The 70,916-nt window shown below is 38.3% G+C and overlaps 6 protein-coding genes and 1 long non-coding RNA gene across 7 annotated transcripts; 5 read left to right on the forward strand and 2 right to left on the reverse strand.

The window, feature by feature from the left end:
- The first annotated feature begins 1,869 nt into the window (after positions 1-1,869).
- LOC122640776 (AUGMIN subunit 4) lies at positions 1,870-34,008 on the forward strand. Its single transcript, XM_043834027.1, has 15 exons — positions 1,870-2,013; positions 2,159-2,206; positions 2,381-2,506; positions 9,775-10,128; positions 10,366-10,465; positions 10,567-10,597; positions 12,414-12,507; positions 12,616-12,687; positions 12,829-12,887; positions 14,549-14,617; positions 14,721-14,772; positions 18,959-19,036; positions 19,114-19,229; positions 31,129-31,134; positions 33,997-34,008. Exons 1-13 carry the CDS (start codon positions 1,885-1,887, stop codon positions 19,189-19,191), a joined length of 1,290 nt encoding a protein of 429 aa, XP_043689962.1. The 5' UTR covers positions 1,870-1,884; the 3' UTR covers positions 19,192-19,229; positions 31,129-31,134; positions 33,997-34,008.
- Positions 25,702-26,106, forward strand: LOC122640777 (protein translation factor SUI1 homolog). Its single transcript, XM_043834028.1, has one exon. The coding sequence runs from the start codon at positions 25,728-25,730 to the stop codon at positions 26,067-26,069; it is 342 nt and encodes a 113-aa protein (XP_043689963.1). The 5' UTR covers positions 25,702-25,727; the 3' UTR covers positions 26,070-26,106.
- On the forward strand, positions 27,451-28,201 carry LOC122640778 (MYB-like transcription factor ETC1). The gene is made up of 3 exons (XM_043834029.1): positions 27,451-27,612; positions 27,706-27,793; positions 27,870-28,201. Exons 1-3 carry the CDS (start codon positions 27,555-27,557, stop codon positions 27,958-27,960), a joined length of 237 nt encoding a protein of 78 aa, XP_043689964.1. The 5' UTR covers positions 27,451-27,554; the 3' UTR covers positions 27,961-28,201.
- Positions 34,009-43,548: 9,540 nt separating the features above from the next.
- On the forward strand, positions 43,549-45,538 carry LOC122640994 (peroxidase 42). Its single transcript, XM_043834306.1, has 3 exons — positions 43,549-43,829; positions 43,942-44,130; positions 44,656-45,538. The coding sequence occupies exons 1-3, from the start codon at positions 43,599-43,601 to the stop codon at positions 45,229-45,231; spliced, it is 996 nt and encodes a 331-aa protein (XP_043690241.1). The 5' UTR covers positions 43,549-43,598; the 3' UTR covers positions 45,232-45,538.
- A 2,455-nt stretch (positions 45,539-47,993) lies between these two features.
- LOC122640992 lies at positions 47,994-54,830 on the reverse strand. Its single transcript, XM_043834304.1, has 6 exons — positions 54,619-54,830; positions 52,323-53,195; positions 51,594-51,784; positions 49,522-49,728; positions 49,157-49,217; positions 47,994-48,733 (listed from the first exon to the last, which is right to left on the reverse strand). Exons 1-6 carry the CDS (start codon positions 54,688-54,690, stop codon positions 48,140-48,142), a joined length of 1,998 nt encoding a protein of 665 aa, XP_043690239.1. The 5' UTR covers positions 54,691-54,830; the 3' UTR covers positions 47,994-48,139.
- Positions 54,831-54,855: 25 nt separating this feature from the next.
- Positions 54,856-55,283, forward strand: LOC122640995. Its single transcript, XR_006329793.1, has 2 exons — positions 54,856-54,994; positions 55,201-55,283. It is a non-coding gene; the product is annotated as an uncharacterized LOC122640995 (long non-coding RNA).
- A 5,636-nt stretch (positions 55,284-60,919) lies between these two features.
- LOC122640993 (calcium-dependent protein kinase 2-like) lies at positions 60,920-68,164 on the reverse strand. Its single transcript, XM_043834305.1, has 8 exons — positions 67,116-68,164; positions 64,309-64,452; positions 64,032-64,184; positions 63,392-63,507; positions 62,193-62,360; positions 61,973-62,100; positions 61,382-61,481; positions 60,920-61,304 (listed from the first exon to the last, which is right to left on the reverse strand). The coding sequence occupies exons 1-8, from the start codon at positions 67,888-67,890 to the stop codon at positions 61,224-61,226; spliced, it is 1,665 nt and encodes a 554-aa protein (XP_043690240.1). The 5' UTR covers positions 67,891-68,164; the 3' UTR covers positions 60,920-61,223.
- Between the last annotated feature and the right edge of the window lie 2,752 nt (positions 68,165-70,916).

A 70,916-nucleotide genomic window follows, 5' to 3' on the forward strand; every position in this document is an offset into this window, starting at 1 on the left:
ATATATTATCACTTATTAGCTTCATATATAATATATTATATAACAAAATGTGTGACATTTTACCAAAAAAAAATATGTGTGATATTTAAAGTTTATAATATTTATAGTATATCAATATATATATATATATATATATATATATATATATATATATATATATATATATATATATATATATATATATATATATATATATATATTATTGTATAATTTAAAACATGGTCGGATTGGGCCGGGCCGGGCTCAGGCCGAGCCTCAACCCTAACCCGACCCAACCCTGACTCAGGGCCAGCAATTTCTAGTCTTAACCCACCCTCAGGATCAGATATATCAGCCCAGGCCCTGTTTGGGCTCAGGGCGGGCTAGGGTCCACAGGGCCAAACTTGCACCCCTAGTAATCACTGCTTGGTTGATTTGCAGAGTTTGGCTCTCTTAAGACCTGTTTGGACTTGTCCAAAATGAGGGTCAAATAATTTCATCAATGTTTGGCTTGGGTGATTTTGGCCTAACATATAGTACTTAAGTCCCTATTAGAATGGTATCCTTGAGTGCCTCTGAGGGGTTTCTAGTCCTTTTTTGACTTGTTTAGCAATGACGAAGTAAATTTCATTGATTCGTTTTGTCCTGGTGAACTCGAGGGAGCTATTAGATTCAATTATTTACCCAGCCTCAATGAGAGCTTGAACTTCAAGCCAAGCTCCACCCTCCACCCCCCCCCCCCCACGAACAAAGAAGCTTTGACGGGGGTGACCCTAGCTTTTGGCTCTCTTGATCAGGTCATAGTATTTTGGGGAAGTGACTCTTAGAATAAGGGAGCCAGCCACTCCAAGGCCATTAAAATTAGATTAACGAGCTAAAAACCTTGACAGTTCTACAGTAGTAGAAAGGTCTGGTCTCTCATCATAGTTCCCACAACTCTGAATACAACCCTCGTTAGAAAGCATGCCTTATTTCTTTTTTTTCCCCTCAAAAAAGTATTCAGTGTTTGGAAAATTCAGATTTTGGAGAGTGTTTTCCGTCCAGCAGCGGAGGCTATGCAGGTAGGAAACACCCAATGAGTGCCCCTATCAATCAATCAATCGAGGGCATAAAGGTCATTTTAAGGGAAAGAGAGAAAGAGAGGGTGCGCTACCCGAGGCTATGCCCCTCGGTCATGAATCATTTCCCTAATGAGCAACAAATGTTTAATGAACATACTTAGATCTAATTTAGAAGTAATTCATATGTGTGTTAAAACTGTGTTGATGAGTAATCAACCATGGTGTTAAGTATTAGAATTGTATCAGACGAGATTCTCACCATATTGATGGATACATATCGATATCATCTAAGACCAATATTGATACAAATTGACGATGTTGGTATCCACCTATTAAGAGTAAAATGGTAAAAAATCGATTTTTTATGGGAAATTGTTTTTTATCCGAAGTGTGACCTATGCCAACACTACCATGTGTCTATCTCTTTTTTTCATAAAGCAAAGGGGTAGATGTATCTTTTCATATGGGGGAAGATATCAATTCATATGAGTGCTGGCGTAGGCCACACTCCCGCTTGTATATCCAAATTTGAGGGTAAAATGGTCTAATTTACCTTTATACGGCCGGTTCACGTTGGTATCATCAGTGTCCGGCTGAGACCGAAACCATTATCCATACCGTAAACCCCTGGAGCTGACCATTTTTATGTATTCTTCAGCAAAGCTTCATTCGAATAAATAAAATACAGGAAAGTTGGTTCTTAGGTCATTGGGACTGGGAGAGAGAAAGAGGGAATAGAATGATCGCTAAAGCCTTACCCATTGTTTCAAAAATTGAAATCAGATTGGGAGAACTCAACCCCATCAATTGGATTACAAAGTAAGGGAGACAGGAAATCCAAAAAATGGTGAAGGGATTGCAAGGGCAGAACCTGGCGGCCGACGTATCGCAGCTGATCGAACAGTTGGATCGACATTGTCTGGCTCCCGATGGCTCTTTGCTATCCAAATCCGCCTATGACGATCTCCAACTCGTAAGTCCCCTCATTGACATTCTTCCTCCCAATTCTCCCCCCCACCCCCCGTTTAAACAGTTGTTAATCATTATCATCACCATTCATAATTTTTACTCAATTTTGCTTTAGATCTCAAAAAACATGTCTTTAATTTCCGTTACAGGCAAGAGAGGAAATGTCGAGAGAGAGATTGCGTTATTTGGAGGCCATGGTAGGTTCTTACCTAATTAATTACTCTTCTTTTGCTTGACGAGGATGGTAAATTTGGACTTAGGGTTTGTGTTATCTTGCATTGCTACTGGTTTGGTGAAATTGAATTTCATATCTTAATCACTCTTCAAATTTTTTGCAACTGTATTTTAATGGAGCTGTTGGGTTTCCATAGGCAATATACGGTGAAGCAATGGCTATGGTGGAAGAGCATCAACAGGCAATTTCAGTCGCTAACCTTGGAGGAATGCGTGACATTCAGAGTTTGTACCCGCAGCTTGGTTTGAAGAGCTCCCCCCAGGTTTCTACCCATCATACTAAAAAATTTCTGTCAACTATTTTCCAGATGAGAAAATGTTCACACTTGTCATTTAATTTTCAAATTGTATTTGTACAAAGCGTACCCGCCCTGGAGGCGGGTGCATTTCAGTGCTATTTATGATGGAAGTAAAATGCTTTGTCCTTTATTTAGAGTCGATCATTGGGGCAAAAATGAAAAAAAAAATAATGTATATTCAGTAACTAAGCTCTTGGACTGCCTGTCCCAAGCTCCAAACTGGTTTCTGAGTGAAATACAAAATGTCTGACTTTAAATCACATACATTGTGATTTAAATGGGCGCATAGAACATTTGATGCCACCTAGTATCTGGATGCAGGAAATGTTGTTTTTATTAGAACAGCTGTTAGTTGTCTTCCTGTGGGAGTTGCATGATGGATTCAATCCAACATCGTCATAGATTTCAGAATTCTACCCACAACAGGCTGAATTTTAGGGCTCAAAACCAGCGGGTTAAACACCAAAATAATCTTCAATCTGGGGTTGAGATTAACACCAAACTTAAGTCACATGTGGTAACTAGTGGTACTTCAATCCCCCAAAGTAAGATGAAGATCCAACGGTTGGATTTCAAATTATATACAAAGGAATAAAAATAGAAATTAAGTTCCAGAATTAGAAACAACAATATATGATGCAGCTCCAAGAAGGAAGAAGAAGAAGAAGAAACCCTGAACTTAGGGTTTGAATAGGGAGCCGTAGCCTAGGAGTTATATTTTCATACTTAGTTTATTTTTATGTTTTTTAGATTGAACCGGGTTGAAATTGGTTGCATCCAATTGGTTCAATGGGTCCAATGGGTTTAATTTAAGTGAAGAGCTCCTATTGGCTAATAGGTTCTTATATCCTATTGGCTAATGGGGAATCTTCTTTTAAATTAATTGTTTAAGTTAGAGTCTTTTAATTTAAGTTAAGTAGGGGTAGTTAGGACATTTTAAGTTTTAAATTAGTCCAATTAGATTTAAACCTCTCCCTTCCACGATTTTGTGAAGGAGAGGCCTTTAAGTTGTAATAGGATTTGGCCGTAGGCTTTTATTATAAATAAGAATATCGGGAGGCCCCCACAATAGATTTGAATTAAAAACACTGATTTCGTGGCTGGTTACTGCTGCTGCTCCTTGCTCTCAAGAGTTTATGCATCCTTGTGGTTCTATCAAGGTGGAAGGGTGGGTGGAATCCTGCGACTTTACGCCGGGACGGCTGGGAGGATTTTTCTTGAAGGTGGCTTCATCCTTCAACCATTCAAACTGCGTTAGAGGATTCGAGAGTGAGTTTGAATTTATTATTTTCTGTTTATCCTTTCTTCCCTTCCCCAATCAATTCCTTTTCTCTTCTGTCCTATTTTCATAAACCCTAGAAGACTCTAAACTCTGATTCAGATCTGCTCCTCCATTGGAATCTGATCAGATTTGGACCATAACTCCCCTCATCACCATCTCCACTGACCCTAGCTGCTGCCCATCTCGTCCATCCAAACCCTAAGATCCCTCTTCTCCATTGACCCTAAAAACCCTAATTTTCTGCTGGGACACATTCAGCCATCAGAAACCTTCCATATTGCAACCGAATCTTCCCCTAGCCCCTCTAACAGTCGACCTTAACCCCTGCCCCTAAATCCTACTTTAAACCATAATTTTAGTTGTTTTTCCTCATTACAAAACCCGAAACCCTAACCCTAAATCTGCAGAATTTTGAAACCTAACCAAATCCAGATATTTTTATATCATAATGACCCTCTAAACCTGCAGATTAAAACCCTATAAACCCCATTCCCAAATTCTCATCCTAAACCCTAATTTTGCCCTAAAACAGCCCCTAATCAGCCCTAAACAGCAGGCTTACCTAAGCTTGGTTCTACTTGGTTCCTAGTGGGATTAATTCCTATTCTAGGACTACATTATTTTGGTATCAAAGCCATGGACGAACATGGCAACCCGGTGCTGCCACAACCAGCCGACCCTATGGCAACCATGTTAGAGATGTTCCGCAAGTTTACAGCAGATCGAGAAGGCTACAAGTGATGCAATCATGACTAGATTGCAACACTTGAAGGACAGAGAATCCCTCCCGATAGGGACAGCAACTTGCCCATAGAAGAGGAGTACCAACCCCATCTACAAATCGGATACGAGGCTGCCCGACGGAGATGGGAGCCCTAGAGATGATTACAGGGGTTATAGAGATGGACACTTAGGTAATAGGGACAGATTCAGGACTGACCGAGATGACAGAATGATAGAGATTATTATGGAGATCGTCAGGACAGACCTAGATATGCCCGTGAACCTTTTCGGAACACAGAGATCACCACCGAGGCTACAGAGACAGAGATAGAGAAGACCGGACAGAGACAGAGGTCGGCAGCTCTACTTTTGAGGAGTATATGAGGTCCTACTTCACCGGAGACCAGGGTACTAATCGACGACATACAGAAACCAAAAGGTGAAGCTTGAGCTGAAAGAATTCGATGGTAACTCCACCCCAGGTGTTTTATGATTGGCTTGCCGCAATAGAAGACTATTTCGACTGGTATGATCTATCTCAAGAAGGGAAAATGAAGTTAGTCCGTGCTAAGCTTATTGGACTGCGACGCGGAGTGGTGGAGAACGCGAAAGAGAGATGGACTTTAATGGTATTGCACCCGCACTTGGGAAGACATGAAATATGACCGAGCAAGAAATACTTACCAAGGCACTTCAGTCTCGTTGCAGGATAAGTTCAACTCCCTCCGCCAGGACCCATGATCAAATCGAGTACATGAGGCAATTCGATGCTCTTTCTTCTCGCGACTGGCATTAGGGAGGAAGGCATCCAAATGCTTTCCAGGTTGATTGGGTCTATCAAGTGAGATCAACAGGACAATTGGAGTGGTTGACGTGGTAGATGTTCGCGATTGTTTTGAGAAGGCCTTGAAGGCGGAGGAGTTACTAGCTTCATGTAAACAGCCGGGTTCTACTTCCAAGCCGCCTACATCAACAATAGCACCTCCAAACAAGGTTCCTCTACAGCAACACCCCTCCCCTGCCTCTGTTCCCCCACGTGTGGATGACAAGGGCAAGGCTCCTACGGGCGAAATGACCCCTTCACTTGTTACTCTGTCAAGACAAAGGGCACATTGCTAGGGACTGCCCACATAAGAAGAAGCCCATCAACGTGGCTGAAAAGGAAGAAGTTCAAGGTGAAGACGACACCAAGGCGCAAATTGTATTCACCCACTCCCTCCGATGATGAATATGATGTGGCTAATTATCTTGATGATGATGAGTTACGAGGTGTTCATGTGGTATGTCAAAAGGCTGCTGTCCAGCCAGCATGGCAACCTTCTTCATCCTCCAAAGAGCTGCTGTCCGCATATAAGACTGCACCATCCGCTGAAGATGAACTCAAGCAACTCGATCCCGATTTGGAAGACCATTCGTGATCTCCAGCCATTCATCGGGGATGAATGCTTTCAAGATGGGGAGAGTTGATGCAGCTCCAAGAAGGAAGAAGAAGAAGAAGAAACCCCGAACTTAGGTTTGAATAGGGAGCCGTAGCCTAGGAGTTATATTTTCATACTTAGTTTATTTTTATGTTTTTAGATTGAACCGGTTGAAATTGGTTCCATCCAATTGGTTCAATGGGTCCAATGGGTTTAATTTAAGTGAAGAGCTCCTATTGGCTAATAGGTTCTTATATCCTATTGGCTAATGGGGAATCTTCTTTTAAATTAATTGTTTAAGTTAGAGTCTTTTAATTTAAGTTAAGTAGGGGTAGTTAGGACATTTTAAGTTTTAAATTAGTCCAATTAGATTTAAACCTCTCCCTTCCACGATTTTGTGAAGGAGAGGCCTTTAAGTTGTAATAGGATTTGGCCTTAGGCTTTTATTATAAATAAGAATATCGTGGAGGCCCCCACAATAGATTTGAATTAAAAACACTGATTTCGTGGCTGGTTACTGCTGCTGCTCCTTGCTCTCAAGAGTTTATGCATCCTTGTGGTTCTATCAAGGTGGAAGGGTGGGTGGAATCCTACGACTCTTTACGCCGGACGGCTGGGAGGATTTTTCTTCGAAGGTGGTTTCATCCTTCAACCATTCAAACTGCTGTTAGAGGATTCGAGAGTGAGTTTGAATTTATTATTTTCTGTTTATCCTTTCTTCCCTTCCCCAATCAATTCCTTTTCTCTTCTGTCCTATTTTCATAAACCCTAGAAGACTCTAAACTCTGATTCAGATCTGCTCCTCCATTGGAATCTGATCAGATTTGGACCATAACTTCCCCTCATCACCATCTCCACTCGACCCTAGCTGCTGCCCATTCTGTCCATCCAAACCCTAAGATCCCTCTTCTCCATTGACCCTAAAAACCCTAATTTTCTGCTGGGACACATTCAGCCATCAGAAACCTTCCATATTGCAACCGAATCTTCCCCTAGCCCCTCTAACAGTCGACCTTAACCCCTGCCCCTAAATCCTACTTTAAACCATAATTTTAGTTGTTTTTCCTCATTACAAAACCCGAAACCCTAACCCTAAATCTGCAGAATTTTGAAACCTAACCAAATCCAGATATTTTTATATCATAATGACCCTCTAAACCTGCAGATTAAAACCCTATAAACCCCATTCCCAAATTCTCATCCTAAACCCTAATTTTGCCCTAAAACAACCCCTAATCAGCCCTAAACAGCAGGCTTACCCAAGCTTGGTTCTACTTGGTTCCTAGTGGGATTAATTCCTATTCTAGGACTACATTAATATATCTTCAAATCCCCACGGCGAAATAACACAAGAACATTGACAAAATCAACACTCCATGAACAAACCATCATATGAAAAACCAGTTCATTCCCATGGCTAGATGTATTGGATCAGCAATACCCAAAATAGAAAACTTATAAAGGTCCCCACGCATGGACTAAATGTTCAGTAGTGTTGGGCCTAAGTGTGGCCCATGAAAGTGGACCAATAGCTGGGCCCAAAGGCCTAGGTTCACGGGCTGGTTGGGCTAGGCTCAATGGGCTGGCTGGGTGGCTGGTTCTTTCTTCTCTTCCACCTACTCCAATCATCATCAGCTCTCCTTTGCTTAAAAGAAACTCGACCTTGAGTTTTAGACATTCGAGGGATCAACATTGAATGATGAAGGTCCTGTTTAAGCCCATAGCAAAACTCTAGTAGCTCTCAGAAGTTGGGATTATAGTCTTTAAGGCGAGGAGTCCTATCTTCTAAATATTCAGGTGGAATGACGAACTCTATGTGTCCAATTTCTAGATCAGACGTATACTTGAATGTAGTGTCTATAAAGTTTCTTTCAGTTGTATCTTTGACTTCCACTATCTTAAACTCCACTATGGTGCCGAGTTCCTCGAGTTTTTAATCTGTGTCGTACACAGTCACCTTAGTTGTTGGGATCAAGCACAAAACAGTAGTTCTATGAGCTTCGTATCATAGTTAACTAGTTGCTCTTCAATCTCCTCCTCAAGAGGGAGTCCATCATAACACTCCATTGGCGTCAATGACTGTCACAAGAACATTCTTTGGACGGTAAGGGCAAAACTTGGCAAAGTGGTCATAGTTGTGGCAATTATAACACTTTACCTCACCCCGCAGCTCATGGGATCTTTTTCTTTATCTGTAGTAGTAGGACACGTGCCTTTCGAACTGTGGATGATCCGAAGCAACACTTTTAGGTGCCTTAGTGTACTCCTGGGTTGAAATCCAGACAGTTGGTTTCAATTGTCTCTCGGCTCGTAGAGCCTTTTGAAAGTAATCCTGTATGTCATAAATGTCAACCGCGCCAAGCTCCTGATGTATCTTTGGTTGTAACCCCAACTTGAATCGAGACAAAAGCTTGGTCATTCTCCTCAATTCCTGTCTGTGACAAAACAACAAGTCTTGCACGGACTCAGTGACAGAAAGGTGGCTTGCCACAAGTGGTTTAGTTGATCATGCAATAGTGCCTGGAAAGTTTGTGGAATGTACTTACTTTCTAGCTCTTCTTTCATCTCATTCCAAGTAGTGGAGGCTGTACCTCGTATGTGCATCCTTTGTTTTGATTGTTCCACCATTCCCTTGCTGGCCCGATAAGCTTTGCACGAGCTAACTTCATTTTCCTTGATTCGGTAAACTTACACCACTCAAAATAATCATCGAAAGCATTCAGCCAATCATAAAAAACTTGCGGGTCGAAATTTCCACTGTATTCTTTCAACTCTAGTCAAACCCTTTGGGAATCATCAAATGCCTATGATGTACACCATTGCTACCTTCAAAATATGATTTCATGTAATCCTCAAAGTGAGTTGGCCTTTGGGGTGTGGGAACCCTCTGTGCCCCCTCTAATCATAAATCTTTAGGTATTGTTGGCTATAGAATGAGTTGGCTGCCCCCTCTTGCTCCTAGATATTCAAAATTACCTTGCATAGGAATGACATCCATTCTGTCAGATAGGTGCATCTGTTTTGCAGGCATCTGTTGCATTATCTCAAGTATTCTATTGAAAATATCATGGATCTGATCCTGGGTCCTTGTACTGCCCTCTGCATTGACTCTGATTTCAAATTTATTCAATGCAACATCTTCATACTTCATAGATTTCAGAATCATACCCACAACAGGCAGAATCATAGGACTCAAAACCAGCAGTTTAAACACCAAAATAATCCCCAGTCTAGGGTTCAGATTAACCCCAAATTCAGATCACATGTAGGTAAGTAGGTAACTACTACTTCAATCCTTCAAAATAAGATGAAGATCCAATTGGATTTCAAATTATATACCAAAAAATGAAAATAGAAAGTAAGTTCCAGAGTTAGAAACAACAATATATCTTCAAATCCCCAAGGCAAAATAACACAAGAACATGGACAGAACCAACAATCCATGAACAGACCATCATATGTAAAAAGTAAAAACCAGTTCATTCCCATGGTTGGATGTTTCAGATCAGCAATACACAAAATAGAAACTAATAAAGGTCCCCCATGCATGGACTAAATGTTATGTAGTGTCGGGCCTAAATGTGGTCCATGAAAGTGGACCAGTAGCTGGGCCCAAAGGCCTAGGCTGGCTTCTTGGTTGGTCTAGGCTCAATGGGCTGGTGGTTCTTTCTTCTCTTCCAGCTCCTCCGATCTACATCATTACAGGCCCAGATATGGTTCTAGCTTTTACCTAGTCATGATTAAATGTTTTGGTGCTTTGGTAGTTTTCAATTGACTAGCATCTCTTTGACATTTCTAGATAATTTCAGGTTTACGAGGCTTTAGAGCACAGGCTTGTTGTTGCTGAGGCAGCTCAGAGATTGAGACTTCCTCTTCTTTCAAAAGATGGAGAAATTCAGGAAGAAGAAATTGAGAAATGGAGTATAATGTCAAGGAGCTCTCTTGATAGTACTAGTACCAGTGTCACAATCAGTTCAAGCTCTAATTCAACAAGTTATACAAATGGATTGGTGAATAGCACTGCTGGTGCATCAAACAATGCTATTTCTTTTGGTAGTACTGATATAGTAGATCCTGGAATTGGTGGCGTTGCAAATCGTTTTCTTGGAGTTACACCAGGTTACTTGTGGCAAACTCAGCTCCAGCAGACACCATATCATGTGGTATGTTACTCAGATTTTGTTTATTCGTTGTGTATCAAAATGCATCATGTGCATACAGAGAAATTTATTTGTGTGATTCTTGAATCTTTAATATTGGTCATTAGGTTAGAATTTAATATTTATGGTCAGATGTGCATATTTCTGCTTCTTTTTTTTTTAAGTTCATAACTGAATATTGCGTTGAAGTTCACCCGAACCATTTTCAATTGTTGATGAGACTTGGCTATATCCTTGTAGGACATGACTGAATATCAAATGTCACTTTCCCGTGAAATTGAGGCTCGTCTGAAAGCTAAATGTGATAAGTTAGCTGAGGCTTTTGTAATGGATGGCATTGGTGGGTTCTAAAGCTTATAAGAAGATTATATCTGTATATATCCCTGTAATATATGTACCATGAATATGTTCTGGACTAATACTGCTACTTTTATTTTGTAGACACTTCATCCAGTGCGCGGCTTCCGGAGAGGTTTGCTTATGTTTTCCTTTAGTCATGACCTTTTCAACCTTGAAATTAATGTTTTGACTTGAGAATCACTTTTGGTGGATGCCAAAAAAGTGAAACTAAATTACTTCTTTGCATGAGCAGTTACATAATACAGTTACTCATTTCATTTTTATGTCCTTAACTTTTATCTTTTACTTTTGTTGAAGAATCAGCCTCTACCTGTGCTGTGATATCATCTGCCACCTTGGTTATCCTCTTGTAAAGTTTTAGCGAATGTGCATGATTTGTTTGATTTTAACATTATATTTTCACTGTTGACACTGAAATTTCCTGTTTCACTGAAACATAATTCTTATTGTGCTTCAAAGATTCATTGAGAATTTAAACTTCAAATCATATGAGACTAGTTAACGTTTTAAACGTGAGGATATGTAAACATTTATAAGACCAGCCATGTTATTGGGCTGCAAGGAGGTTGCAGAAGCTTAGAATAATAATCACTGGTTTGCTAATTCTGACATACTGGTTCTGGGCTTAGAATATCCAGCAAGGATGGTTTATTCCTCTCTTGACGCACAAGCGTACATGGTGAAGGAAACCAGAACGTCGGATTAGAGTTTACAGAATAGACAAAAACCATGCATAAACTTATATTTATTGTATTTTATCTGTCATTTATAGTTATCATACCCGCCTCACTTTGGCCAATCTCAGACTGTTAACTAGTCATCATAGGACCCAGATATAATGCATTGGGTCATAGACGAATCTACTATTTAACAAAGACACCGGGACCAGTTTCCCTGATGCATTCAACCCAAGTGAGTTTTGCCAGATGGCGAATTTTGTACTGAACAGAGAAAACTGGTGTGTTTTGAATAAAAGGTTAGTTTACACGTTCTTTCGTTTTTTAGGTTTTTGTTGTTGAGAGATGAATCTAAATGAACAGGGAATAATGAAAGGGGTGGGAGACCTAAACTAGAGAGAGAAGGAGAATCAGTGAGGGATGGGAGAGAGGATATTTCGGGAAGAAATATTGCATAAGTTAATTAAGTCAAAGTTGTCACACTATTGCTATTGCTATTTCCCACCTTGGTAGAAGAGATCAAGGGGCACAAGCTGGAAGGAAAGAGTTTTTGTAGAAGATGAAGACATAATGTTAGAAAATTATTTACAAATTTCCCTGCAAATGAAGGTCATATGCACATTTGATTGGGGAAAAGCTCAAGTAAAACCAGACATAAAAGTACTGATTGACACTAGGTTATGTCAATGTGGATCATCCCATCGTCTGAATCTGAATTCTGAACCAGTGACCTGCGAACTGGTGCCCTTCACGTGTTGATGTGTCCAGCTTTACTAAGTATGAAGTGCATATGTGCCTAGTAACAGTGTAGAGACTAGAGAGCAAAGAAAGAGATTTGGTCGAATAAACTTGTCAGTGGCAAATCACTATTCTACTTCAACTATTAAAAAATTCCTCTATCTTAACCCAATCTCCACCCAACCCCCAACCCCCAAAAATAAATAAATAAATAAATAAATAAAAGACATTAAGGTGGTTTGTGATTAAGAAATGACCCTCAACAATATCCTCCTACACCCTAAGAAAAGTAATTAAATAAATGAGCATGCCTTGTTGGTTGCTAACTTTTCATGCAAAAAATTCAGTGGCACTTACATAAAGGTGTAAAATTATGCCGTTATATGATGAGCTGTGAAGATATATAGCCAGAGTTCTGTTTCTTTAACATTTTTTCCCCCTTAATTTCTGAAGAACTGCTTCCTGATTTCCTACAAGATGGTGATTCAAATTCCCATTCACTTCATTTCTCAGGGTAAAATTAATCACCGAGGAGATTGAAAGGGAAGAGGCTGCTCTGCGGGAGGATCTGTATTCAGCAGATAGGAAGTTTGCAGAATACTATAATGTATTTGAGCAACATCTTTCTCTCCCTTTATAAACTTGACTTGCAATCCTTGCTAAGATTTCAGTTCCACTGATTTCATGTTACTACTGTAAATTTCGTCCACTGAAGGTCCTAGAGCAGATATTTGGGGTGCTTACTAAGCTTGTTAAGGATTTGAAGCTGCAACACCAACATCAATATGTAAGCTTAAATGCTTGGTGCTTGCTTTGATTGACATGCATTAAGTAGTTTCCGATGTATATGAATAGTGAACAATACTTTATTCATTTTCCTTTTTAACCTAAAACCTTTAATATGTTCATATTTTCATGAATTGAACAGGATGAACTAAGAAAAACTTGGTTATGCAAAAGGTGTGAGACAATGAATTGGAAATTAAGGTTTGTTTCCATATTTTCTAATTTCTGATTGATGTTTTGATTACTTTTTGACATTAATACTCCTTATCCTTTATTAGTTCATTCAGAATTAGGCATAAATTAATTCATTTGTGAAATCCCGGGTTTGAAAACCCCGTTTGGGATATCGCTATGGGCCAACCCAATTATAAGGAGCTAATGGCAATCTGGCAAATAACCAGAATTTTCAAAGGGGCACTTGGTAGAATAAAAGGAAAAAGGACATATTGATGTAGTGACTACAGCAAGAACTGTGAGAGGACAAGGTAGTAAATTCCCAATAACAATTGGATTCCACCAAGATTCAGCTCTAAGCCCATATTTGTTTGCACTAATCATGGATGAGTTGACTAGAGACATTCAAGTTCACATCCCTTGGTATATGATGGGTGCAGATAATATTGTTTTGGTGGATGAAACAAGTGCTGGGGTAAATGCAAAATTGAATTTTTGGAGATCAATCTTGGAATCAATAGGTTTTAAGATAAGTAGAACGAAAACAGAGTCTATGATGTTTAACTTTAGTAACAATAGGAATGAGAGTGGGGTGGTGAAAATTGATGATGGGGGTTACCTCAAAGTGATCACTTTAGATACCTAAGTTCAATCATGAGTAACTGAGAAATGGATGATGATATATACAGAGAATTGTAATAGGCTGGATGAAATGGAGGAGTGCATCCAAAGTGTTTTCTGATCGGCGTATCCTTTAAATTCAAAGTGAAATGTTATAGAACAGTCATTCGATAGCAATGATGTATGGGTCTGAGTGTTGGGCAGTAAAGAATATACATTTAAACAGATTTAATGTGACTGAAATGAGGATATTGCAGTGGATGAGTGGTAAAACTAGAAAAGATAAAATAAAGAATGAACAAATTAGAGTAAACTTGGGAGTTGGCCCTATTCATGATAAGTTGCGAGAAACTCGTCTGAGGTGGCATGGACATGTGCAACAGAGGCCTTTAAATGCTCCAGTACGGAGAAGTGGTTTATTTCAAATCGAAGATGCTAATAAAGCTAGAGGTAGGTCTAAAATAACCATAGAGAAGTGGTGAGGAAAGACATGTATGGCTTAGGACTGGAATATTGTATGACTTTGAATAGATCTGATTGGAGAAAAAGGATCCATGTAGCCGACCCCCTTTAGTTGGGATAATGCTGAGTTAAGTTGAGTTTTATGTCGCTGATTACCAAAGGAACATGTGTATGTAAATTTCTTTTTCTTATTTGTTTATTTATTTGGCAGCATCTAGAAACCACATTGAAAATTTCAATAAACTTGATTTATTTGGATGTTCCATTGCATTTCATGCATCATTAGGTTATCATCATAATGAAATCATCCAGCACTGTCAATAAAACTCGATTTTAGTTCATAGGTTCTGGTTTTTAATATAAAAACTATGTATGTTTCCATCAAGAATATGAACTTACACCTGGTGACTAACCAAAATGAAATGATTTTCATTCCACGAGGTTTCAAATACAGTACTAATTTAATGTGATACTGTGATGCTAACTGTATGGGGCCAATAATTTTCTCTTCTATCTTTAAGCTATGTGATTGGTATTTTGAACATGGGGAGCCTTGCGTGCTAATTCTGCTTGATAGCGTCTGATGTATCCAATTTTTGTCTCAGGGTTTTGGAACATCTTCTCCTGCGCGACACTTACACCCAAGAATCAATACCAGCTCTCCATAAGATTAGGTACGTAATGATGACTGGTTATTTCTTCCCTTGCCCCCAAATAATAACTTAATGTATTTGTTTTCTGTTTATTAAGTTACTGAATACCATGACTTATTCTCAGGAAGTATCTGAAAGAGGCCACAGATGAAGCTTCCATTGCATACAATAAAGCGGTATGTTCCTGTAAAAACTTGAAAGGTTTTAATGTCATGATATGTTGCAGTATGTTATTGCAGGTTTTGTTGGGGGTGGCTCCAGTTTCTTGTGGATGAGCTTATATTATCAACTCTGGATAAAACCGTCTACTGAGTAAAGGTTTTCTGAAGAGCAATTCAAAATCCCATGATTAGTGTCACGCCCCCATCCCAACAAGGAATAAAATACAATAAAATGGGTGACTAGGACGACGCGTGTCATCCTACTAATCTGCCAGGATCACTGACACAGTGTCCCAACGCACAGTCATAATCAATATTAAAACAATATAATATCAGAGTGCGAAAAGGGGAATATTACATTCCAAAAGATCAATAGTTTTGCGGAAGCGTATAAAATCAAATAGTTACAAGATGATCAAAGCCTAGATGATAAATACTGTAATTAATCCGTTTTCCATTACCATTTAATAACTATCAACAAGGGTATAAAACAGTAAATGTTTATACATGGGCCTACGCCCTAAAATAAACAAAAGGGGAACAAATCCCTAGAATTCTCACGGCCCATAGGCACAATTGTCACAAGGACACCCGTTGCCATGTTCCTCTAACACAGGTTCCGGCTCCTCCGTACCTGCATCATAATCTAAAAAAATGTGTACACAAGGGGGTTAGCTCCACTGAGCCAGTGAGGGGATGGGGGTGCACAAACACACAATTCACATAGTCCAATGATGCATGCATATGTTAAATAAATTTTTCACCTAACATCACAACTAAGTCAGAGGTATATGCTACTGTGACAACTCGGGAGACTGTGGGTCACTTAACTTATCGCCACAATGAAACCTCAATTGTCACCTGGGACCTACGCCGATCGAAGCTTCCAAGATCACTCGGCCGGCACCCGATAACCAATACTACCACGATGGCCTCTCCCACCTCCACGAGAATCCGGTATCGATTACCCAACACCTAAACCCCTGTTGGTAAGGGTCGTAGCATAAGGGTGTAAAATCCTAGCCGCAGATATACTACATGCAAGTCCTATCGTCCCGAGAGGTAATCCGGGCGCATAAACTTTTCATCTGGTTTAGTGCCCGGTTACCAGCACGGCACGGCGCATACAGTTTAACATGACATTCAACATAATTACTTCATAAATGTATATAGTATCCGGGGTTCCGGCACCGGCACCCACCGGCACCGAGACCCATCAAAGTAAAGCATTTCCAATCAACATCATAACAATCATATATAAAAGTATGCAATATGCGCAAGCATGCTTAATAATTTATAATGATGACATAATATACAATGCAATAATAATATCAAGCCCAAACAACCAAACCCACTCACAATATGTGTTATGTCCCCATGTTATGAGTTGTCGCCGAAATCAAGTAACACGTCACAAGACGAAAACTTTAAACCTAAATAAAGAGTGAAAACATGGTTAATTAAGTAAAGGGACGGATCCCCAAAAGGTCTCCCATAAATCACTTAAATATAAGGTTTCAGAGGCAGGGTGATTTTATGGGTGGTTTCATGCCCAATTCCTGCAACCACATGTAAATCCTAGCTAACCAGGGGCTTAGGAAGGTCTCTGCCAAGGGTGGTTTGTCTCAGAACATGAAACCGCACCTAAAACCGACTTTAACAGGGGCTTATTCAGGGGGTGGTTGCAAGGGTGGTTTCTCGTAGGTCTTGAAACTGCATGTAAAACCACATACCTGCAGAATCGAAATTTGAAAGGTTTCTCGCCAGGGGTTCCTTTCCCAAGGGGTTTAAAGGTAAGGAGGCTTCAAGGAAGCTTCCTCCTAGGTCCATTAGGGTTCTAAGACCTCATTAGGTCTATGTGATCCCAAAGATTTAAGAGGGAAAGCAAATAGAACCTAATTTAGGACATAATAGGGTAGAAACCTTAAATTTCTCAAATGAAAAGAGATTGCTTAGGCTTAGAGCTTGTAATGGAGTGAAATAACTCCACTATAGTCTAGGTTTAGAGGTTCCATCGATTCCTTGGGTTCCAAGAGAACCCTAGGTCAAATCTCTCCCATTTCCCAAACCCCAAAACCCAAAATAGAAGAAAAGAGGTGAGATTTAATGGCTTACTTACCCCCAATATAGAAAAGCTCCACGTAGAGGGCTCCACAAGGTGAGATTCCAAGCCTTCAGCCAAGCTTTTCCATTCTTCTTCCTCCTGTTCGCCTTCCTTCTTTCCTTCTTTCCTTTTTTCTTTTTTCTTCTTTTTCCTTTCTCTCCTCTTTTTCTCCTCCACGATTTAGGTTAGATGGGAGAAGTAAAGAGAAAGAATGTTTCTCCCCCCCTTTTGTCTTATTTATAGAAAGTGACTTGGGTCCCTTAAGTCAAATGGGTCAAGAGTTAAATGGGTGGATCCAAGACAAATGGGTCATTAAGCCAAATGGGTACTTTAAGTTAAATGGGTCAAGAGGGCTTAATGGGTTGACCCATTAGTTCTATTTGGGTAAGAGAAAGGAATACCCAACCTTGGGTCAAATAGAGTTAGATGGACCATTAGGTTAAATTACCATTTAAGCCCAATGGGCCTGCCCACTAGTTATAATTAGGAAAGAACCTAGTTAAAGATGAGCTCACATGATATGGGTATAATTGCTCTTCACATGTTTCCCCAAGGCAAGTGGGACCCACAAATAAAATATTCCCAACTCAACTAAAATAGTCCGGGCGGTCCAAACCTTGACCCGCACTTCGAGGGCATCGAGGGAAAGGATAAATAAATAAAATTAAGGGTTAGCACTTACTATTTCCTTATCATGGTTTGTCCCCCATGACCCCGAATAGTTTCCATCAGGCAAACTCGTACTGTGGTCAATAATTTTGTAGCTGGGTTTGACCACCAGTGAGAACAGCCCACCAGCATACGTGGCGGTGATAACTACACTTCATGGGGAAGAAATAATAATTAATTATACTCCCGGGGTGCGGGTATAACAATTAGTGTTCCTGCCCCTTTGGAACAGCTCTATCCATATGGATGGATGATGTGTCCAATCAATGGCATCCGTCTGAAAGTACTTTTAGAATTGACAATATTTACAGTGCTATTACAGGTTAATGTTGCCAATCTATCCTGGATGAGGCACTGTTGACATTGCCAATAAGAAGTGTAATTTGGCCACATGTCAAGTTTGGCTAATCCATTCTGTTAATCAGATTGCGGATCCTGTAATCTGAAAGTACTTTCAGAATTTGCAACAGTAACGGTGCCTATCATAGAGATCCTCTGACTTCTGTCCTCTGAATGACCATGATTGACAATCTTAAAGTTTAAAATAAGAAGTGAGGATAATGGAAAGGTGCTACTTATTCTGTTGTGTAAGATGTTACTGTGATTTATGGTTTGTTGGGTAGAGGAGTGTTGATGTTGGATATAGGTTTTTGCCTTTCACAAACAGGTAAATCCTTAAGGGGGCGGGGGGAGGGGGGACAAAATACACGTCCGATGAAATGTTTGGTGCTATCTGTTCCAATAACGAATCATTGGTTTAACTGGATAAATGAACTAGATAGATCTTTCTCTTTGTCTCTGGTTGACGGATCTCAAAATTCGTTTCTTACCTACGTAGTGAAGTGGCTTTCAATTTAGTGAAAGATGTGAAGTAATCATTTATTTAATTTAATTTTTGGAAATCTTGTTACTGGATTATTCTACTTTAAGTTTTTGATACTGGGAAACCACTAAACACTATGTTTCCTTGGTACTACTAACAGCTAGTTGATGCAAACCAAAACATCAATTGCTTGTGATGGTTAACCATTGTGTATTGCACTACCTGCATTTGTCATTACTGTTGAGACCGGATAACAGAACCTCCCATGATATTTTATCAATTTCACAAATCTTTCTTTGATATACTTGGATTTTAAATCAGTAAATGGCTGACTGCTGAAGCGAATGAGGATATGAATGTTCCATACTTCTTTTCTCTCCATACACACTTTATTTACACGTATATTTTGCAAGATCCCCACAAAAACTGGTTGATAACTGATGGATCTTTTATGTAGACATTTAAGCTTGACATATGGTCGAACTACAGGATCGCCCATCTTATTATCAGTATAGATTGGCCACAGGATAATCTTTTCCATTTTGTATGTGTGTATTTGTAGGGTTTTTAGTTTCATGTGGTTCATGTTTCAATTTCTGCACCAGGTTACGCGTCTTCGTGAATATCAGGGAGTTGATGCTCACTTTGATACAATTGCTAGGCAGTACCATGATATCGTGAAGGTAACCGTCTTTCCATTTTACTATTTGTGTTCTTCCTCAGAATCCCATAGGGTGGTAATTTTCAATCTCCTTAGCAGAAATTGGAGGGTATGCAGTGGACGATTCATCAAGTCGAAATGGACCTGAAACGGTCACTGGAGGACCCAAGCACATAAATATCTTGCAGCTTCTGGTTATTTGTTTGAAAATGTGTGTTTTTCTTTCCTTTTTTTTTTGTTTGGATAATCTAATGACAAGCCTTTGAATTTTTTTTAAAATGGAACCGTACATCCATTAGTCTATGGGCTAAGCTAAGGATCCCCCCCCCCCCCAAAAAAAAAAAAAAGAAAAAAAAAGAACCTACTTCATAGACCGCACTAAAATATCCCAAGAGGGTCTCCCCATATGAAATTTGAGATGGGGGGAAGACCCTCTTGGAATATTTGGGTATGGACTGTTAAGTTGTAAAAATATGAGAAGTGCGCTTATTTGCACTTTTAAGTTTTAACCTTGTACTTTATCACATAGCTGCTGCAATTTGAAATGTTGAATAATTAAACATTTGTAAAAAGTTGGCTATAATGGTGTTCTTTACTGCTGTCAACTCAGGTCCTTATAATCACATTGTTCCAGAGGTGTTCACTCTTACAGAATATTCTTTGCTGTAAATGGTTTGCTGGTTGTCCGTGGAAATCTATTCTTCTCCATGAGTTGGGAGACCATTGAAAGAGGGCATGAAAGCAGCCAGTGGATGGAAACAAGGTATTTGAATATGGGGTAATTTTTCGCGTCTCTACGCCTACTGAAAAGTTCATCTAGTATGACATTTTTATCCTCATGAATGTTTGTACTGAATTTTAGTGGTAGGGTAATTCTTGTAAATTCCCTTGTAATCCCCCTGTCCCCTGCCACCTCTCTCTCTCTCTCCGCAACACCTCTTCGAGTGATGGAGTGCGCAGCAGCAGTGCTGGCTATACTCCCCCGCCCCCATCCCTGCCCTCTCCCGACAACAGCATGTGGAGGTATGTAATATACGTGAAGAAGGGTTTGAACGGGGAGAAAGTTGACATAAAAAACAAAGTGAACTTCATGCTCATCGGTGATGGAATGGACCTCACCGTCTGTCTCTCTCTCCCCCGAGAGAGGGGAGAGAGCGAAAGACAGTGAGGCCCCGAGAGAGGGGAGAGAATGAAAGACGGTGAGGTTCATTCCATCGCCGATGAGCATGAGGTTCAATTTGTTCTTGATGTCAACTTTCTCCCTGTACAAACCATTCTTCATGTATACCACATACCTTCACATACTGCTGTCGGGAGAGGGCATGGATGGGGGTGGGGTAGAGAGGGAGGTGGGGAGTGGGGGAGAAAAGGAGATAGCGGGAGGGGTGTTGCTGGTGCTGCTGTTGTGCACTCCATCGCTCGTGGGCTGTGTGGAGTGAGAGAGAGAGAGAGAGAGCGGGGAATTACAATTTATGAGGATAAAACTATTATAGTGAAGTGTACTTTTTCATTAGGCATAGTGACGCAACAGATTACCCTTGAATATTAGTTGTATCTGATTCACTGTTGAATTGCCATATTACTTGGCTGTCAAGTCCTTTATTTTGCTATCAAGAGGATTTGGTGACGTCCAATCAGTACATGTACTTTTTCTGGCTTTGATTTGATTTCAGGGGGTAATAGCGGGGGTGCAGATTTGTTCTCCCAGATATTGACAAATTTGGAAGAACAGATTTTTTTGGTTTGGTTTTGTTTTGTAAACATTTTTCAAAAAATATGTCTATGTGAAATACAGTACCAATTCACAGATGCGCAATTGATTCTTGTCGTTTCCATGGTACACTGTATTACCAGGACCTCATTTTGTTAACGTTTACCCCTCTGTTTTCTGATCTGCTGGGGCTTTCACAGCCCTGTGGAAGAAATACAGACTAGAGACAATCGATGAGAGCATATTAAATATATACTTATTTTCATGCAAAGGGATCATATTGAATATAAACTGTGGACGTTTGCAATAATTATTGGAAGAGACGAGACTAGAGACAATTAGTGGGATCATATTGAAGTTTGTTATCGTTTTCTATTTTGAATGAAACATAAAATCCAAACTCCTCATTCAGGTTTAGGAAACGATAGGAACAATATATATAAGTAAGGGTGTCAATTGGGACGGTTCTCGGTATTTGGGATGGGACGGTATCGGAATTGGTACCGGTATCAAAAGTGCCAATCCTAGTACCGTCCCATTTAATTAACGAGACCAAACCTAGATCCCAGTCTTGATTATTAGCGGGATGGGACGGTATCGGTTCTTAAACGGTTCTAGGCACTATAGAAAAAGGGGAAAGAAGTTTAATTGTTTCTAGCAAGGCGGGCTTATTAGTGTTGTGGAATTTTTTCACTATCATGAAATCTAAGTTATCTACTGTTTTTTATAAAGCAACTTAAATTATGAAATTCTAGTTTTATTTCTTCAAACTCCCCTAAGATCACATGTAATAAGCCTCTCATTTTTTTTAAAATCTAGAGAAGTCTTACAAAATAAAAGAATACAATTGTGTTTCCTCTTTGATTTTTCTAAACAAAACTCTATTTATTACACATGTCACATGGTAATATGGTACGAAGTGCAAAAAGGAAGAACCTGGTAGATGTAGTTGGTTGAAGGAGGAGGGAGGAGGGAGTAGCACTATAGCAGGTTCTGTGAGGAAAGACTTCAAGTTGCAGTTGTTGACCTGTTGTTCTTCTTTGTATTCAAAAGGCAATTAGTGAAACCCTAATGAGTCGTAAATCTTATACCTTTTTAAAAAAAAAAAAAAAAAAAAAAAAGGATCTTATATACTCTTTCTTTTTAAACGGTACTAGTAGTTTCGGTCCCATTCGGTACCTAATTGGTATTTTGGTATTAGTACTGTTGGGAATCCCATCCCAGAATCGTCCCGTCCCGTTAATCATTTGGTACCAAAATCAGATACCAGAACCGTCCCATTAGTAAATAGGACGGTCTGATACCGGGTTTAGCGGGATGATATTGAAACGGTTCCTGATTCTGGTCCCAAATTGACATCCTTATATATAAGTAGTCAAAAGCATGGGAAGGGTAGTGCATCTCTGGTGTTTCTGAAATTTTGGATGTTCCTGTCTCTTAATTTCAGATGATCATTGGTGTTGCCCAATGTCCAGCTCTGGGTGTTAACCATAGAACTAGCTGTCAGATTTATTTTTAGGACTGAGAGGTTGCTCAAGGCTCTTCATGTAGGATGTCCTCTTACAATTGAAATCATTTTAAAAGGTGGAACTATTTTTGGAAGCTTGCTTATTCACCTGACCTGTTGGGCTGTGCTTCTTCCTCTCATTTTTATTTCATCTTTCATTTTTCATCTCTTTCTTCTTTCATTACCTTCACTTCTCAATTTTTACCTACTTTGTTTGATTGGATCCATGTAGTCGATTCCATTAAGTTGGAATAAGATTGTGTTTGTTGTTGTTGTTGTTTCTTATTCACCTGAAATTTTAAAATTTTTCTTTGGAGAGTTTTGCATGATGGCATGCTTGCAAGGGACTTACTGGGGAAATGATTAGCAATTGGTGGTTGTTGTGTCACAGAATCTATGTGGCATCTATTTCTCTATTATCGTGATTTTGACATGTATTGGCTGTTTTAATATCCTCACAAATGATGCTAGTCAGGCCTGAGGTATTATTTATGAAGGTCTGTTTGTTTTTATAATTATGACATGATGCAAAGTTGAAGCAGAAGCAAAGGGCCTTCTGTAACATGATCTTCAAAAAATGGAATCAGGGATGGTATCTGATCGGAATTGGTTATTCTTGGTTGAAAATGGAACATAATCAGCGGGTATCGACTGTAATATGCAGGATTGATCACAGTCGATTCTGATCCAAATCGGCCGATTCACTTGTTCAATCGTTGATTCTTAAAACCATGTGCTACTTTTGGTATTAAACGCAGCTGGGTTGGGGTGGAAAGTAAAAGAGATCTGGACAAATTCGCATGAGCTGGAGGGAATAGTTCTGAGCTGAAGAAAGTACACTATGGGAAAGAAGGGGTTCACATTGGGCGCTTGGTTCCCTCGAGACAATCTTGATCCAAAGTAGTGCGGCTATTATGGGAAAGAAGGGGTCCAAAGTAGGGGTGTAATTGAATAGTCAAAATCCGTTTTCGAATCTGTGTTCGTATCCATTTAGCATTATCCGAATCCATTCGAAAGCTAAACGGATGCGGATACGGATAGGCTATAGCTATCCAAAAAATTATATTTACATGTAAACGGATAAAATATCCTATCCGTATCCGTGTTTGTATCCATTTAGCACTATCCGAATCCGTCCGATAACTAATCGGATGCGGATGTGGATATAGCACTATCCGAGTCGAATCCGATCAGTTTACAGCCCTAGTCCAAAGTCCATTCTAAAATTGGGATTTAAGATTAAAAGGACCAAAGAATTTTAAAAACTGAAAAAACAAAGGGAGAAAGTAATCTGGGAGTGTGGCTTTACGCCAGCACTCCCATGAGTCTATCTCTCTCCTCCCTAGATGAAAAGACACCTCTGTCCCCTTGTTCTGAGGAGGAGAGAGAGAGACGCATGAGAGTATTGGTGTAGGCCACAACCCCAGATAGAAAACTATTTCCCAAAAACAAAAAACCATTTAAATAAAAAAACAAAAAAACATAATAAAACTGTTTGAATCAAAACTGTGTATAAATGGTTTCAATTGTACTAGCTGAAACCATTTATTAAAGGATCAGGATCGTCTACAGGGAGCCCAACGCCCAGGGGGCATCCAGGGGCTGAGTTGTGTCGCACACATCTCGGAGCATGCCTAGGGATATGTGTGGCACAGTCCAACAGCTGGCAACACCCTGGGCGTGCTGGGTTCCCTGGAGACGAGCTACCAACAAATTTTGCATCGAGCCAAACTATTTAACATCCTTGCTTAAATCGAATAATTGAGACTCTGTACATATTAAATAAATATCAAATGGGAATTGATTCAATTTCGATTTTGAAACTATGAAAATTATTTGGTTTTGATTAAATTTTAATATTTGTATATTATTTTATGGACTGAATAAAAAGCGAACTAAAAAATCAAAACCAAACCGATTAACACCCTTACCATCTAGCTTAGTCATTATCATTAGGGACTTTCGGTTAACTTATGCTCTCTCTAAGATTTTATTTTATTTTTTATCAAGTTTCCCTCCACCCATGGTGAATGAGATCCCGTTCACGAAGGGGTGTGAGAGGACAGGAATGGGCATTGGCTATTGAGAAGCATATTAAAACCAAAGGATGGTGGGTGAACCATCTTCTATGGATGAAGGAAAACCGTCTTTTTAAAAAATATATATATATTGTCTTGCCATCCATGAGAGGTGAGACCTCCAACTTTATAGAGAACACGAATTGTTATCCCCTCCAATTCGTCCAATGGGGGCAAAAATGACCATCCTATCCCATACCTGGGAACACTGGACTTGGATCTTGTGCAGTTGTGGTGGGAGCTGCACTGTGCAGCACCAAAACCCACCCTGAATACAGGGGGGAGGTGGTCATTTCACATGTGAGGCCCAGGTGGGACCCACCTGTGAAATGACTACCTTACCCCTGTTTTTCTTGTCGTTTAGTGGTACTGCACAAGTGCAACTCCCACCACGACGGGATAAGATCCTTTTCTGGAAACACTGCCCCAAGGTGGGGTTCACTGCCCCCTATTAGAACAATTGGAGGTGCCCCGAATTAGAGGTGATAATTATTCGGAGAACACTCCAAATAAAATATGAAATTTCTTGGGGTCGCGTTGGACGCACGCATTAATTATCCATTTTTAGATATTCTATATATATATATTTTTTAAATGTAAAGAGGCGCGTGTATCCACTTCCGAAACGCCGCCCAACTGAGTACTTAATCATCACCGTTCAAATAAACCGACCTTCAGAATATTGGCGGCCAAGAAAAACATTTCTGGAAGAAGAACAAGAATCTCGTACACTTGTATATAACCCCTGAAATCCATTAATTGTGTTATCATTAGTTTCTGTATATCTCAAGCTACTCCCGAGCTACTCTTGAGGTTTCTGCAACTCTTCTGATTAAGGTAAATGGCTTCAGTTCGTTATTTTTTGTTCTGTATTATTGCTGGGTCTATTATTTTTATGATCATTAAGTTGCCTTGCAGTCTGGGCTTTCTTTTCCTGGTTTGATTTTGATTTTGATTTTGCTCTGTTTTTCCTCTCCCCCCCGGCCCTATTAAGGTTGGAAAAGTTTTCTTGCTTGTCTTGAGAAGGATTGGATTGATTGTTCATGTGGATGTCGATGGAGATGGGCTTGGGGCTTGGTTGGTTGTTTATTCATATTGTTTTACCAATTCTTACCAGTGGGTTTGAGAAATGAATATTAAGATAACATATTTATGGCCATTAAATTTTATTCATTTAAAACAAATCTATGTTTTCTTGTGGAATCCTTTTAGAAAATAAAGGAAAAAATTAATGATCAAGCGAATTAGTTATATGCACTGGTTGGTTTTCATTTGGGCCTTGAGAACTTACCCTGTTTTTCAAGAGTGGAGACCCTCAGTGTTCGATATTATAATGGGTTATTTGATTTATTCTGTTTAACTGATGTAATATGTCAATTTTATTCTCAGGATTCAAATCTTTCACTACTCAAAGTACATGGTTCAAGTGGACCTAGAGATCCCTTCTTCTTTTAATCCATTTGCTGAGGCTAAGGACTCTGGCTCCACTTGGGGAAAGGATTATGTACACATCCGTATACAACAGAGGAATGGAAAAAAGAGCTTGACGACAGTGCAAGGGCTGAAAGAGGAGTACAACTCTGAGAAGATTCTCAAATCCCTCAAGAAGGAGTTTTGCTGTAATGGTAATCTTGTGGCCGATGAGAAATTGGGGGGTAAAATTATTCAACTCCAAGGTGATCAAAGGAAGAACGTGTCCAATTTCCTAATCAAGGCTGGCATTACTAAGAAAGAACAGATCAAGATACATGGCTTTTGAGAGATTAAGAATTTGCATTTGTTATGATTATGATGTGGGATTTTCATATTTAACTTTTGTGTGCTTGAAGTTCTGAGTGGGTTGTTTGTGTTAACTTCTTGTCTTTTATCTTTCTTGGAGTAGTGGAGTGTGATGAACACTCCAATATGGGATGTAATGAAGCTTTTTTAACCAGTATTGCTGAGAATAAAGAACACCATTTATGGTCTTACGCATGTTCAATGGAATTTGAAATCTGCTTCTCAATCATTTTCTGCGATGATTTCTTCTTTGCCACCAGTGTGGTTGTGCTTTGTGCATATGAGTTGGATGGTTGTTTAGAAAAATGGGTTGTTTTGGATCTCCTGTGCTGTTGGTTAATCTGTATCGCTGAGAAGAGCTATGTCCTCTGCTGCTAGACTTATCCAACAGAAAATGATTTTTTTTTTTTTGCAGAAAGAGATGCGTATGGGTATCAATTTCAAAGACCCTTTCAAGCAAAGGATGGTAAATCTCATCTGCTGAGAAGAGCTTCCAACAAAAAAACAATTAATTTTTTTTGGCAGAAAGAAATGCGTGTGGGTATCGATTTCAAAGACCTTTTAAAGCAAAGGATGGCTAATCTGATCTGTTGAGAAGACCTATATCCTCTGCTGCTACACTTATCCAACAAAAAATTGAAAATTTTTGCTGAAAGAAACAGGAAGCGAGTTTCCTTGACTACAAAGTCCTTTTAAAGCAAAGAACGGTTAATCTGGTATCTGCTGAGAAGAGCCATGTCCTCTGCTGCTAGGCTTCTCTAACAAAAAGAAAATGAAATTTTTTTCTGAAAGTAACAGGAAGTGAGTTTCCTCCAGGTTTTATACACCACCCAGTATCTTGGGTTTCTTCTGTAATTTTTTTTTCCTTTCATGGATTGGCTGGAGTTGACGGAGGGTTTTGGAGCTTTCCACATAATCTCTGCAAGACCTGGGTAATCTTGATTCAGTTTAATTTGAATATTGGATTTCATAAGCTGGACTAAGTTGCAAGCAACACCACACCCCCCCACCCCCCCCCCCCTCCCTCCCTTCAACCCAATAGTGAAGCCTGAGTTCTCCAACACGCAAAGGAGTGTTAAAAGCCTCAGAAGTTACTGGGAAAGAACTAGGAAAGTGACACTACAATGTATGATTTTATCATTAAATGAAGTGTGGGTGACAATTGATAGCTAAATAATTCCAAGCCCAACAAACTAATTGGACGGTTCTTGCACCAAATGAGCTGTTGATGACAAACGAAAGCCATTACAGGCTCACAGAATATCCAAAGTAACTACCAGTCTTACCTCCCAGCCCGACCACCCATTCCACCCTTTTCAAATAGTTGCTACTTTAATTCATCTTCTTGACTCCAACCCCTCTTTATAAGTCATTTAATCCTTGAAGAGCCATCAAAGGACCAGTCCAGCTAGTGATTGAAGAAGATACTTGTTATTTGGGTCAGGAAACTCAGGACTCAAGAACGATGGGAGGCATTGATAATGATCATTCTTCCTCTGGCATTTCTTCAGAGAATGCCAAAGGTTGATATTCTAATCCTCAACTGGGTTCAAGAACCTTCCTTTCATATCTTCTATGCCAACCCTTCTCACTTTGTTTCTGTTTCTTCATTCCAGAAGGTACAACAACAAAGGATCCTAAGCTGGAATTCTCAGAGGATGAAGAGGATCTCATTGCTCGGATGTTTCGTTTAGTTGGAGAGAGGTTTGTTCTTATTGTTTGTTTTTTTTTTTCTGTCTTGTTAAATTTGATTCTGAAGGTCTGGTCTTGTGGATCTCAGGTGGTCTCTGATAGCTGGAAGAATCCCTGGTAGAACAGCAGAGGAGATTGAGAAATATTGGACTTCCAAGTATTCTTCCTCAAATGATTGAAACCAAAGTTGTTGTTAGGCACTTCATTCTTAGCTATTGTTTGAAGTAACCCATCAATGTACACTAGTAAATGTAAATTTAGATTTGGTCATGGAAGTTTGGAATTAAAATTGTTTTCTGTAATACCAAGTTCTTAGCTCTGTGTTGCCTTGTTGGCTTTAGATTTGAAAGGAAAAAAATGGAAGACTATTGTGTATTAATAAGCATTTATTATTCTATGTGGATAAACATGGATTTTTGAATACAGTAGAGATTGATAATTGTCAGGTTGGAAGGATAATAAAGAGTGAGAAGAACTGATCCACAAAGTACAATTTGATGAATTAAATTATTTATAGTGCTTATCTGATAGATTGATTGGATTCCTGTTGAATGGTTTTTATATACTTTTTGTATTGCAGTGTTCCTCTTGACATTAACACAATCATAGTCACTGTGGTTACTTTCAATTAGTACCTGTGCATCCAGATATAGATAATAGATCCATTCATATCCACAGGTGATATCTCAAGGTTCAACTCCCCTCTTTCCTGGTTGTATGTGTTGTCACAATCGAACCCGAACCGGTTGGACCGACCAAAATATCAAACCGAATCGAACTGGTTCCCTTATCGGGGATGTGTGATTTGGGAATCAGTACAAAACAAAACAGGGAAATTCTGAAAAAAAAAATTTTAATTTTTGTTCATTGTGTTTTTTTTTGTTGCCCATATGTATATGTAGAAAGCCAAAACTGATATGGCACACATACAAGACGAAACTAAACTGACTCCTCTCTAATGAGGAATCTGCCAGCATCCAACGGTTGGGCTGGCTGGCACACATCCAAGCACGTGCTCAGGGAATTGTGCCAGTCAGTCCAGCCGTCAGATGCTCATTGGGCAATCCCTAGGCGGCGGGCTCATTGGAGAGGAGCCGGATCCATGAACTGTCACCTTATCGGTTTGACTTGCTTTTTGGGTTAGTACCATGGTTTCAAATATCGGTATTGACCGTATATTGATATCTGGCCAACCCATATCGGTGAAACAGTTCTTATTACGGTCAAATTTATCTAAAAATTATATTTTATTGAAATTGAAATTGAGGGTAAAACCGTTCAATACAGGCCGATATGATCGATACATATTGGAATTGGTATCCAATATGATGGATACATAATTAATATTGGTATCAATTTCTGTTTTGGTCTAGGATCGGCTACATGGATATCCTTGTTAAGACGAGATATTAAAAATAATAGTAAAAAGAAAAGAGCATAATTACGTCAACAAAAACTCAGCGATATCCCACCTAAATGGGGTCAGCTACATGGATTGTTTCCCTCCAATCAGCTCTATTTGAGGTCATACTTGAGATAAGGCTTAAACTATGCATGTCTTTCCTCACCACTTCAGTTAGAGTTATTTTAAGCCTGCCTTTGGCTCTACTAGTTCATTCAATGTGAATCAAATCATTCCTCCGAATTGGAACATACTGAGGCCTCTGTTGAATATGACCATGCCACCTCAAATGACTCTCTCATAGCTTCTTATGTATTGGGGTTTGTTAAGGTTTTGGTGTCTTGACTTTTGTTGATGAACTGCTATGTGGAGCATCCGGGGGCTGCGGATCCCCTAAGGAAAATTTTTTAAGGACTATATGGGTATTTTGGTAAATTTCTTGTATAAGGTTTCGCTATAAATCTGTAGTGAGAGTTCCTTCTCTGTATTAAAAACCTGAGAGGTGTGAGGAACGAGCGACTGTAACCCTATTCTCCATTGATAGTGAAACAGATCTCATCTCACCGTGGACATAGGCAACCTTGCTAAACCACGTAAATCTTTATGCACATTGTGTGATTGTGTTTGCGATTTCCATTCCTCTCTGCATCGTGTTAGATTTTACAGGGTTATCCCAACTTAGCTTTAATATAGTCATTCTTTACTTTATCCTTCCTAGTCTTGCCACACATCCATCTCAACATCCTCATCTCCGTCCCACTTAGTGTATCTACATGCTTTTTCAACATTCTACACCATACTAGCTTGTCATACAACACTCCTATAAAAAATTCCTAAAGTTTTAAAGGCATATACACCTATTAGAAATTCTTTGGAAAACATCATTCGTTATATATCTTTTTCTATATTTACGATAAAACTCAGATATCTAAAATAATTACTTTGAGATATCTGTTTTCCAAATTGACCATTTGACACCCCCTATTGATAGGGTCCACTCTGGGTTCCTCGAGTCACAGACAAACAGTTGGCAATCAAATATGGAAAACATCTACATCTACTATGAGTAAAGTAGTAAACGGTCATGATGTAGACCTGGGATCCAAAGCCATGGGCATAGACCCCACCCAATAGCCATTAGTAATCTATATTCTATATCAAATGATCTTTTTCACTTTTGAAATTGAAAGAATAAAGACATTACTTTAGGACTCGCTGTTAGTGATGGAAGTCTAAAAAAATTATGACACAATGATCCTCCTCCTCCTACTACTAGTGCACTGGTGACTGGACTTTGATGCAATGGATGATTTCATCTTAGATGTACTCTTGGATTTTGGATAAATTCCAAATTGAGAGTGACGACAAAATTTTAGAAACTAATCAAAATATTCCATTTACGATTTTACTTTTTTAAGGGGCCAATTACCAAATTGGGATAAATTTCCCACTATCTCATATGGTTTACTTTATTTTTCTTTTTTTCTTTTTCTCTTCTCAAGTTTTAAATATGTGGATCCTATGTAGATGATATGTTTTTCAGAACATCCATTAATGTAGTGTGCATATTCTTCCTTTTATTGATAGCTTAAGGAATCCTCTCATTACCAAATTTGGAAAATCGACGAGTGAGGGGTTAGACAGACCCACAATGGGGGGAGCCAACAAGGGCCTAGGGAGGCCACATTTTTTGGAAAGCAAGTAAACTAATACATAATAATAATGTAACTTAGATGTCGTCAAGAAGACTTGATCCATTGACCAAGTCCTAGAGCACTCTCCTAAGAGAGCAGTGCCTAACCAGTAGAGCAATTCTTGGATCGGTGGCGTCTAAAAGTTCACTGCAATGTTTGGTATTGTTTTTTTTCAAAAGTAAGGGTTTCCTACACAACTCTTTTCTCATGTTGCATCAATCGCTGTCGTGAAACGGTGCCAATAATAAAAGGTCCACGTGGTCAGAGATGAGAGATAGTTTCAATGCAAACCCACATGGTTAGAATATGAGACCTATAAGAGCATGAGAACAGTAGAAACTGATAATTATATTATTAAAAAAAAAAAAAGAATGATTGTTAAGTTGGAAAAATAGTAAAAAGAACTGATCCACAAAGTACAATTGATGAATTAATTATTTATGGTGGTTATTTGATTGAATAATTCCTGTTAAATGCTTTTCATGGTCTTATGCACTGCAATGTTCCTATTAGACATTAACACAATAATCAGTCACATTGGTGGTAACTTTCAAGACTTCAAAGTAGTTCATATCCACAAGTGATCTCAAAACTCAAGTTGAGCTGGCTCAACTCCTTCACTTTTTCCTGGTTGTACTAGAAGTGTCACAATCCAACCCAAACCGGTTGGACCAATAAAAAATTCAAATGAATTGAACCAATTCTCTAACCAAACATGTTCGGTTTGGGTTTTGTTGAAACCACGATAAAAATAAACCATCGAATCAACTGTTAAGATAGATTGAAATCGAAAAATGACTGAGATGGGGGAAAAACCCGATAACAAAATGGTTTTTTATTGTGTGTGTGTGTGTTTTTTTTTAAGTGTATGTATAGAAAACCAAAACCGAACCAGTAACAACTTGATAACAGATTGATAAGAACCCATAAGTTAACTCGATAAAACATGAAACTGAATTGAATTGAATCTCACCTTAACAGTTTGGCTTTCGTTTAAATCTACAGATTCAAACCGATTGAAATCAGACCGAACCGACCAGTTGACACCCCTAACGCCTGGATCCTCCTATCTTGCATCCTTGAGTCAGAGTTGGGGGGCCATTAATTGAGATAAGGATGCAGAACATCTAAAGCTATTGGCATAGACCCCACCAAAAAACAATTAGTGATCTATATTATGATCTTTAATCACTTTGATAATTGAAAAAAATAATAGAGTAAAAACTTTACTTTAAGACCTGATGTGCTTAGTGATGGAAGTTTAAAAAAAAAAAAATCTGATGTAATGATCCTCATAGTAACTGGTGACTGGACTTTATGCAATGTATGATCTTATCTTAGACTCTGGAGTTTAGAGAGAGAGTTTGGATTAGTTTAGTGGAAGTGAAAGCAATGGGTAGACAAATCAAGTTTTCCATCTATCATGAGTCACTTTTTTAAGGGACCAATTACCAAATTGGTTAGAACTTCCCCACGACTTCAGAGTGTAATTTTCCTCTTTTATAGGTTATTTTATTATTTTTTACTCGTATTCGAAATATGTTGGTCCTATGTGGATGATATCTTTTTTAAGAAACCCATTGGTATAGCGTATAGATTCTTCACTACACTGGCAGCATATAGGAAACCCTCTCTCTACCTGATTTTATCTAACAATGGAAAATGATCAATTTTGTTGGGTAATTTTCACAAGGGAGGGGTGGATCGCTGCTTGGTTGTGTGGCCTTTGCACCAACTAGGGATCCAATGAAAACACGCACATGGCATTCAATAGGGGTGGGATTTTTCGTTTCATGGGATAGGGTGGGGAGATCATTTTACCTTCCTGTGTTTGGGCGCAAGCGTCACACAGCCTATGAGCCTTCTTTTCTCCTTTTCATAAACTTCTCACCAAAGTTTAGGTAGAATTTGAAGGAAAATCTATAGAGTCAATTCCAAATCATAAAAGACATGGAAAAATGTTTTTTGAGGGTTATGGGGGAAACGGGTGTCTCATGCCTATGCCCAGACACATGAGGAGGGGCGGGACCCACCCGCCATGAAATGCAGAATGATACTCTTGTTTATGCCCCCCCCGCACGCTCACAGGGGCCCGCTCCCCCATAGGAAACACCTCCCCCAAAAAAATATCAATGTGGTTTTTGTTTTTCCTCGGATTAATCTCCAAAGTAGAATGCCCTTTGCAATGTTTTGAGGTGAAATGTTTTGAGGTGACATCTAAAAGCTTATTGCAATGTTTACCATTTGATTATTTTCTTTACAGCTAAGGGGTTTTTCATATCACTGATGTAAAGAATTTCTCACATCACATCAATCATTGAAAAACAATTTAATTAACAAAAGACCCACATAATTATAGAGAAAATATAACATCTATATAAGATCCACATTGTGAGAAGAAGATATGGGAAAGCTCCCCACCCTATGTGGGGATTTTCTCCCATTTTTTCAATTCGAGAAAAAACAGTCATAACATTTGGTTGTATTTACAAGTCATTGAGGAGTCAAGACTCAAGAGTCACTAGCTTAGGTTGCAACTTTAGAATCTCACAATAATATCTGGAGCTGCCCTTAAACAACTCAAGTAAAAATCACAGCTCTATGTCACAACTTGAGTTGTTTAAGGGCAGCTCCAGATTGCTACTTTTCCTTAATTTTTTTCTTCCACCCCTTAACAGTTAACACCAAGTTGACCTCTAAGTGAAGGCAGGATTCGATTCCAAGATGTGCAATATTTTATCACGTTTTGTTGGCATCTTCTTTTTTGGTAAACAAGTGATATAGTATTAAATTTTTGTATCAAACAATGATATATGTATCATGAGAGTAGTTTTTTTTTTTTTTTTTTTTTTTTCAGAAAAAGGAAAAGATTATATAAATAAAAAAAAAATTATTACATCCTAATATAGTTGTGACGAGACCGGATCATATCCTTGTACAAGTACTGTCCAAAGTCTTGTAGGGGCCACTCACATGGAATCCAATCCTCTTATGAGTCTCACAGTGGATTCCATGTGAGTGGCCCTAGAAGGCCTTGGATGGTACTTGTACAAAGATACAATCCGTGCTCATTTGTGACCCTTTGCATCTTTAAAAAAAAGAGATAGCAGGGGGGGAAGGGAGATCTATATAGAGAAAGACCTTCACAACGTCTGACTAGTATTTCTCTCTCACATAGGGTTTTTATTATTTTCTTTCATTTGCTCTAATCATGTGGGTCTGTGTGGATGATACTGTTCTTCGCACCACCATTTTGGGACGTTCAGATCCCCCCCCCCCCCCACCATATTAGCATTATGAGGAACTTCTCCCTTTGAAATAACAACTGTTCCTTTTTTATTTTCACCTTTTCCATTTAAATAGTGAGAGATCCTTAACTAACCTAAAACCATTGTACAAGTACAGAGTATAAGAATTAAGAGGGGTCTCAATTAATTTAAAAAACCTTGAATAAATAATGCTAACCCTGCTGTTTTTACTATTTGGGTCCCAAACAAGTTCTTAGATTTACATAAATGCTACAGAGCTATGATGCGCAAAAATCAATATGTTGCACCTAGTTGTGCCACATGGCAGGATGATATGATAATTTTGGCAAATGAGATACCTAGAAAATGATCTGGATTGGCTAGATGGTGAATTTCATGCTTAAATCCCATCTTATTCCTTTTTTTATATTGACATCTTCCCTTGTCAATAAAGAGTTTTGGCTTAGGACAAAGTTTAAGACGGTTCAACCACCATTTTAGGGTTCACAAACCTTTCCTAGGATTTTAGTATATTCTAAAATACCCTCTTGATACCCATTCCCGCCCCTCAGTAAATGAGATCCCATTCACCGTGGGTGGAGGGAAACTCGGTCCACAAACATTATGTCTTTAGAATTAGAAGATCTCTCTATTTGCTTATTAGAAGCTGGCCATAGCTATTTTGAAGAGACCAATGAATGGCCCATAGACTGTGCAACATCTGAAGAGCCTGATTTTGCATCTGGGTGATAGGCTATCTTGGAGGGAGTTCACACACACCTGGCAGCATGGTTTTAAGAATCGATATTAGATCAGGCATATTGGCCATGTCCGATACCGATACCTGACCATATGGTATCGGTGAATCGGCTTGAAACCTAGATTTTAGGTGAAAATGGCTTTTGATCGAATATTGGCCCGATACAACCCATATAGTCGAAACATTGATATCGATATCTGTACCACCATTGATCAATACCGGTGCCGATACCAGGAACCACATCCATGCTTGGTAGAATCCATTGGAAGGATGGATCCAATTCTTGTGCCTTTGCAATGGATATTGGGCAGGCAAACCCTTTGAGGTCTTCTACCATTCTGATAAATATTCAGCATTTAAGGTGGTACCATGGTGTGGTAGTACCTATTCCATAAGCAATAAATGTTGTATTCACTTTCTCTAGAACCAAATAGCTAGTAGACCAATATAGAAGATGATCCTAACCATTGGAGTTCAGCCTGCAAGTTGAGAAAAAGAAGGTGGGAAATTGTATGTTCCATGAACAAAGTTTATTGGGCTTTTCTGGTTGTCAACTTCTCATGGGCTTTGTTATAAAGCCCGAACATAAAATCTACAAATAATTTGGCAAAAATCAGAAAGCTTATGGATCAATTTGAATATTTTGGACAGACTCAGATTTTGCATATAATTTGGGAACGAATTAAGCGTGAAACTTTGGAATCTTAACAAAAATTCTGTTCGGGCTACAGGGTGGGTGTTTCCTCCCTTTAGGGGTGCGAGTTTGGCCCTGACGGTCTGAACCCACCCTGATCTTGACCTGCCCTGAGCTCGAACAGAGCCTGGGTTGAGATACCTTGGCCCTGAGGGCGGGTCAGGATTGGGAAATTCCGGACCTGAGTTAGGGCCGGTTGGGTCATGGTTGAGCCCTCGGCCTGAGCCTGACCCTGTCTTCCTTTTCTTGTTGTTTCTTTTGTGTTTTTTTTTTCTTTTCGTTTTGTTCTTCTTTTCCTCTTCTTTCTTCTTTCCAGTCGGGCCAGCCCATGCATCTCTCCTTCCCAGCTTGGTCAGCCCATGTATCTCTCTTTTTTCCTATGGTTAGGGTCAATCAGGGTCAGCCCGGCCCAACCTTGAAGGCATGTCAAGGTTGAATTTTTCTGGCCCTGAGTCAAGGCCAGGTCGAGTTTGGGCCTAGCTAAGGGACTCAAGGTTGGGTTGGGGATTTTAAAAGTCAGAGGACAAAACAGGTTTTATCCATTTGTTATGTGACAGCCATTTAGAGATGTACAAGTTTTTGGGCAATAATCACATTGCCCGTACGTATGTGACGTACTTATTTCCTCCCATCAAATCTTTTTTTTGGTAAGATTTCCTCCCATCAAATCACATTGTGTAAAAACGTATCCAGGGGTATCAATGCCAATATGACAATATTCTCTAATTACAAAAAGAACCCCTATAACTTTCTCCGGTCATCAAAATTGAGCGGATGCATTTACCCAAAAAGGAAAGGCAAAAAATAGACCAGATGCAGGTGATGCAGATCTTATTTTGTATTAATTTTTTTAAAAATAATTAAATAATTCCTCGTAGTGTTGTTTTTTTGGTAAGAGACGAATTTATTGAGAAACAGCAGAAACATGGCGAGAAACAAGCCTGGTATCTGAGCTATAGAGCTCAGCTAGCCAAGTAATGGTAATGGGCCAGCTAGTCTCGTGCCAATAAGTTAACCTTTTCTTAACTAAGGAGTAAGTCACGTTGTTAATCTCCTTGAGAGAGAAATTAAAAACGACACCAGTAAAGTAAGTGGACGCATAATTCTTCGTAGTTTGTAGTATACCATTAATGCATTTAGATGCATTTAGGCAGCTGGCAGAAATTTTCTCTTCCGTACTAGTTTGTATCCTACGGTAGAACCCACCATGTGACATAAATTGACATCACTCCAAGCCATTAAAGGAAAAAAAAGGGGATAGACAACAAGGTGTAAGACAAGTGTGGACATGATTTTAGTGCAGGTTATCGGAACGGGTATTGGTTACTAGCAAAATTGATACGATATCGGCCTAGATCGGCTGTGTTGTGGTGAAATCCAAGTTGGTGTTCACCTGGTCAAGTTGATCTACACAGGTAAACAACCGGTTAGCACATTTCGATGCCTAAGTCAAATCTGTGCAAGAGATAAAATTTTCAAATCCAAAGAACAGGTAAATGAGAGAGTCACCTTCACCTGTGTAGGCATTGCTTTTTATAGGTTTGAGATACTAGAGAGATACGTGAATTACTCGATTGGAGACAATAAATAATGTTTCTTGTAGGCCTTGGTGTCATCTCTAAGATGTGACACTTATTGGGTTAGGAGTCATGAGGAAAGTGTGACTTTAACTAACTTTGATTAAGGTTCGGTTAATTAACTTCGTGGGTTTTTAGGTATTTGCTACCTGAGTCCCGAGTTTGATTTGAGTGGACTGGGCCAATCTCCAACTTGACTCGTTGGTCGTTCTTTTAGCCGAGTTGGTCTCTGTCATCGGGTCAGACTGTTCGATTTTAGATTATTTGGTCTGTTCATACTTCTTGTGGTTCGGTTTAGGTTTAGGGGTAAGTTCGGCATTCGTCTGGTCTGCTACATGTCGCTTGTTGATTGGTTGATTCCAACCATGGTTCATCAGGTTGTATTAGACAAAATTACCCCTAAATCTCCTTTTTAAAGATGCGTTTTTTGGACTATTTTACCCATTGTCTATATCGTGCTATCGATACAATATCAATATCAATGATTAGCAAAACCGGTACGTATCGCCTGATACGGGCAATACGATACCAATACTTAGAACCATGAGTGTGGAGCATGGTTCAAGGAATTAGTATCGGATCGATTAATTCGTATTGGCATTAGTATATAATATCGTATTCAATACTTATTACTAAAATCCTTGGTGTGGAGGTCATTGGAGCCGTTGATATAATTCGCGATATTTGCATTGGTATCGATCGTTGGGCATATCAATTGGTCATATTAATTTATGAATAAAACTTTATATATAATTATACATAGGGATGCAAACGAATTGGATGTATTTCCTGCTCAAATACGGATGTGGATCGAATTCAGATTTTCGATTATCCATTTACGTCTCTGACTATGTAACTCAGACCTTCCTCCCCATACGATTCACTCTCAATCCATGTGTTTATTCTTGTAATTCTCATTTCCTATTGAATCTTCAAAAACCCTCTATATCATTACTTGGATATCTATTCGGATTGGATATTTTTTTTCTTCGAAGTATCTGAATAAAAATTTAGATTCTCCTAAACAGATACAGATACCTAAACGAATATGAATGCTAATTGAATTCGAATTTTCAAGTACCCATTTATATCATATGATGCACAATCATGCACATAACCATAAAATAAAAATCACTTTGATTTTATTTTTTTTCCACCCGTACATTTGGAACATGACCGTCGTTGACGAGCTCTATGGAGTGGTAGACCTTTATTTATTCCATTTCTTGGGCAGATCCATTTCTCCAAGTTCCTCTAATAGAAAGGGACGAAATTGATCACCCTACTCTCACCCAAATTCATTGTCCGGGTGAGGCCCACCCCTCTATTAAGGGAACTTAGAAAAATGGAACGGACAAAAAATGAGGCATACATGCAGTGGTACTTTGAATAAAAAGGACAGCAGCGCATGGAACTGCCGACACATATATATAGAAAGAGACAGAGAAAAGAGAGAAAGTGTCGGTGGCCGTCACAGTCATAATGGCCCAGGGAAGGAATCGTGGCTGGCTGTGTCCTTGGGCTCTCTTTACTCTCTTATTTAATTAATTGAATTATTGAATTCAACCAAAAATTTTTTTTGAATTATTGAATTATATCGAATTTTATATAATATAATTCCATCCAAAGGCCGAAATTTACTAATTCAACCTTTACCAAAAAAAAAAATACCATTTCAAAATTGGGTGAGCTTTTAAGATTTCACATCTTGGGCTTTGGTTAAAGGGGTTGCGTGATAAAGTGATAATAATGTACTTAATTGATGATTTGTAAGTATTTAATAAGAAAGATTCGCGTTGCCCTGTGGCGCAGCCCTTGCACCAATGCGGAGCCAATGAGGGAATGTGTAGTAGGAGTATTGACCATTGCGGATTATTTATTTTGTGGAGGACTGGGGTGGTCATTTCAAGGGACTATGTTCGGGCATAGGGGCCATACAACTAAGCAATGTTTTTGTTTTTTATTTAATGGAGAAAGTTTTCATATAAAGAAAAATTTTCTCTGATGTGGAAGTTCATATTGAATCAAACTCTTATCGATTTGGTTTGGAACTAAAAGCAAAACCAAATTGGATATAGATTCAATGCAATAATCGAAATTAAAGGTGCAAACTTGGTCCTAAAGCCCCGAACCCGCCTTGGCCCGTCCTGAGCCTGAACAGGGCTTTGGTTGAGATACCTGATCCTAAGGGCAGGTCAGTGCTAGAAATTTTCGATCCTGAGTTAGGATCAGGTCGGGCCAGGGTTGAGGCCTTGGCTGAGCCTGACCCAGTCTAGCCCAACCCGACCCTGTTTTAAGTTATACTATAAAATATGGGAGAAAGTTTTTTGTCCGGGAGTATGGTCTACGCCAGCACTCCTATGAGTGTATCTCTCTCTTACCCATATGAAAAGACACATCTACCCCCTTGTTTTGAGGAGAGAGATAGGCACATGGGAGTGCTTGCATAGGCCACGCTCCCAAACAAAAAACTACTTCCCATAAAATATATATTCATATACTATATATATTATTAACTTTAAATGTCACACATATTTTGTTGTATAATATAAATGATAATATATTTTATTATAGTATTATTTTATGTAAAATTGATAATTTTCTCTCTGACGTGACCCAAATCAGTCCAATCCATGCATCTCTCCCTTCTCCTACTCCATGATTGGGGCCAATCCCGACCCTAAGGGTGGGTTAGGGTTGGATTTTTCAAGCCTTGAGTCAGGGTCGGGTCCGGGCCTGGGCCCAGCAAAGGGGACTCAGGGTCGAGTTGGAGTTTTAAAAAGCCAGGCCCAACCCGACCCTGTCGTAGACCTAATTGAAATAAAAAATTGGACCGGATCCAGAAAATAATCGAGATTAGAGTACCGGACAGATAATAACCCAATAAGAAATTGAGGACCCAAAAAAAAAAAAAAAAAAAACCAGAGTTTCTCATTAATTTCCTTATGTATAAATGTAAACCCAAACCAGATAGTAATTTGATTACAAATCGATAAATGAAAAATGATAAGAAACCAAATCAAATCAGATTCAAACGCACCAAAATAAAAAATTTAACTATTTGGTTTCGAGTTGGCTTAGTAATCGACAAAAACTGATTCAATCCCGAGACCAATCCAATAAGAACTTTTCGATTTCGGTTTCGATGCAGTTTGGTTTTGTGTTGGTTTCGATTTATGAAAACGGATTGATATCGGTTTGGATTTGATTCAGTATCGGGTTTTTTTCAAACAAGTTGGATTCAATTTGTGCCTATTTTCTTCTCTTTCTCTTTTCAACTACATAAAATATTTCATTAGCCCCACATTTAATAAGGAGATCAATGGAACAAGCATTGTTACAATTAATTTCCCTATTTTCATAACCTCATACTCATTGATTTGTAACAATTTATCTTACAACCATAAATTTGCTCACAAATATTGAAATCAATTCAATGATTCATAACCTTATACTCATTATTTTCTTATCGGTTTTATTCGTTTCGATTTTTTATTTGTTATCGATCGGTCTGGTGCAGTCCAGTTTTCAACCGATCTCGTCATACCCCAGTCCAAAATCGATCAAATAAGGATTGATTCGATTCAATCTCAAATTTTTTCGATCAATCTTAACTGTTCGGGCTAGGTTTTGACACCCCTACCTTTAACGGTCATCCCAATATTAACCGCTCCCACCCTAAATTTAGTAAAAGCAAACACCTTTAAATCCTCGCTTGGGGTGGTCCGGTATTCCTCTTCCTTTTTCTTTACGATTGAACCCTGAAACCCGTTTCTTCCTCTTTTAACTTTTTTTTATTTGGCTTTTCTTTGCTTTCTCCTTTAACAGGGAATTTGGCTCCAATTCCAACACGCCTGAGTAGAGTTGCAAACGGTTGGTTATATCTGATTTTGGTTGAGGGTTTTTTTTTTTTTTGTTTTTAGTTATTTTTTTTAATGGGATTTATATATCAGTCCGGTTTGGTTTTGGGTTGATAAGAAATTTTGTCCATAAAAATCAAACTAAAATTATTCACTTTGTTTCTTGTGGGGCTTGAGAAAGGTCATAATGTACGCAGTCTTACCCTATTTTCACATGAAGATTGTTTTCATACTCGAATTATGATCGCTTGATCACACCAAGGCCCACCCTCTTTATTATCACTTAATGCTTTTCAAATCCCTGTTCTTCATTTATATTCTTGCAAATAAATTAAAGTAATTGCTTAAGAAGGAAACCCTAGAAACAAAAAGCCTAGAGATTTTCTGGAGAAGTATTTTATTTTTAAAATTTTTCTTGGATACTGAATTGCTGATTCTTCTTCCTCCATACACGTGGGTCTACCTTATAAAGTAATAATTTATAAAGAATTTTTAATGAACTGATGCCTAAAAAAATAAAGTGGATAACCTTATCCATCTGATTCAGATCACACGCTCACAATCATTTAATAATGTAAACTTAATGAATGGTTATTGTCTATAGTTGATTATAGTCCATCACTACAGTCTAGCAAAGTAATGGTTTTCACAGTGTAACTGCTAATAACTTTATGAGTAAATTACTCCCCCCGCCCCTCGATTATGCTCTAATGACAAACCCCTCCCCTGGGTTTTGGGTAATGACTCTCCCCTCCCCTGCATTCCTTAGATTCTATCAACTGTACCCATTCCGTTAAAAAGGGCTGTTAAGTGTTATAGAAAGACTATATTACCCTCTGACCCCCTTCTTCTTCTTCCTCCTGCAACTCTGTCTGCAACTTTGCCCCCAATCGGTTGATTCAAAAATAGAAGATATAAAATCAATTTTCATTATAAATTGATCATCCCTACCCATTTAAAAGGAACACTACCGATCCATAACTCATCGTCTCTCCTCTTCCTACTTTCAGATGTCCATTGAGGATTTTATGTTATCAGTCTCTGTTTCTTGTCAAATCTTTACTAATCTCAACAAATCCTATCTAATTCGAACAAACCCAGATTAGATTCTTTATAGGGTCTTTTTTTTTCTTATTTATTCCTCAATTGCAGATCACTCTGTAGTCTTTATAGATGGAATTCTCTTTCATAGGGCAGCATAGAAGAATTCCAGAACGATAGGGTTAGGAATTAGAACCAGATTAGAGAAAGTTGATAGTCGGAACAAATCTGGTTGGGGCTGAACCTGGTCGATACGGTCTAATTAACAGGGATAATATGAGAGTAAAATTTGATTACAATGCAGTGGCTGATTTGAGACATATTGAGGTTTCCTGTTGGAGTTAGGAAACTTGAAAACCCAGATGGAAAACAGAAATTGGTAGCAGTGATTTAAGGGCTCAAAACAATGATCTAGTGATTAAACAATAATATGTGCAATTAAAGCAATGACTGAAACCAGATTCAGAAAAATCAGAATTGAAGAAGTAGCCTTGAAGTAGACTAGTGGAATATCAAACAGAAACCTGAAGATTATACAGAAACGGAATCCTTAATTAAAGAGGCAATTCAATAGCTGGTTGCGAAGGAAGAGAGAGAGAGAGTTATGATATTGGAGTAACATAAAGTAGGGCTTAGCTTCCAGTTGTGATTGGAGTGACTTAAACTATCTTCCTCAGTTCACCTCATCACCGTGACCCACTCCCTTTCCAAGACTCCCAAAAATGAAACCCATCTTCCTCACTTCACTTCACCTCCACTCAGACGATCTTAATCGTTTCTTCTTTCTTATCTTTTCTGGGTCTCTTCTGTTTGTCCAAATTCACCATAATTCTTCTTCGTTGGGAACACCCAGATCAAGAATGTGGTGGTTTATTTCTCCGGTGACCTTTCCGAGGAGATACGTCAGATTCGGGAAGCCATTGAAGGTCTGGATGTTGGCATTCTCATTAACAACGCCGACGTTTCCTAACCCTATGCAAGGTTCTTTCATGGTGGCGGCGGTGGCTACGGAAGTGAAAGTGGTGGTGGATATAGCCGTGGTGGCGGCGGCGTTTCCTAGAGATGTTTTTAGGGTTTTGATATGGTTAGAGGGAATTATTGGAATATCACAAATATATGGGCATTTTGGGGTTTTATTGAATATATTTAAGATGATGTCATCACTTAACAGTCCTTTTTAACGGAATGGGTACGGTTGATAGAATCTTGGGAATGCAGGGGAGGGGAGAGTCATTACTCAAAACCCAGGGGAGGGGTTTGTCATTAGAGCATAATCGAGGGGAGGGGGGGAGTAATTTACTCTAACTTTATCTGTTTTGAGTGAAGACAAGTGTCAATATATCAATTAACTTTAATGATGAAAGACAAGTGGATATTTGCAGAAGAAGAATCTGAACCAAAACCCAACTCTACCCTCTGTTCGTAATTTCCTCTGTTTTCCAAATTATCACTTGTTTCCTCTTTTGCATTATTTAAGGGCACTGGTTAGGGCAACCAAACATAGCAAGTGACACTTGATCTTGTGATTCTGGGTAGGGAAAATGGGTTTCAAAGCATTCTTCCTCTTTGCTCTAATCTCTTTCTCTGCTCTGTCTCTCAGTCGTGCTTTTGCAGAGAATGAGGAAGATCCAGGCCTTGTAATGAACTTTTACAAGGATTCATGTCCTCAAGCAGAAGACATTATCAGAGAACAAGTCAAGCTTCTCTACAAGCGCCACAAGAACACTGCATTCTCATGGCTGAGGAATATTTTCCATGACTGTGCTGTTCAGGTGAAACTGGAAAACCCACATTTAATTTTTCCCCTGTTTTGTAATTTTGGGTTTCAAGTCTTTTGTTTTCACTTGATCTGACCTTTCTCTTCTTTAATTTTGTTGTTGGTAGTCTTGTGATGCTTCACTCCTACTGGATTCCACAAGGAGGACCCTTTCTGAGAAGGAAACAGACAGGAGCTTTGGGTTGAGGAACTTCAGATACCTTGACACCATTAAAGAAGCTGTGGAGAGGGAGTGCCCTGAAGTGGTTTCTTGTGCAGATATCCTTGTTTTGTCTGGAAGAGATGGCATTGTTGCGGTATTCACTCAATACCCTTATTTCCTTCATCTTTGGGATTGTATTAGGTTACTCTTAGTTTGCTACTCTTTCCTCTCTGAAGATGGTAGAGCAGATTGTGGCTGGCACTGTTGTAGATCTAATTTCTTTTAACTTTTGTTGCTTTCTCCACACAAACCCCTTCCTTGTTGATGCTGCAGTTCTTCCTGTTCTTGATTTAAGTTGTTTATCCTCACATTTATGTAAGATGACCCCTGATCCTGCTTTAAACTGAACTGGGTTTTTCTCAAGCCATCTGGGCTTTGTGTTCTTGCACTTTGTTGTTTCATGGAGGATTCCTCCTTGAGTCTTAACTGCTTATTGAATCTTTGCCCTGTTTCTTTTCTCTTATTTTGTTTTGAGATCTTGTTCCATATCAGGTTTTAATTATTTCATTTATAGAAACAGATCTTCCTTTGTACCTAGTTTCATTACTTCTTAGCATTCCAGTAAGGGTTTTTGCTTTGGAATTTGGATAATTCATAATTTCTTCTGTTCTTGGATCAGCTTGGTGGGCCTTATATCCCTCTCAAGACAGGGAGAAGGGATGGTAGGAAGAGCCGTGCAGATATACTAGAGCAGTACCTCCCAGACCACAATGAGAGCATTTCAGTGGTACTTGAAAGATTTGGAGCCATGGGCATCAACACCCCAGGAGTGGTGGCCTTGCTAGGAGCTCACAGTGTGGGTCGTACCCACTGTGTGAAGCTGGTTCATCGTTTATACCCAGAGGTGGATCCAGAAATTAACCCAGATCACATTGAGCACATGCTTCACAAGTGCCCAGATCCAATCCCAGATCCCAAAGCAGTGCAATATGTGAGGAATGACAGAGGAACACCAATGAAGCTGGACAACAACTACTACAGAAACATATTAGACAACAAGGGTTTGCTAATAGTGGATCATCAGTTAGCCAGTGACAAGAGAACTAAGCCCTATGTGAAGAAGATGGCCAAGAGCCAAGACTACTTCTTTAAGGAGTTTTCAAGGGCAATTACTATCCTTACTGAGAACAATCCTCTCACTGGAACAAAGGGTGAGATCAGAAAGCAGTGCACTGTTGCCAACAAGCTCCATTAGAGAGTAAATACTACTCTTTAAATACTTACTACTACTGCCTTCCATATGGCCCAAGAAAAGGCTTTTTTTAAATCTTCTTCTTCATCCTTTTCTTTTAAGGGACAGAAGGAGTGAAAAGCTTAGTGGAATAAGAGTTTGGGTTCAGTGGGTTTTGCTTCTTTTTGCTTTTTAATGGAGAGTGGTTCAGTCATCAGTGGGATTGTAGTGGTTGGTATGATGATGGCTGCTTGTAATGTTGTTAGTGTGGCTCTGTAGGGTTTTCTCCCTTTGTTTAAAGGGTGGGTTCATGTGGTTTAGTGTTTAGGGTTGATGATGATATGTCGGGAACTTGGGAATAAGGATGGTGTATGTATGGTGAGTGGTGTTGCTGTATGGGTTGCAATGACTATGGTTCTTCATAATTCATGCATATCACACTCCTCTCTACTTTCCCCTCCTTGGATTCTCTCTCTCTTCCCCTCCTTGGATTGGACTTTGAAGAAAAGGACCCCAACCTTATCTCCTTTCAATTAAAGTATAAATTTAGAGGAGTTAAAAGTATAAATTTAGAGGGAAAAATGAATGCTACTTGGTTGCGTGGCTCCTATGCCTATGTAATAGAGGGACCTCTGTCTCTATGAAATAAAAAAAAAATCGCATTTATGTTAATACCTATTAATTTGCGGGTCTTCTTATTGGCCTCTCTCCAGTGGTGTAGGCGTTACACGATCAAACAACGATATTTATGCACATCTGGGTATGTACACGATCGTGTCTTACAAATGGTTTGGGGACACATCTCTCTCATCTGACGGTTTACATGCGCGTTGTATGTACATGGTCCTGTCTTACAACTATGAATGGGGTGTGGGAGCCTCATCCAACAGTTGAAGGCATGATTGTGATTGTGTACGTACACAGCCGTGCATAAAATTTTTTGCTTAAATCTAAAAAGGAGAAAGCAACACCGGGAATATAAAAAGAAGACCTTAAGGTTGGGTCCATATATGCACTTGCACTTATTTATAAGGGAATTGTGGGTTCTTGTATTCTTTCCTTGTGAAAAAGCAAAATAAATTAGGGTTTTAGTTTATAATAATAGTATTTTTTTGGTAAATGTTTATAATAATACTATAATAGTATCGACATTGGTTATGCTTATATTGATACGATATCGATACATATCGGTCTGAATTGATCAAAAATTTAAAAGAAAAATCATTTTTAACCGACTCCAACGATATCAGTATCAATTATGGCCGATTCCAAGTCAAATTATTCTTTTCGAGAATAGATAGATAGGTCTAAGATTAGATTAACCATAAGCTAGGGTTTTCAATTTGTTTCGATTCACTAGAGTGATAAAATAATAAATAAAGACTCGACTCTATTATTATAAACCAAAATTATTGAATATTTTGAATAAATTCCAAAATCCAATCTACCAGTTGACCAAAATCTCTTGCCCAATTAATTACAAATGCTTTTTGATAAGCATTTCTGCCGCAATTGTTCTAGTGAACCAAAAATTTATTAAAAGAAATGAGCACATTCCAAATAATTCCCATGGAAGAGAAGCCAAGATTGAAAGCTCTATTTACAGAAATATGAATTCACACAAGGGTTTCCACTCAATGTATCATCCTTCAGTAAGAATTATGAAAATCAATAATTTAAAAAAAAATCTTGATAATTACTTAAAAATCGAAATACTAACTCATCGATGCTCAATATCTCCTGTAATCTGTACAGGTAGGCCGGTGTGAGGTGGCTAGGATAGCTATGACGCCAATGTGTAGTTTTTCACCGATTGAGAAGATGGGAAAATCGAATCGTTCAATAGGAGGGTTTCAATGAGGAGAGAGAGTGTGAGGGTTCATGAGTGCGATGTGAGAGGGCATGACCATCTAAATTAAGATAGGTCTCAAATGTAGCAATTCATCAATCTAGAGAATAGAGAGTAAGATGCATGAACAAATTCCTCCACGGTTGGCTCACAGAATCTTTTCCATTTTTTTATAAAATTAAAAAGAAAAACAAAATTTAAATATATTTAATAATTGCAATGTTAGTTAATTAATTGTGTTTACTATTTTGCCAAAGACAAGAAGCATATAAATTTAAAATGACCAGTTATGGGAAACCCGTGATGCACGTGGTGGTTAATAGGCTTCACAACATTCTATGATATGTGTTGGTCGATACGATATCGATACCTAAATCCATGGAGACACATAATATTGTTCAATGAACAAAATTACCAACAGCCCAAATTTCTGCTATACGGCAGATGATCGATGTTGGTATGTTGAGTTGGATCCGGATTCTCTACTTCCAAGCTGCCCCGCTCGGACAAGGCGCTCGGGCAGAGGTAGGGTGGTTTTTTCACCGCCTAGCTGTGTCTGAGGCGCACACGGCAGTAGGAGCAGCTCGGCAGTAGAGGACCCTGACGCTGTTGAGTTTCAGTCCAAATAAAGTTTGCCAACTGGAAAAATAAAGCTCTGAAAGTAGTAGAGGTAGAGGAAAAGACTGAGAAGAAGCAACAATCCTATCAGCTAACTCAGCTAACCTCTCTCATAGCTCATATTCCAAGACTTGATTTTGAGAAATCTAACACAATTTAGTTACATCTTTTTCATTTTGGTGGGTAAATTAATATTTGTAAGAAGAAATTGTACAAAAAATACTTGGTCATTGAGAACAACATTTGAAGGTAAAGAAAAAAAATCCTCTTAACCAACTACCAAATAGTTTCCTATGAACTCATAAGGGATAACCTCTACTAGGCATGACTTCATAGGTTTGCATCGATCATTTCACAGTGGCCAAAATACAGAAATTGATTACAAAATTTTCTGGTACAATTTCCATTTCCATGATATCTAATGTTTTACACAAGAAAGCATACATAACTAGTTATCAGTTTCCATTACTTACAATTTGTTAATGCTTTCTTCACTTTGGAACTACTTGAGCTGCTATTAGAGTCCCTAAGAGTTCCCTCCATGGTAGCGTCTTTCTTCCCAGTGTCTTCGACTACTTTGCTGCCAAAGGGGATACTGGAAGGGTGACCATAACAAGGTAATGTATGAAGGGAAATGTAATTTGTGGAAGGAGGAAAAGATCGGTAACCATATGTAGATGGGTAAGGGCAAGAAGGAACTGCATTCATATGAGGCCAATATGTAATTGGCACGAATGGGTTTGTTGGGAGGGGTGGTGGGAACATGGAATATTGAGTTGGTGTCTGACTTGCATGGTAGGAGACATTGGGGTTGGAACTAGTAGGAGTATCTTTTAGTGTATGAGATGGAATTGATGTAAAAGCTGCCATTGCATGAGTCTGGAGGGATGAATACCCCATAAGCCCAAATGGTATAGTTGGTACAGGACTCGAAGGAACAGGTGGTAGTGTTGAGGATCTCAGCGAATTTCGGGACTTACTTGTCAAAGCTGTTTGCTTCTTGCTGCTAGATTTCATCAAAACTGGTTTCCCAACTAACTGCTGTGAATTGGGGCTAGCCTGACAAAGGAAAAAAAAAAAATTACCAACTATGAAACAAGAAAGTGTTTCAAAGAGAAATCGAAATTAGAGCATTCAACTTGCAATTGCTTCTTAGCTACATGGTTCTTTGTATCACAGCTTTGTAAGGAATTTAATGGTTTAGTCCTCGGAGATTTATTCTTGTCATGATCTGATGACTCTGTTGAGTGATTATGACGGGCAACTCATAATGGTTTTGGAGGGATTTGATACAAACCTACAGGATAATGACAAGAAGAAATACCTGATTTACCTTTTCTTCAATTACTGAACTTACCTTGGTCATACTAATTCATTTTGTGGAGACAATATCAAGTTTTAATCTTGACAATAAAATATAACAATTTAGAAGAATAAGAACCACAGAGTTATTGGATAAGGATTAAGGATCTATGGTCTTACAGTGTCGAAAGAAAGTGGATAAGGTTGAAACAACTCCTCCCCTTCAGCATCTTCATCTGTCCTGCAAGAAGAGGTTTTGTCCCTCAGTGAAATAGCTCTCTGACATGAGACAGTTCTATAATGTTAGGGGGGGAGGGGGGGGGGGGGGGCTTCAAAGAAACCTGGAGAAAACTCTCTAAAAGCTTTCCAAATCTTTTGGTGATGTTAACTTATTTCTATGAATGCATTTAATTACAGGATTTGATTAAAGTATAGATAACATCATATAGAAAAATAATGTTAATCTCTTCCGTTCACAACGCATAAGACTGATGGACTCAAGCTACCCACTGTGTATGTGTGTGTGTGTAATGAGTATTGAGTACCTGTAATATTTCTGAAGCAGGTCCAAGTTCCTGTACTTGGTCTCCCTTTGAACTACATCATCGGGAAAACCAGCCATAAACAATAGTGTGATACCCAAGGCCTTGAAGAAGAAGCTTCCACTGCGAAGATTAACCAGCATTGCCATCTGGCAGATTAAGGGCCCAAAAGATTTCAGCTTGTTCCTTCCCATACGCTGCCTGACATACCTGAAACAACTCAACCATAGATTTCTCTAGATTAGACTAAAATCTGATAATCTCAAGAGTTAGTGATGATATTAGCATAAAACGAACTTCTTGGTGATACCCATAAAGATTAACTAGTTAGTGGTTGCTAATTTAACATAGCAAAATGTTGGAATTTTCAAAATATTGGTGTGGGACTAAAAGTCCCACATCGGCTAGGAAAGAAAAGCTCATTGGGTTTATATGTGTTTGTGGTTATTATTATCACATGTTATGCTTAGAAGAGATTGTACGGTGCACTTGCAAGCGAGGACGGTGACCGTCCGAGCGCGTGCGTGTGAGTGAGGCGCAATGTGGTGCTTTGATGGCGCATTTTGCACTTCCCACATGAGCATCGTCGCAGTATGTCGCCTTAATCTTTTCAGGATCGACGTTGAGCCCAATGATTGCAGCCCATACGTACAGCCTTGAGAGCCCATCCCAATAGTCATGACCCATCAGATTAAGGCATATGAGCCAATGGATGTAACTCATCCAAACAGTGTCATGGGCCTATATAAAGCCCATGATTTCAGTCAGTTAAAACATAACAATTCTCATAGCTTCAAGGTGATTACTGTCTCTGCAAAACAGTTAGTCAAGTCCAGCCTGATTTATCTTGGGAGGCAGGTTTGCTGCAACCCTTTGCAGGAATAGGAGGGTGCAAATACTGTCTTAAGGACAGAACGACCTCGTTCGACTCAGGCCATCTTTCCGTCCTCTCCTTTTTTGTATCAGATTTCTAACACAAAAAACACCTTTTCTTTGAGCCACATTTTTTTCTCAGAAGAATGTTTCTACATGAGTGGGATCATTAACATTAACCTGGCACACCATCCCCATGCATAGAAGTTCTTCAATTGCATCTCCTTCATTTTCTATCGATATGAAAAAAATTAGAACTCTTCCTAATTGATACTAATTTAGCTCAGTGAGGAAATTTCAATAAAACAGTCCTCAATTTGTAGCCATTTTCATTTTCCTTTCTGTCACTTAATGAACAAGATAATTACTTGCAAAGCAAGAAGAATTCACATTAGAATAAATACAATGCGAGTCTGAAGCACATCATGTATCTGAGGTCAAGGGAATTGATGTTCCACATAATTGTTGGTACATTGTGAACAAGTTGATTTTCTCAGGAAGAACACCAAGAGTAGCACAGAGTACTGTAGCGTGAATTCGCTTGCCCATGGATACATAAGCCTCAATCTCATTCTCTGACAACTCATTCAAATATTTCATAACTTATTATCCCCCTGAAATCCATCAGGAAAATAAAGGGTGTACCCAGTGCACGAGGCTCCCACCTCTGCAGGGTCTGGGGGAAGTCATAATGTATGCAGCCTTACCCCGCTTCACGGAGAGACTATTTCCCAACTCGAACCCATGACCACTAGGTCACAATGGAGCAACCTTACCGTTGCGCCAAGGTCCGCCCTCTCCTGAAATCCATCAAGAAAATAATGAGTAAAATATCCCAGTTTACCATCAAAGAAACAAATTGCCACTTAACTCCTCCACCGTAATACCATTGTTAATTGAACATAAAAGAGTAATCCTTCTTTTGCATTGAGGAAATTATCATTTGTGTGTCTAGGTTAATCTTAGTGCATCAATCAACAAGGCTGAACTGGAATTGGAACCAGTACAAAGGGCTAGCAGTCTAGCCTACTCACTTGAGTGTGTGGATCAGCTCCCATGGATAAAGAAATAGAAAGAAATTTTCTCAAAAACAAAGTCATTAGAGTAAAATTGCAGTGGCATGGCCATGTGTAAGAAGTTCAAGAGATCACTTCATGCTGAAAAAGGACGAGGATCCATAAAAAGGGAAGTACCAAACTTACTCATTTTGTGGAAGATTACGTGTCCTCCCTCCATATTTTATGCATAAAAATAAGCATGATGGACAGCTTGGATCAGATGGGCGCATACGCTTCTCCTCTTCAAGTATTTGAACAGGACAGAGTATTGGGTTCTGCTGATTTGGATAGAAGACTTTCCTCCTCACTCCAGGATGCTCATATAAAACATGTTCCTGATAATTAATGAGATCTCTTTATAATTTGGTACAAACATATGAAGAACTAGAAAGAGAACGCCTTAAGCATAGCCAATCATACTTTAGGGATTTAATTAATAACACTCAGTAACTCAGTCAAATGTCAATTCACCTATTACAATTACAAGTTACAGCCTACAATCATCCTATTTTAATTGACAACTGGGGAAGGAAATGGAAACATAATTCACTGGATTCCATACAGATATTAATGGATGAGACAAGAAAAAACACTCCGCAATAGAGCACAATGCCATGAAAATTATATAAATGAAGATGTGGTTTAAGCTTAATGAGTTGGGATTGGTTGCAAACAGAAGGGCTAAACATGAAGAAGAGTATTCATGACACTCAATATAAAAGGCAGCAATGTCGACAAACAAAAAAAGTTGCAGCTGCAACTTATGAATGCCCTTAATTAATCAATACCATATTCACGAGCATATATACTTCTGGCAGCTAGATCATTGTTAGATGACTGAAGTTTAAAACTAACACCTTCACAATTACTTACCCCAGGATCCTGTGGAGATACATATGGCTCTCCCTTCCTTAATATGGAAAAGTGATTGATGTCCAACTCATACATATCTTCACACCCATGCCTTATGCCAAGAGAAGCAAAGACGATGATTTTCCGTATGGTATGAGACTGAGCATTTTTCAATAGAAGCGCTTCTGACTCTATTATTCTCTTGACTTCCTTTGGACAAAAAGCCACCTTTGGGGGCTTCTTATGCAATGAGATGCTTCCATACCTTTTTTGCATAATCTCCTGCCCAGAACCCGAAATGTGGATCTCTGATGATGCCTTATATCCTTTAATCTTTTTGTAATTGTCTCTCCTGTTGTGCCTTTTGAGTTCTGTCTTGTTAGAAGTGGTTCCTGAATCAGGTAATAACACACAACCTTTGTCTTGATCTCCATTTATTTCTTGGCTCACACTCAGACCTTTTGGTCGACTCGAATAACCAGGGAGCCTTTCTGTGCATGGTACATGTATTCCTCCATCAACACCTTCTTCATGAAAATGCCTTTTTAATGTAATTGAAACATCTAACTTGTCATCATTTTCCCTATCCTTATCCTCAACATCGACATTGTCCTCATCATAGTACTCATCATCCTCATCACCACTATCATCTGTATCCTCACAATCTGCAGCCAGGTCACCATCTTTAAAATTTTCAACATTTGAAAGTTGTGTCTCATCCATGCTCATCCAGTTTACTAGGTGGTCTCTTTGATCAGAATCTTCAAGGAGCACGCATGGAGGGTCACCCATCTTGGGACTCTTTGCAGTTTCTTCATCTCCAACTTCTACATTTTCTATATTTTCTCTCTTAAACTTCTTGAAACTTCTCTCTGTTCCAGTGAGGCAGTCAACCTAGGAGATAAAGAATGTTAGGAGAGAATGAAAGAATAATATCTTACAAGTCAACAAGGGAAAGAAAATCACAAGCGGAACAAATAAGAACCCTGTCTAACTCAACTGCAACAAGTATCTATGGTTTATAATTTTATTTACCTTTTGGATCACCTCAGAGAAATATGATTTGGAACACACAGAAAACAGGCATTGGAGAGAGCCGTGAACTTTAACAGGTTTTAACTTCTGAAGTATCCAACCTTTGCAAACAAGAAATCACCAGAATGCATTTTTTTTTCTGAGGAAAGAACACTCAAAAGAGCGCTGTATTTAGATCTTCAAAGTTCATCTTACAGGAAAGTAACATTATACAGTGACTCATTGGATCTCCCGTAAAAAGTGCATTAAGGCATCTTATTGGATTAGGTGCGTTTATCTCTGATTCATAGGTTCATCAATTGATAAAGCAGGGTTGTTCCGACTTCTGAGTTAATTCTCTCTTACCCCAAATCAACTATCCCTGACTTTTCATTTCCATCATCTTTAAATAAAAATATCCATTGAACAAAGATTTGAAATAGCCATGGACAATATCAAAGATGGTCCATTTAGATGTTTGATTGATGTGCTCATTCTAACAGTTGCCTTCCAAGTTAATGAATTACCTTATTTCATTTTCAGCCAATCAAAGCTCCATTCAGTTAAATCGTCTACTTCTTTTCCACCCTGCTGGATTATGAACAAAAAGAGCTTCACTACCAACCAGATTTCCTCTGTATATCCAAAACACAGCTGTTTTCATTCTAAACTGATGTTCACTGAACTCACCTATTTTAATATTCTTTCCACCTTAAAATTTGTGTAAAAACACCTTTGTTTGAATGAAAAAGCTGGCCAGTGACTAGCAGTTAACAGGTGAAAGACATGATTTCAACTTAGATCAAATACAATTATTTTAACTTTACCAGCTTAGCAAAATGGAGCTTCATGAGCTGTGCAAAGTTACCTAGTCCAACTCTTCATGCAAACCAGTTCCTTAATTAGGAAGCCTGTTGTCCATATCTAGTCAATTAACTTGTTCTAACCACTGCATGTAATTTGAATTCATTCAGAACAAATTCAGACAACTACAAACCTCAATTACTTAGTCATCCATGTAAATATTGATTAGTGGAGATCATCACTAACAGGGGAGTGTTTTATATACCTACAAAATCCTGATGGTAAAGTAATTAGCCCAACAGATAACTTGAAAATCAGATACAGATTATAATCAATTATTGAAACCATCCCTTCAACATGTCTGTGTTCCAGTTTAAGGTGCTTCACATGAAAGAACGTAAAAGAAAGTTGAACAAACAGAGAAGAAGCATTGGTTGCAGTTAAAGAGAAACTATGTAACAATGACAGAAATCGGTTTATGTTGATCAAATGGCCGTACTTGAGTAGTATTAAGGAGTGAGGCTTTCTCCCTCTCTTGTATCTGAGCTTCCAATAAGGATATTCTTTCCATAAGCTCTGCATTCTTCTGACGTTCTCTCTGCAACTGGGCTGAAATCTCTGCAACAACATTAATGTTGTCTTCTTTCACATCCCGCTCATCACAACCCAATGGAACTGGGTGAACAGAAAACTCTAAGGAACACCCTCTGTTTCTCGCACACAATGCAGAAGCATTAACCAAACTAGCACAGGAATGTAGTTCTGCCATTAATAATATCCAAACCCTGCTTCAAAATTTATAAGTTTCCAGCAAAACCCACATAAAAGGGACCGGTCTTCAATGCACAGAAAGCAGAGAACCAAAAACCCACAAAGTTCGAAGCTTTTGGGGAAACCGCATTAGGGATAAAGATCAAACACCTATAATGCAAGTTCAAAATAGGCATCCAAGATCAAAATCTATAAGAAAACAGTGAAACAAAGAGATGGGTCTTTTTCAGAATTTGAGAAGAACATTCATTTAACACATCAGATTACTTTTAAAACCCAATACAGAAAAACTAAATGAGACGAAAAGAAGACAGAACCCAGATAAGACAATGGGGGAGATGAAGCATCAGTAAAGGAAGTTGATTGAGTTACAGAGAGAAAACAGAGAAATGGGAAAGGAAGACTTCTAGAGATTTCTTCTGTTGTTAATGGAAATACGTAGGATTTAGAGAGATGATCAGGAGAGTCTTATGGGTTTTGATTATTGTATAAGAGGGCGGCGGGTACCGAGGGATGGGGCATGCAACACCACGTGCTTCACAAAACCTTCTCATCTCTCTCTCTCTCTCTCTTGGTCTCTGTGTTCCTTCTCTAAGTGAACTCCCAAACATTAATAATAATTTCCTCGGCTCCAAATTCTATAATCCATTCTCAGGAGACAAAGCTCTTAGCTCTTAAGTCAAGTGAAATCCTTTGTACCTCGTAACTTGAGAACTGATGGGGAGAGGAAAGGGGTCCCCCCAACCCGGGCTTTCCTCACCAATTTCAAAGATCCTATATTGTTTTTCCTTTTTTTTCTTTTCTTTTCTTTTCTTTCACCTTATGTTATTATTTAGAACAGAATCACAGATTATTAGATCCCACCCAAAAGCTTGAATTACAAGAGAAAAAACCAAAAACCAGAGCACAGCTTGGATTGATCAATTGTTCAGGTCTGTTCAAATGTTATACCAGGAGCCGGGCCCCCCCCCCCCAGCCCCAGCCATCATCCTCAATGAAAGATCAAACTTGCTGATGTCAGTAATCAGAGGTCGTTGGCAGTAGAGCATCAGCAACAGTCAATTGATATAAAATGCAGCTGGCTAGTGAGATCCATCAGTCTCACTGTACTGAAAACTAGATTGGACTATACAATTTCTCTCAGTATTTGCCGGATGATGATCCCAACATGTCATCTTGGCTTTGATACTAATTGTTGATTTCAAATTAAACTATCGTTCTTTGATATATTAAAATCAATTGATAGCAATGAAAGGATAATTTCATTTCATTATACAAGATGGGCGATTAGTCTTATAGTCACAAAGAGACGTTGATCTCCTAGACCCACCAATAGGGCCTCTATTTCATAGTAGATATTCAAGTTGGAGATATGTGGCAGTAGCAGCTGAGGTACTACCATTGAGTGGCTATACCTATAAGGCTAAGACGGAAAGAAGAGAGATTACAACTCCTCTATTGAGAATTGGATCTATAGTACAAGATGGTTAAAAGAGTTTCTCTCTTGTTAGAAAAACAACGTCGAGAAATGAGATTTGCATAAGAAAACGGAAAAAGAAGAGAAGATCAAACACACAACATAAGGATTTTACGTGATTCACCTTCAAGAAGATATGCTACATCTACGGTCGGTGATAGAATATGGTTTCTCTATTTCTCTGAAAAATATTACAAACCCTCAAATCTCACTTTACCCTCTCAACGAGATAAGAACAATTTATAAGGAAGTCCTAATCCAGAAAAATAAAGAAATACCCCAAGAACCCCAAAAAACCCACTCGATTAGGTTAAGACCAAAACTTAACATATGTTGAAATACATATCATTTCGAAGGTCTCGATGAGCTCTACAAAAAATAGTGCCAATATGTATGCATTTTTTGACCTTTTTTACGCGTTTCGAAGGCAAAACGACCCTCTAAAGATTCCCCATAATACTTTCTGAATTGAGATCAGGCTTCACCAATAACATCTGTCTCTCAAAATAAATAAGACCCATTGATATTGAAAAACCCTTAACCTTGGGGTTGGTGGGCTTGCTAGTGCTTTTACAAATTCATACATGGAGATTGTGAGAGATCCTTTCTGGGCATTGTCCTACCGAGGAAGAGAAAGAGAGAGAGAAGGAGAGAAAAAATTAATGGTTATATTGACTGGCGAGTCCATTACACCGACCCCTTCCCTATTTGCTTTTAAAAAAATGGATGCACACGTGCAGGTTAAATGTTAGTGGGGTACAAGGTAGAAACACAACCTCACGTGCAATACTAACTTAAATGGTTTGTCTCAAATGTAAAGCTTTGTCAGGGGGAATATATGAGACTTAACCTTGGATTCCATCATTCTAATTATAATTTATACCTTAATGGTTCCATGGAAAATGTGCTCTGATGAGTAAATGAAGAAATACTTAAACTTCTCAAGAGAAAGTAGAAAATGAGGGTATCCAGATCCACCACTGTTTAAAACATCGGAAGCAGATTGATTGAATCGATCCGATTTTAGGGTGTTTTTTTCATCAGATCACTATGTTTTCAGATTTGAGGGGCCGATTGTAGGGTTTTTGAGACCGTTTTGATCATCGATTCCGATTTTCATAACCCTAGTTTCCATTCCCTTCTGCTTTATTCTAATTCTAATAAAAAAAAAATAAAGGAACCAAATCTTGGAAATTCATGAATTGCAAGTGGGCTTGTGGTATAGTGTTTTGTTTGTCTTGTGGTTTGTGTTTAATAAGATTAAGTCCTTTGGTAATGATGCTTCCACTTTTTCTATTGATTAGTTCCACATGATATGTTAGGTTAAGCTTTAAAATAGGAGAAATGAAGGTGATTAAAATAATTTTTGTACTTATTTGGTAATGAAGACATAATATATTTTAATGAAACCATGATTATACCATTTTGGTTGCAAAGTGTGGGATTCAGGAAGTAAACTGGTGCCAGGCAAGCCTTGCAATGAGGATGATTGCCAATTTCTACTTCTTCTAAAATTATAGAAAAGACAAAATATGGGCTTGCCAATTAGTTTCTTTGCAACTATGCCTAAACATTTTTCACTATTATTTTGAAGCCCTCTCAAGACCTTTACAATAAAAAATTATGCTCTTTCAAGATAAGTAATTGGAAGGAATAGTTTTATTATTAGAAATAGAACATCTTCTCTTGATCATTAAAAAAGGATAAATTACACCTGAGATATGTAATATTTTGAGAAATTACGACTAAGGTATTTTATGTTTCTCATATTATGTTTGGGGTCCCTAAACAAGAATAATTTTCAACTTTGCCCATAAATTATTTTAACTTCAACAGTACCTAATGTTTCACATATAATGTCCTAATCCCCCACCGATGACAGTAGAGGTAATTCTGAATCCTAACATGGAAGATAGCAAACAATTGATAAATATGAATCACACCGTCGACGATTATTTGAATGTTCAGCAGGAAAGTTTCTCCGGCATTGGCTTCAGATAATCCATTAGGAGGAAGATCTCATGAAGGGTGCATGAGGATGGAAATTTTGAAATTTTCTCATGGGCAAAATAAAAAATTTGAAAAGTTTTGATAAGTTAACTAACGGTTCCTTGTTTAAGTAATCCAAACACAATATGTGAAACATTAGATATCTTAACCGTAATTTCTCAAACATAATGATATTTGCATATAAGTATATTGCAAATATCATTATGTAGGCCCCGACCAGTTGCAAGGGAAATAAAGGAAAAAGAAGTGAAATCAAACCAATACTAATGTGGAAACTTTTGTAATCACTTCATTCCATGATTGTGTAACTAACACCAAAATATTCCCAATCTGGTTATTAAATTTACTTTATTTTGCATCTAATTCCAAAGGATCCACTTGGTCGGAAGGGAAATTAAAGAGAAGATAAGTGAAAATTTTCAAACAAAAAAAAAAAATGAAAATATCACAAACTCCAAATCATTCGATATTTGTTATTAAGTTTCACTTTTACTTTGCAAAGTATTGTTACTAGATATGGTAAGGAATTTAAGTAGATTGTACAATCATGTTAAGTAATGATTACAAAAGTTTCTTTTTTTGTTTGAAAATTGTCCATTTCCTTCCCTTTTATTTTCCTTGCAATCAAATGGAACATTTGATTTGAATAAGCAAAACAAAAATTAGGGAAAATGAACGCCACCCGGTCACACATTGTGGCGTGTCCTTGCGCCTAGACACAGAGGTGTGCGAAACGGTCAGTGCACCCCCTAGAAAGGCGGAAATCACCAGGGGTGTGCCGGTCATTTTGCACACCCCTGTGTCGGGCCTGCCCAAGATGGCAAGCATGGCATTGTTAACGAACTGACGCACTATAAAGCCCAGGATGGAGCCCAGCCAAGAGAAACATTTGTTCTTAATAGGCCCAGAGCCCGGCCTGGTCGTACTCTGAACAGACTTGGGTCTAAATGTTAGGCCCGAGCCCATCTCGGCCCATCAAATTTCCAGCCCTTACGGGTGTGGGTAGAGATGAAGAGAGCAAGATTACGTTGACCACATATGGCTCAGTCAAGTCCACAAAGCATTATCCCAAACATTTGGATTCACCTATCCACATTCTCCGCTAAATCATAAACCTTCGGCTCTGTTTGGTTGCAAGGGAAAGGTAAGTGAAATATATTTTACACGAACAGTCATTTTAGTGTTTGATTATAAGGGGAATTTAAATATTTCCTTGAAAAGTGAAATATATTTTACAAGAAATACAAATATTTCCCTTTGCTTTCCTTGCAACCAAATGGGATCTTCATCCTCATTACGTCAAGCAAAGAACTTCTTCCGCGTTGCCTGCTTGCCATTTTAACTGCAATTTAATGAAAGTGGCACAATATTTCATCAGTGTGTATCAGATTTGAAAAGAATTTTAAGTCATAACATATGAGAAATCACACCTCAAAGACTGATTAGAATGGAAATGAGCTTGACTAATCTGTGGCTTGGCAGGTTATTAGTTGATGTAGGTGGGCTCTAAGACATGCAAGCTGACTGATTGTAAGGTTAATAATTGAAAGGAGAATTTGAACTAAATAAGAATTTATACATTTCAAAATTACTAATTAAATCTGTTTAGTTTCTAAAGTTACAACTCCTTAAAACAATAATTTCTTAGACAATTTTTTTCTTTTACCATAAATGAAAATGAGATGCATTCAATCATCCTTGAAGAAGTTCAAAATAAACAGACCAAGTGTAGGCAGAAAAAATAGAGAACTAGAAGTAGAGAACAGGTTCTTGAGCAATTGCATGAGCTAATCAGATTCTATTTTCAACTTTACAAACCCAAGCTTGTTTTACCAGGAGGGCATTCTCTTTATTGCATCTGCTTCAGCAATGAAAGATAAAAAACTTGTAAAAATGGAAAGTCCAAAAAAATATGAAATATTTAGAAAGCCTAAGAACATGAAGTAGTATCTATTCCAACAAATAACAAGTGTTTTTCTAACCCAAAAAAATATTGTTTGTGTAATAGAATAAAAAAAAAATTGGTGATTAACTAGAAAGAAAGAAAAAAAGGCTTTATAATATGATAGTAATTACTTGTCTATTAAACAAGTCAAAAGATAAAATATAATATATTTAATTTAGAAAATATTTATCTAACTGCAGTGTATGGGAGTGTAAAATGACAAATCTGACCATTGAATATCTAAGAAATAGTCTGAATTAGCAGTGTGTACTATTTCAGACTCATTCAATCATATGATTACCAAAGAAAATATATACTCACCCATGTATTGGAATATTCCCCTTGCATTATTTCCAAAACTCTTCAACTTTTCATTGAGTTTCCAAAGCTTCATTCTCTTAACCAATACCTTTTTTTTTGTTTTTTTTTTTTTTGTTTTTTTTTTTTTTGGGGGGGGGGCTAAAATTTGATTTGCAAGCATGGGACCTTGAGATCTCTGTCCATAAAATTTCAGTCTCATTCGACCTCACAATGCGGCCTTCAACTTCACAAGTGGAAAAGAAAAACTGCCAACAATTGGTATTCAACAAAATATAATCATCCCGAAAAGGAAATCTCCTCTTATTAAGGCATGATGAAGAAATACAAGCACAGTAAAACAAAAGAACCTAGAAATTAGATTATGCACAAAGACTACATTTTTCAACTACAAACAACGGAAATGATCCTCTGTTTCCGAAGAACATTTATGAAAGGCTCCATTGAATGTCAGCAACACAAATTAGACCTCCAATGAGACCGTTCGGCTGTTGAGTTGCTCTCATAGTTTGGTATGCATAGTCATCAAATTAAATGTAATACACAAACTCGTTCAAACGTACATAGCCACTGATAAGTTGAACTAGTGAAGTTTCATTGGATGCTGCTGCTGCGTTCCACTTCTCATCATTGTACAAAACTCCTCATAGTTGATCCTACCATCCTGTAGGTTCAATAGAATCAGTTCCCAGTGATAATTCTATAGCAGTACAACAGGTTTCAGAAGTAGATAAAACTTACATTATCTGTGTCCACCTCCTGTATTATTTCCCTGATGCTGGTTTCATCGCCCATTCCGTACTCCTTCATCGCTGTTTCCAATTCATCTCTCGTAATAAACCTGTTAAGGACATCCACAAAAAAAGGATATTAGAGTCATGCTGCAATCCTCAAAATTTTGGTGGCTTGGTATTTTCTCACATCTAGGTAAATTATTTGATGCCTTAATAGGTTCGGTGATAACTTGCCATCTCCAAATTGTCTCTAAAATCATCCTAACAAAGATTGTCATTATCTACCAAAACTATACAGGAATACCGAGCAATCAACAGACTAAATCAGCAGATCAACGTCGTACACAGAAACCCAAGTAAACCTGATGCACAACACCACATGAAGTGATTCTAATATTCTTAAGATGACAACATGGTTCCTATTTTCAGAGGAGCAGCAGAATTAGCCAAAAATACACTTCAACGATACAAATATAAAAAAAAACAAAAGGGGTTATTCAACATTCTGACCAATAGAACTGCTCAGAAATGTCTTATGTACCCATTTGAAAATAAATTGAACATTCTTATTTGGAAGGTTAGAAGAGAGCGAACTAACCCACTACTATCTTTATCAAAATACTGAAAGGCTTTGAATAGATGCTCATCCCGTTCTAGCTTGTGTCTATGCATTGTAGCCGTGATGAATTCAATGTAGTCGATTGAACCATCTCCATCAACATCAGCCTGAAAATGCAGAATACATTAGTCAAGGAATGATGACTGAGATAAATATGATAACTAGAGCAATGGAAGCTGCAGGGTTTATTGGATCTTACAGCTTCCATTAGTTGCTTAACTTCAGCTTCTGAAAGCTTTGATCCAAGTCGAGCCAACCCTGTCTTCAATTCTTCATAAGTGATTGTACCACTGCTGTCTGTGTCCATGTTAGCAAACATTGCCTTCAGCCCTTTAATTTCTTCTTCAGAAAGATTTTCCGCAATCACCTAGAGACGGTTCCAAGTCATCAAGATTACTATAAGAAACTTCCATATTTCAACCTTTTTATTAATGAGCAATGCATGTTTAAGCCATCCGAAAAACTACAAAACATACTATGGGACATCTGTTTCTGTGCCAACATGGTAGCTTAGAAAAACTTGGCAGAAAACACGATAATTGAAATACCTAGAAGTGTGGATGGATACCTTACTATATTCAAATCAGTTTTTTGAACTACTGGACAAAAGGATGGGAGAACTCAACAATCCATCCTCCTGCACTGTGCATACATTTGGAGCTTATGCCGAGCAGTAGTTTGCTCAAGTACAAGGAAAGAAACTTCAAACATGGAATTCTTTCCTCTTTTCTTAAGTGAAAATATAGGATTATTGACAATGACAGGACTCTGTTTGATAGGCTGCTTCAAAGGATGATTAGAACATATATTTTTTGGGCTTCTAAATTTTAAGATCACATGCTACATGGCGCTCCATTCCTTTGATTGATTTTGTGGGCCCTTTCCTTTGTATATATTTGTATACCTTGGGGATCCAAGCCCCTCCCCCCCCCCCCCCCAACTGTGATGGCTACCTTGACTAACTCTTAGAAAATATATCTACACTTTCTCAAAAAAAAAAAAATTTTTTTTTGGGGGGGGAAGCAGAACTCAAACTAACTTTAATCATTCAATCTATATGTCAACAAAAGATGGTCAACTCTACAGCTCTCTTCCCCCAAAGCACACCTTTATTTTTTCCTAAGCTTCTATAGAATATAATAGATTTTATAGCAGGAACATTCAATCAGGTAAAGTTTCAGCCAAGAGATATCATTTACAAGATCATCACAAATGCATACATGTGTGGCAGAGCAAAGATAATGTCTTCTATTAAAACCATTTTGATCCAGGCCAGAAAATAATGCTCCTAATTCCCTTGCAAACAAGGCCTTGACTTCAAGTCCAGTTTTGCCTTTTACTCTTCCCTTATTGCTTCTCTGAAAATGGCAAGTCCCTGAACATGGATTAATAATTTACCTTCAGTGCAAGCTTCTTGAGCTTATTCATCGCCCTGAATTGCTTCATCCTAGAGAGAACTGCACTGTCTATTGGTTTATCAGATGCTTCTCCATCTTCTCTCAGCCATGGGTGCTCTGGATCATTATTTATACTGAAATGGATTAGGTCATGTATGTCATATAAATGCATGTAAAATTAGCAGCAATCTAACCAATATAATGTGAATTTATCATGTCAACCAGACTTTTGAATCTAAGACTTTTGTTATGATAATTACACTTCCTTGAAATGTCAGAAAACAAGTGGCTTTTTTCACTTATGATTTTTGTTTCTGACAGCCATGTTTTCATACGATTGAAGCAAAATAAACCTTACAGTGTTCAACTTAGAACATAGTGATTCCATTAAAATATGATAACTGTACTTCAATCATAAACAACTTTAATAATTTAGTTTTAATACTCTAGTTTAGCTGTTGACAAATTATAATGCCATTTAAGGTTCTCAAATAACATATTATCCTAAGATCCATAATTTCTGATTTAAAATTAATATCTTGACAAAAATCCTTACCGATAATATTAACTAAAGATAAAAGAAGTTAATTGTCTTTGCAATAAGATAAAACAAATAAAAATAATCAAAGAGAGGAAAATACCAAGAATTTGTGCAGAAGTAATCCGCTTTTTGGGGTCTTGTGTTAGCATCTTTCTAATCAGATCCTTGCCACTGCTTGATATGGATGGCCAAGGGTCACTTTCAAAGTCTATATAACCTTTTAATATTGCATCAAATATTCCCTTCTCCGTCTCTGCAATATCCCGTCATTGAAATGATAAATTAATATAACAACTTCAAACTGAAACTAAATGGAAAGGACTGTATAAGAGAGAGCACAAATGTCTTAGCATGAAGAGAGAGCACAATGACTTCACCAGCCCAGAAAGGAGGAACACCACTGAGTAGAATATACAATATAATTCCAGCACTCCAAATATCTATTTCCTTCCCATAACTACGCTTCAGAACTTCAGGAGCAACATAGTAAGCACTCCCTACTATGTCTCGGTACACCCTACCTGGCACATCCATAGAAGGTTGTTCAAAGTCAAACTAAATGCAATTGGAACGCAAAATAGTTATTACTAAGAGAAAAAAGTAGGAAAGTCACACAAATCCATAAGATAGAGAGGTCAGAAGCAAGCACAGAATCAAGTTAGTAGGAGATCAAGATGCCAAACAAACTTTTATAAAGGACAGTTCCTCATAATGGCAATAAAACAAAAGCACATATTAACAACGGTGTAACAAAGACTGATATCAACAACCAGAACATGTGAAGAAGAAGAAGAGAAGAGAAGAAAATCAAGAGAGAGAAGATGGTGAATCCTGGAACATGCTAGGATTCAGTATCTGCCTATCGTAGACCAACCTTGCTTCTTATATTATATTTCAGTAGTATACTCTTAGTAGGAAACCTACCAAGAGTCTAAGTTCCAATTACAATTGAAGTAAATAACTAAAAGTAAACATAAAACACAACTCTACAACTCAACACATATCACGATAGGAAGACTCCCCCTATCATGAGTCACCTTTAACAATCGGCAAACAATGGGAAAAGAATTAACAAATAAACTGCCTTGGTAAATTGGAAAAAAAAAAATCATGCAGTGGATCATAAGTCAATTTAACTGAAGTTAACTAATAGCTTTCTTCATGGTGATCATGAGAAGGTCAAATTACAAATCCTCGGGATTTGTCCTTGGGAGACCTAGGGATTGGGAAGGTATCCAGTTAGAAGAAGGCCATCTAAGGGGTCTTCATTTTCCCTTAATTTTTAGTAGAGGAAAATTAAGATACTTCATTTTATTCGTCAGGATTCAAGTGGCTTAACTTGGGGATCAATATTGGATTTCTTAGGATTAAGTGAATCCAGACCCAACCTCTGGCTTTAATTAAGAGTCAAATACAACTTTAGACACAAATTGATACTTTAAATCCATCTTACGGTAGATATATCAAGACACCAGGAAGAAGATGGTAGCAGCACATGGAATCTATATAAAAACCAAGGATGCTGGCAATAACATGTTGAGATTAAGAATAGATAAATTGAATAAAAAAATATTTCATGAGAGTTCTGCACCTATCTTATCCTCCACAGTTAAATGGTACAACTGAAGGGAGAACCATGCTTCAAAAGCGAGGTTACTTCTGTGCTAATCATTTCTAGTTCTAGGAATTTATGAAGGGGAGCTCACGCCAGCTTATTAAACTTATTAAAGTGTCAAATTTACGTCGGAAGATGAGAGAACCTTCTTACAAACTTCTTAACAAGATGAGTGTACAGCTAAATCAGCTTTAGCTATGCCCTATAAGGAAATAATTGTAAAGTTCATCTATAGAATGTGCCTGGAGGATTCCAGAAACAACAGTAATAACAGGCCATTACAAAACTGAGGATCAGTAACTCTGAAGCCAGCACAATTTCAGGCTAGCAGGTGCTGACTTCTTCCAAGATGTTAATCTTTTCAAGTCAAACATATATAATAGCCACCATCATGATGATTTTGAATATGCACTAAGACCATTGGGAGCCGGGGGGGGGGGGGGCGAGAAGGGGGGAAAAGATGAGTAACCACTATTTTAGGTCCGAATTCCATTCCAGTCCATTCATGTAAGCAGTGATTCTTTATATTTCGCTGAAAATATGCTTCCACGCATGTTCCATTATAACAATTAACTGAATACACTGGTGCATAGTTGTCATAGCATCTAGGCGATGCAAGGCATCGGAGGGGGCCTGGATGCAAGGTTACACCAACAAGGCACTTAGGCAACTCAAGGCGTTGGTGGGGGCCTGGACGCAAGGCGACCAAGGTGCCTAGACGTCTAGGTGATGCCTTGACAACTATGCAGCGGTGTAGGTTCAATTATATTAGATATCATTGATAAATCGATAGACTACATCCTGGAAGGCTGCAACTGAATTTCTAGATTAAAATTAGGAATGACAGCTTTTTTTCTTTCATATATGTATTAAAAAAGCTTTAACATATAATCTGAAAGTCCATTAACCCAACCGAATTGAACTTGGCCTTTATCCCTACTACTTGAGGTTAGCCATACAATTCCTGTTCTGCTATTCGGCTGCATTGAAGGCTGTAAATATCTTCCTCTATAAAGTTAGCACTCATTACTTCAACCCACGTTTCTTGCTCTCCCCCTAGTCCTGCAACTTCAACTTGTTAGATCTCACTTTTCAGCTGATAAGGTTATTGCTCTTGGCTGCACATTACTGACCCATCTTGGTCAACTTTTCCCCATCTATAACCTAGATGCTATATCTCTGAAACTATCCTTGTGTCACTCATTCTTCAGCTTGTTCTATGTGGAATAAGATGGACAGTTATATTATAAGATTAGCAAAGTAGGTTCTATGATATAAATTGAAGGAAAAAAAATCTCCTGATGAAACTCATGAGATAAAATAATGGAGTCAAAACAGAGTAGTTAAGAGATATTTTTTCCAATACAAGGCTAATTAAGAGGTCCTAGTTCGGTTAAATTCCATGAGACTGAGAATAGGCAAACTTAGAAAAGCATAAAGTTGCAAAACAGGATCTAATAAAGGAAAAATCTAGGCTAAATTCATGAATTTCATCACAACTTAGATGCTAAAATTAGGGCATGTGCAGCTCACAAAACAAAAGGGAGAAGAAGAAGATGGGGAGCTCACCTTCCTCAATAAAGACAGACAACCCAAAGTCGGTGGCCTTCAGCATAGCGCCTTCGCCCTTACTTGAGAGCAAAAAATTCTCGGGCTTCAGATCTCGATGCATCACACCCATGAAATGGCAGACATGGACAACGTTAACAATGGACTTGAATGTATGGGCAGCTGCCTTCTCAGAGTAGTGCCCTTTCGCAATTATCCGATCGAAGAGCTCCCCACCTGCACACAGCTCCATCACCACATGAACAGATTGCCTATCCTCAAAAGCACCCTTAAATTCCACAATGTTAGGCTGCCCAGATAAATGTTGCATTATCTGAATCTCCCTTTTAATGTCTTCCTTATCGTTCTTACTAACAAGCTTCCTCTTTGATATTGACTTGCAGGCATAAGTGTGGCCAGTCGAGTTCTCCGTGCAGAGGTAAGTCACACCAAACTGGCCTCTACCCAGTTCTTTGCCAAGAGTGTAGTAGGATTTCACAGACTCAAATGGCTTTCCTAGTATGGTATCTGGCTCGTGAACAACAGCATAAGGAGAAGGCTGCTTTAATGGAGAAAGGGCAGGCGGATGTGAAGGGGCCGATCGCTTTTCCGGTACTGTGTGGATTTGCTGGGCAGGAGCTTTAGGCTGATGAAGCACAGGAGGCTGAGTTCTCTGTTGATGCCTTGCCACACCTCCTCCCCCTTCGCCACCGCCGCCGCTGCCGACTGATCTGTACCCATTAGCACTTGGTTTACTTGGTTCTGGAACCTTGTCCTTGCCGAAACAGATACCCATATCTACGTACACCTCGAATTCACACTTTCAAGAGAGATGAATGGGTCAATACTAAGATCTTTGGAGCTAATTTTTGGAAGATTTGGGATATTCGGAAGAGCCCAGATCAGATTTTCAGAGCTGAAACTGATATTGCAGGTGAAAAATAGGAGAAAAAAAAAATCCAATTTGGATTCTAGTACTGGGATTCAGGTCTTGGACCCAATTTCAAGGAAAATCTGATTGAAGAATGATAACCAAAAAAAGTCAAGAACCCAGACCAGGAATTAGTATGCTATGAAGAGAAAGGGAGGAAGTAAGACGGAATCAACAGAACCCAAGAAAGGCAAAGCAAGCGGTTTGAATGAGCCTGTATCTTAGAAGTTAGACCTTGTCTCAGGTGTCGTTTTTCAGAGAAATGGCGAACACTCTTTCCCTTCAATTTTTCAAATATTATATGGAGAGAGAGAGAGAGATTCAAAGTCGTCGACGCATTGGAGAAAATAAAAGAAACTGTTATGCTTCTCTACTAAGCCATCACGGATCCGTGACGTGGTACCCAGATCATGTTAAATACTTGACTTACACTCAGAAGATTTTTATCGATGGAATGCGTTAAATAAAATCCTTTAAACTATCACATATCAAAGGATTCGACTCATCTCCATGTGCAATGGGTTGTGTCGCACATATCCCGATGTACCCAGCTCATGTTAAGTATTTGATTGATACGTCAAAAGTTTCATAATTTAAGAAATGTGTTAAATCAAGCCTTTTAACCTATCACATATTATGGGATCCAGGTTCTCTTGTAGGAGTGCCTAAGGGATGTGTACGACACAGCCCAGCCGTTGGATACCTCCTGGGCACTCACTGGGTGTTGGTTTCTTGGAGAGAAACTCGATGCCATACTAAGCTAGTCCAATCTAGTGCTCATACATTAGGTCAAACCCCCATTATGCACATAATATACTCAAACCCAGTTGGTCATTGTCTGCTTCAATACCACTAGAAAACATTGAAAAAAAACAATGCACGGCTGTGATAATCTGATATGTTCACATGGGTCCCATTCTTCAACAGGACGAATGATACTCCAACCCTGCAAATATATAAATAGTGTGACTGAGTTTTCAAAGACTACAAAAGGGAAGAAAATGAAAAGCTTCTTTTCAGAAGGTAAAAGGAAAGGTAAAAAAATTCCAAAAAATTGAAGAAATTGAAAGGAAAACGCGGTTTTGTTGGGTATATCATAACAGGAAACATGTGGTGGAGTGAAAGATTCAAAGACCAGAGCAGATAGAGAGGAAAAACAGATCAGATCACAAAACAGATAAGACCGAAACCTATGAAAAGCCCAAAAAGCTTGTAATGGTATATTCATTCATATTACAGCTATTCTAGTAAGTTTACATCTCTGGAAAAAGCTTCTACATGGAAAGGAAAGTTCCTTTTATTGAACAAAGCAGATTCATTCAGAATACTGATTTAACTGGAAATTTATAATCTCTGTGAGGGAGTGTGGCCCCTGTGTGTGGGGGTCAATGAGGAGCGCGTGAGTTAGCACATTGGGGGTAGGATTCTGTCTTTCATGGGGTGAGGCAGTCATTTCGTCCCCCTCTATGTCTGAGTGTGGGTGGTACACTCTCCACACAGAGAACTTTTATCTTTTATAATTATTCTCTTACTTTTCTTTGTACAAATTAGTGCCTTGCCCACCTATATCATACTAGTCCTCAGATTTCAAAAACTGAGACTAGATTGGTTGGATTGGATGATTCAGATTGAATTTGATTCTAATCTATTCTAACCAATTCCAACTAATTCAGATAAGAATGGACATTGATCGATCGATTCAATCTTAGTTCTAAATATCATAATCTTGATTGGACCTGGTTATTCTACATGCATATTAAGGAAGGAACTTCTAACCTCAACCTACAAGGTGGTACGTGAAATTAGGCTCAAATTTGATAGACATGTAGGCCTTAAAGTGTTCTACTCACATGTCTAGTTTTAATTCAAAACAAGGTTTAAAAAAATAAGAAACATGTCGGTTGAATTGACTGAGCTAAATCTCGATACCTATTGATCCAGAAACTCAAGAAGGGGGTGTAGGGTTTTTACACCTTCTAGTTGGTTCCACCTAAATCGAACTTTGAGCACAACAAAGTTTATCAAGTGATAAAACAAAACTTTCTTTGAAAAAAAATGAGAGATTCGATGGTTGTTGGAAGAACCAGTAGTAGGCCGGTGTGCATATACATGGGAGAGTATGGTATTAGGTGGGTCGTGGGAAGGTAAATGGTTGAATTGAGATTATAATTTGACATATGACTTATTCATATCTTTCATTAGAAATCCAAAGGTTAAAATTCTCACATCAGTCTTTTATATGGCAAAACTAATGGAATCGTTATCCCCTCCAATTCGTTGCCCGTTTCAATTCCTCACATAGGAGTGAAAATGGCCACCCTATCCCCTGCCTGAACACACTGCCCAAGATGGGGTAGGGTGGTCATTTCTGCTCCTATATGAAGAATTGAAAGAAATTGGAACGGACAACGAATTGGAGGTGATAATTATTCAAACTAATGTGTCCATTAAGAGAGGAGATTTCTTGTGGGATAACCTTTGCATATCAAACTACTAAAAAAAAGAGTTGGCAATTAAATCTCACTTCTCTATGCTAATCTTTTGAGTAAGCAAAGAAAAGTTACTTTAATTTTTCTTCTCTTTTTAAGCTGAGGTAATCCTTTGTCTTTTTATTTTTTTTTTCAAATAAGAAAATAAAAATATCTGTCATGATTAAAAAAAATATATTCTTATGTGTCATATAATTTATAATTATTTTTTTTCAATTTAATTCTCTTAGTTTATCATTTGTATTACCTTATCATCTTAGAGTCTTGTATGTACATAGTAATGAAAAACTATAAAAAAAATACCATTAGATTCTAAATAATCAAATGATAATTTTTTGCAATATTATGGATTTTGACCATAAAGAAGGATACACATATAATAATTCAATCTACAATAGTAAG

Source organism: Telopea speciosissima, chromosome 9 (genome assembly GCF_018873765.1).
Source record: "Telopea speciosissima isolate NSW1024214 ecotype Mountain lineage chromosome 9, Tspe_v1, whole genome shotgun sequence".
In the NCBI taxonomy this organism is placed as follows: Eukaryota; Viridiplantae; Streptophyta; class Magnoliopsida; order Proteales; family Proteaceae; genus Telopea; species Telopea speciosissima.

What these genes read in the sequence shown, in the direction of transcription:
- LOC122640776 (XM_043834027.1), top strand. Translation starts at nt 1,885, where the DNA reads ATGGTGAAGGGATTGCAAGGGCAGAACCTGGCGGCCGACGTATCGCAG. An exon ending in TTTTGTAATGGATGGCATTG is followed by an intron (nt 10,466 to 10,566) that starts GTGGGTTCTAAA and finishes TTTATTTTGTAG; the next exon opens with ACACTTCATCCAGTGCGCGG. An exon ending in CCAGCTCTCCATAAGATTAG is followed by an intron (nt 14,618 to 14,720) that starts GTACGTAATGAT and finishes ACTTATTCTCAG; the next exon opens with GAAGTATCTGAAAGAGGCCA.
- LOC122640777 (XM_043834028.1), top strand. Translation starts at nt 25,728, where the DNA reads ATGGTTCAAGTGGACCTAGAGATCCCTTCTTCTTTTAATCCATTTGCT.
- LOC122640778 (XM_043834029.1), top strand. Translation starts at nt 27,555, where the DNA reads ATGGGAGGCATTGATAATGATCATTCTTCCTCTGGCATTTCTTCAGAG. An exon ending in TTCTTCAGAGAATGCCAAAG is followed by an intron (nt 27,613 to 27,705) that starts GTTGATATTCTA and finishes TCTTCATTCCAG; the next exon opens with AAGGTACAACAACAAAGGAT. An exon ending in TTTCGTTTAGTTGGAGAGAG is followed by an intron (nt 27,794 to 27,869) that starts GTTTGTTCTTAT and finishes TGTGGATCTCAG; the next exon opens with GTGGTCTCTGATAGCTGGAA.
- LOC122640994 (XM_043834306.1), top strand. Translation starts at nt 43,599, where the DNA reads ATGGGTTTCAAAGCATTCTTCCTCTTTGCTCTAATCTCTTTCTCTGCT. An exon ending in TCCATGACTGTGCTGTTCAG is followed by an intron (nt 43,830 to 43,941) that starts GTGAAACTGGAA and finishes TGTTGTTGGTAG; the next exon opens with TCTTGTGATGCTTCACTCCT. An exon ending in GAAGAGATGGCATTGTTGCG is followed by an intron (nt 44,131 to 44,655) that starts GTATTCACTCAA and finishes TTCTTGGATCAG; the next exon opens with CTTGGTGGGCCTTATATCCC.
- LOC122640992 (XM_043834304.1), bottom strand. Translation starts at nt 54,690, where the DNA reads ATGGAAAGAATATCCTTATTGGAAGCTCAGATACAAGAGAGGGAGAAA. An exon ending in CGTAATCTTCCACAAAATGA is followed by an intron (nt 49,729 to 51,593) that starts GTAAGTTTGGTA and finishes GAGTTGTTTCAG; the next exon opens with GTATGTCAGGCAGCGTATGG. An exon ending in CTGCTTCAGAAATATTACAG is followed by an intron (nt 49,218 to 49,521) that starts GTACTCAATACT and finishes CTCTTCTTGCAG; the next exon opens with GACAGATGAAGATGCTGAAG.
- LOC122640993 (XM_043834305.1), bottom strand. Translation starts at nt 67,890, where the DNA reads ATGGGTATCTGTTTCGGCAAGGACAAGGTTCCAGAACCAAGTAAACCA. An exon ending in TACTTCTGCACAAATTCTTG is followed by an intron (nt 63,508 to 64,031) that starts GTATTTTCCTCT and finishes ATAATGATCCAG; the next exon opens with AGCACCCATGGCTGAGAGAA. An exon ending in TCAAGAAGCTTGCACTGAAG is followed by an intron (nt 62,361 to 63,391) that starts GTAAATTATTAA and finishes AACCGTCTCTAG; the next exon opens with GTGATTGCGGAAAATCTTTC.